This window comes from Muntiacus reevesi, chromosome 4 (genome assembly GCF_963930625.1).
Source record: "Muntiacus reevesi chromosome 4, mMunRee1.1, whole genome shotgun sequence".
Taxonomy (NCBI): Eukaryota; Metazoa; Chordata; class Mammalia; order Artiodactyla; family Cervidae; genus Muntiacus; species Muntiacus reevesi.
This window is the reverse complement of record NC_089252.1, coordinates 146,986,611-147,038,314: the sequence shown is the minus strand read 5'-3', so window position 1 is coordinate 147,038,314 and position 51,704 is coordinate 146,986,611. Positions and strand designations below refer to the sequence as shown.

Sequence of the window (51,704 nt, the reverse complement as noted above, 5' to 3'; positions counted from 1 at the left end):
TGTTTAGGTGGCACAGCAAAGGCTTGAGGGCGGAGGGGGCGAGCAGGATGGCTGTCTGTAAGTGCTTAAGGACTGTCTTGATTGCATGTAGCTCCAGAGGGCCAAACTAGGACAAAGAAATAACAGAGAGCCAGTTTTTTTTCCCAATAAGAAAGAACTATTCTTTTACCTGTGCTCGCACTTAGTCGTGTCCAACTCTTTGTGACCCCATGAACTGTAGCCCACCAGGCTCCTCTGTCCATGAGATTCTCCAGGCAAGAATACTGGAGCGGGTTGCCATTTCCTCCTCCAGGAGATCTTTCTGACCCAGGGATTGAATCCAAGTCTCCTGTGCCACTTTCATTGCAGGCAGATTCTTTACCTGCTGAACCATCATGATTCTATTTTTTTTTTCCTTTTTTTTCTATTAAATCTCTTCAAAAATAGAATTGGCATCTTGTGAAGTAGTGAGTTTCCTGACATTAGGAATATTCAAAGAGAAAGTAAATGACTGCCTACTGGGCATTTGATAGAGGGAAACAAGCAGTGGACCAGTAGATCTCTGAAACCTTCTAAAGTCATATACTCATTTAGCAAAACGCTATGGAGTGTGTATATGTGTCTAGCACTATGCCAAGAGCAAGGTTTCATTTTGTTTGTTTTTTTGGCTGCACTGGGTCTTCATTGCTTTGTGTGGGCTTTCTCTAGTTGTGGAGAGCAGGTGCTACTCTTCATTGCAATGCATGGGCTTCTCATTGTCGGGGCTTCTCTTGTGGTGGAGCATGGGCTATAGGGCACTTGGGCTTCAGTAGAAGTGGTGCACAGGCTTAGTTGCTTAGTTGCATGTGGAACCTTCCCAGACCAGGATCAAACCCATGTCCCCTGCATCAGCAGGCAGATTCTTATCCACTGCGCCAACAGAGAAGTCCATAAGCAAAGTTCAAAGTGGAGAATAAGGTGGGGTCCTTGTCCTCAGGAAGCTTGTGGTCTAACAGGAGAATCAAGCATCAGGCACAGTTGGATCTATAACTTCAAGCTTTGCGCAGTGGCAGTATGGTAGTCAATGAGGTTTATCCGAGGCGCGATTATTGCTAATTGGATCTATAACTTCAAATTATAATATAAGTTGTAAAGGGAAGTAATAAGTTACTACTATGAAAGTATAACAGAATAATCTAATCCAGAGATGGGATCCCGGATGGCCTCTCTGAAAAACCCACAGTGAGGCTGAGATCTAAAGGATGAGTGGGGATCAGCCTGAGAAAACGTGAGGAGGGTGTATCTGTGTGCAGGGGGTTGGGTGGTTCAGGGCAGAGGACAAAGCAAGTGAGAAGACCCTGGGGGCAGGAAAGAACAGCAAGATGAAAACATCGTGGGTGAGGGGAGAATGGCTAGAGATGACAATGCTAAGGGAGGAAGGGGCTGGCGCTCAGGGACCACAGTAGGAGAGTCCACTTTACTCAGCCCCTGACCTTCCTACTTAGCTCGTTGCCCCTCTGCAGTCCTGGATCCTCAGCCTCAGTCTAGCAGATGTCTAAGGCCTCACCATTCCCTGTGCTCCTCCCACTGCCCTGGGACCTCCTGCAGAGCAAGTCTCTAAGTGCTGTATCAGTGTCTTGGGAGGTGGGCTGGTAGAATTCTCACCTCTCGTGTGGGAGGCCCAGGCTCAATCCTTAGCTCTTGCAACTGCCTTCCTTTCCAGAGATAGCCTTGCTCAGTGGTGAAGAGCCCAGACGGCCTGGGTCCCGATGGTGGCTTTGTCCCTTGCTATTTGATTTTGCCAAGGCACTTAACTGCTCTGTGCCTCATTTTCCCCAGGTGTAAAGTGACACTGAAGATCATGCCTATTCCCTAGAAGTGTTATGAATGAAAATTGATTAAGTGTTTAGGACAGTGCCTGGCATGCAGTAAGTCCTAGACGAGTGTTTGTTAAAATAAATCACAGAAAAAATAAATAAATAAATAAATAAAATCACAGACAATAAATCATTGCAACACCTGCTTGTCTGTCTCATCCTCTGCTCTTCCAATTCCACCCCTAACCCTACAGCAGGGAGCGGGGGTGGCCGGTCTATTGTTCTCTCTCCTCACCCACTTTTCTAGCCAAGGCTGCTTCTGGACTCAACTCTGAAGTTAAAAAGTAGGCAGAGCTGAGCTCACTCCAGCCAAGCCCTCTGCAACCCCAGCGTAAAAGGTATTCCCAATGGTAGGATGCAATCAAACCGAGGTGCACTTGTGATTGCTCCCTCCCCATTCATCCTCTGGCTGTTTTCAGAGGCTGAGGGTATTCTAATATATACCGAGTGTATCACTGAGCCTCGCGTCCTGGGCCCTGGGCTGATACCCAAGCCTGGGTATACAACTCCTCCTGCACACTCCCACCCCGCGCTCTGCTCGCTCCTGGTGTTGAACTTACCCTTCTACAGCAGAACCACCAGCTTTCTTGCCAGTGTCCTTGAGGCGGGCAGCTGTCTCCCTGTTCGCTATCACATCCCAGGGGCTGCATATGGCACTTACCCTCTAGCCTCATTTCTCATGCGTCCTCCACCTGGAACTTCTGAGCCAGCTGCACGGGCCTCCTGTTGGCTTCTCGGGTCTGCTGTTCCCTCTTCTCAGAGGTTTTCCCTCCGCTTTTCTCCCTACCCAGAGTGTTCTCCCTCAAGCCTTTGCCTGACCAGCTCCTGCTCCGTCTTTAGGTCTGAGCTTTCCATAAGGGCCCTGGTCTAGGTCCTGGTGGGTCTCCTGAATTTCCCCACCGTATTTTAAGCATTTCTTTACTGTCCTGTGTCAGTGAAAAATAATCAATAAATGATCTATAATAGGAATAGAAAAAAAGTTTTCTTTGCGCCAACCCGAGGATTATAGCCAGGAAGACAGCCTCTCAGGTAACTCTGAGGAGCTGTTCAGGAAAAGCACGGTTTTCAGCACAGAACAAAGAACATCGAAAAAGTCAGAGATACCTTCCTTCAAGGTTTCAAAAGAAAAACCAGACCGACACTGTACATGGTGAGTCAGTATGGCCTTGGCACCTGGGAAGGGAGTCTTATCGTTGAAGGAGTACTCAGCAGTGGCTTCCCAGGAAGGGAGGTATTTAATCTTTATTTTTAACATGGACATTCTTTACTTCTGGTCAACGTGCCCTTTTCCTTAATAATTAAAGCAGATGTACAATGTATGTTTGATAGGCCACAAACACACTGTTCTAATTAGCATCAAATTCAAGTTAACTCACGCATAAACCATAATGATTTCCCCATACCTCAACACGTAAAAGTGTCTTTAATCATCTGTGTCTCCCACTAGCCTCTCAAGCTCAGACAGGGTGGGGATTTTGTGTGTCTCATTCAAATTGTACCCTCAAAGCCCAGCACAGGGCTCACAGTAAACCAGGAGTTTAAGTCCTGAAGCCCATGGGTGAACTCCCAGGAGTTCATGAGATTCCCCAAACCACACAATAGCACTTCTAGATTTGCAGTGCATTCTTTCCGGGCGAGAGTCTGTATTTTTTATCATAATCTCAAAGGATATGTAACTTCCCCTCCTCTGCACCCCCCGGAAAGGTTAAGGACCGCTGTGTAGGCATTCTGTAAACACTTGATTTGATTGGATGCATCCATCCGTGAATATAATAGTTGATACTCGATAAACAGTTATTGAGTGGATGACTAAGCCTCCTCCTCAGGGTTAGGGTGCTTCAACGGATCAAGATAAACGTCAGAGGAAACCTTTGCCAGCAGGTTAAAATGTCCTTGCTTCGGCCCCTGACTCGGGGCCCTAAGCACCCCCTCTCCCCAGCCGAGCGCACAGTCTAAAGACTAAAGCATCAGCAGCTCACAGCCCCTGCCAGAACCCTTCTTCTGTCCTGAAATCCACCTACTGCGCCTTTGCAGCCTGTCAGCTGAAAATAATCGTGGTGAGAACAGGGGTGGCGGGAGCAGAGAGGAAGGAGGCCGGCAGAAGCTTTGACGGAGGGAGACTCTGCCCCCTGCTGGCCGCCCGGCTCCCCTTCAGCGACCCGGCCGCGGTTCAAAGAATGAGGTCAGAGCGGGCAGAGGAGAGCGAGGCAGAGGGGCCAGGGGAGGAGGCGGCCCCCCAACTGGGCAGCCTCTCCCGTCAAGATTACGCTTTGTTTTCAAACAAGTCACAGGCGGTAGCTTCTGTTTTGAAGCCCCCACCGCTTCCGTTCCCCTGGGCTCCTACCGTCTACTCCCAAATTAGGAGTTTGAGGAGGGCAGGGGTGTGGTGGGGGTGGAAGTCCTTCTGGAGCTCCAAGGGAGGTCCAGCCACTCAGACTCGGCTTTCTCATCGATCTCTTTTCCCGGAGCCTGGCTACTGCCGACTCCTTTGGATCCTGAGCCAATTCTCTGCATCGCCTACCCTTGGCGTGTGTGGTACCAGCCTCCGCACATCACCATGGAAACAGGAGCCTCTGCATCCATCCCAGAACTGATTTGTGAAGCTATGAGAAGAATCTGAATTTCAGGGTGGGGTGCATAGGAAGGGCAAAGAGGAGACATTCACAGAAATTACGGGGAGAGGGCCAGAGACGTCAGGGTTGGGGAGAGATTGCTTTATAAGTGTTACCGGAGTAACCTGCACCCTGTGAAGAGGAGCAGCTTCCTGGACAGACCATAAAGGCCGTCCTCTCATGGACTTACTGGTCAGCTCAGACAGACCAGCCCCTCCCCACGCATTGTCCTTTTAACTGTATAACCTTGAGTGAGTTGTTTAATCCCTCCAAGCATCACTTTTCTCATCTGTAAAATAAAAATAATAACAGCACTTACTTCACAGGGTTATTGTAAGAACCCAATGAGGTAATGCATACACAGCACTTAATATAGGGCTTAGCACACAGTGAGTGCTCAAAAATGTATTGTTGCCCATGCTTATATTTCTATATTTATTATTTATATCTCCTTAGTTAAATTGCCAGCCCATCAATAATACCTGAAGTAAGCGAAAAGTGAAAATGTTAGTCACTCAGTCATGTCTGACTCTATGTGACCAGATGGACTATGGCCCACCAGGGTCCTCTGTCCATAGAATTCTCCAGGCAAGAATACTGAAGTGGGTAGCCATTCCTTTCTACAGGGGATCTTCCCCACCCAGGGAATTGAACCCGGGTCTCCTGCATTGCAGGCAGATTCTTTACATCTGAACCACCAGAGAAGCCCTCAATAATACTGGAATACCTCACAATTTTCAAAGTGATTTCACACACATTTCTCTCGTTTCTTTTCTTTTAAATCACTCAATCATGTTCAACTCTTTGCAACCCCACGGACTATACAGTCCATGGAATTCTCCAGGCCAGAATACTGGAGTGGGTAGCCTTTCCTTTCTCCAGGGCACCTCCCCAACCCAAATCCAAGTCTCCCACATTGCAGGCAGATTCTTTACCAGCTGAGCTACAAAGGAAGCCCAAGAATACTGGAGTGGGTTTCTCTTATTTGTCCCACCCCAATAATGAAAAATAGAAAGGAGATTACTCTCCCAACTTGATAGGCAAAGATGCAGATTCAGAATTTAAGCTTGGGACTTTCCTAGTTGTCTAGACTTCCCTAGAAGTCCAGACTTCCATGGCAATCCATTGGTTAAGACTCCATGATTCCAATGCAGGGAGTGTGAGTTTGATCCCTGATTGAGGAACTAAGATCCTACATGCCTCATGATGCAACCAAAGCGGGTGGGGGAGAATTGAAACTTGTTCAAAGGCTGAGCTCTAACCTAGTGCTAAAACTCAGGTTTCTATAGAACCTGGGTTCATTCATGTCTTCTCTGCATCCCAGCCCAGTGCCACAAATGGCCAGTGCCTCATCATTTGCTGACATTGATCTTGGAGCAGGAGTCTCGGGGAAAAACTAGTCCTGAAGTGTGGGCCTTGGGTTTGACCATGAAGGAAGCATAAAACTCTTAATTGAATCTATAATGAAAAACATTGCCACGAAAGGGGAGTGACTGCTAATGGTTTGGAGTTTCTCTCTGGAGTGGTGAAAGTGTTCTAAAATTGATTGTGGTAATGATTTGCACAACTCTGTGAATGTACTAAACACCACTGAATTGTACATTTTAAGTGGATGAATGTATGGTATGAATTATGTCTCAATAAAGCTCTTGTTTTAAAAACTCCCACAAATCAAATACTAGGCTCAGATGTGGCACTAGTAAATTCTGTCAAACATTTAAGGAAGTGATAAAGCCAACTGGACACAAATCCTTCCAAATAATAGAAAGAAAAACTTTTCTTCCCAATTCATTTTTTTACTTTAAGTTTTATTTTCAATTGGAGGATAATTCATTACTTTGCTGACAAAGGTCCATCTAGTCAAAGCTATGGTTTTTCTAGTAGTCATGTATGGATGTGAGAGTTGGACTATAAAGAAGGCTGAGTGCATCAGTCCTTCCAATGAATATTCAGGACTGATTTCCTTTAGGATGGATTGGTTTGATCTCCTTGCAGTCCAAGGGACTCTCAAGAGTCTTCTCCAACAGCACAGTTCAGAAGCATCAATTCTTCTGCGCTCGGTCTTCTTTATAGTGACGAGCACTCACTATTTTTAAATTCTATTTATTTTATTTATTTTTGTTTATTTTTGGCTGTGCTGGGTCTTCATTGATGTGCATGGACTTCCTCTAGTTGTGGTGAGCAGGGGCTACTCTTTGTTATGGTGTTCAGGCTTCTCATTGCAGTGTCTTCTCTTGTTGTGGAACACAGGTCCTAGAGCATGCAGGCTTCGGTAGTTGTGGCATGTGGGCTCTGGAGGATGGGCTCAGTAGTTGTGGCATAGGGGCTTAGTTGCTCGTGACATGTGGAATCTTCCTGGACCAGAGATTGAACCCATGTCCTCTGCATTGGCAGGCAGATTCTTAACCACTGGACCACCAGGGAAGTCCCCACTATTGAAGTGATCTTGCTCTGTCTCTTCTCTATGTGAGTGAAGCACTGTTCCACCCAGTGCTTGACTACATTGTTTTCCTTGGCAACTCTGATACCAAGATGCAGTGGGCAGAAGTGCTTAGACTTCTATTCCTGGTGGTCAGCACTGTGATGATCTTAGCACCTCCTCCATGTAGTTGGAGTCCTCCCCTGACACTGGTCATCAGTGCATAATGTTCTGGTTGACACCTTTCAAAACCAGAAGATATTGCACTTATCCATTACATTGTTGACATTATGCAGATTGGACTTAGTGAGCAAGAAGTAGTAACTATTGCAGACATTGGTTTTGTTTTATCTGCCGCACCATGCAACTTATGAGATCTTAGTTCCCCAACCAGGGGATCAAACCTGTGCCCTCAGCAATAAAAGTGCAGAATCCTAAGCATTGGAACACCAGTGAATTCCCCAGACATTGTATTGTTTTTTTTCAACTTTTTTTTTTTTTTTGGCTGCACTAGGTCTGCGTTGCAGTAGAGGCTGTTATGATCAGGCTTCTCTAGTTTCTGGGCACTGGCTTCGTTGCCCAGAGGTGATCAGAATTTCAGTTCCCCAACCAGGGACTGAACGCGTGCCCTGAATTGGAAGACGGATTCTCAACCACTGAACCACCAGGGAAGACCCCAGACATTGGTTTTTATTGGTGAAACATTTGTGTGTCAGAGAATGGGAAATAAATCTAGCTAAAGTTCAGAGCCTGCCAGTGAAATTTCAAAGGTACAGTGGTGTGGGGCACATGGAGATATCCCTCCTGAAGTGAAGGATAACTTGTGGCATCTGGCCCCTCTCACAACCAACAGAGAGGTACAACACCTTAACGGGCCTCTTCAGATTTTTGAAGCAGCATATTCCTCATTTGGGTGTGTTATATTGCCCTGATCACCAAGCGACTTGAAAAGCTGTAAGCTTTGAGTGGGGCCAGGATAAGAGAAGGCTTTGCAACAGGTCAAGCAGCTGTACAAACTCTGCTGCTCTGCCGGGTGGGCCACACGATCCAGTAGATCCAATGGTGCTGAAACGGGAGTGGCAGACTGGGATGCTGTTTGGAGTATTTGGCAGCCCCAAGAGGTGAATTGCCACATAGGCCCTTAGAATATTGGAGCAAAGTCCTGCCATCCTCCACAGATAACTACTCCTCTTTTTTATTAAAAAAAAAAAAAAAGTTTGTTTACAGCTGTGCTGGGTCTTCTTGCTGCATGGGCTTTTCTCCAGTTGTGGTGAGAGGGGGCTACTCTTTGTTGCATTGTACAGGCTTCTCATCACAGTGGCTTCTCATGTGGTGGATCACAAGCTCTAGGGTGCATGGGCTTCGGTAATTGAAGCATGTGGACTCAGTAATTGAAGTTCCTGGGCTCTAGAGCACAAGCTCAATAGTTGTGGTGCACGAGCTGTTGCTCCTCAGCATGCAGGATCTTCCCAGACCCTGTCTCCTGCATTGGCAGGTGGATTCTTTACCACCGAGCCACCAGAGAAGCCCCTACTCCTCTTCTGAGAAACAGCTCTTGGCTGCTACTGGGTCTTAGTAGTGACTGAATGCTTAACCATGGGCCTCCAAATCGCTATGTGACCTGAGCTGCCCATCATGAACTGACCCACCAAGCCATAAAGTTGGATGTGCAAAGCTGCACTCCATCATCAAATTCAGTTCAGTTCAGTTCAGTCACTCAGTCGTGTCCCACTCTTCACGACCCCATGAACCACAGCACGCCAGGCCTCCCTGTCCATCACCAACTCCTGGAGTTTACCCAAACTCATGTCCATTGAGTCAGTGATGCCATCCAGCCATCTCATTCTCTGTCATCCCCTTCTCTTCCTGCCCTCAATCTTTCCCAGCATCAGGGTCTTTTCAAATGAGTCACCTCTTTGCATCAGGTGTCCAAAGTATTGGAGTTTCAGCTTCCACATCAGTCCTTCCAATGGACACTCAGGACTGATCTCCTTTAGGATGGACTGGTTGGATCTCCTTGCAGTCCAAGGGACTCTCAAGAGTCTTCTCCAACACCACAGTTCAAAAGAATTAATTCTTCGGTGCTCAGCTTTCTTTATAGTCCGACTCTCACATCCATACATGACTACTGGAAAAAACTAAAGCCTTGACTAGACGGACCTTTGTTGGCAAAGTAACGTCTCTGCTTTTTAATATGCTGTCTAGGTTGGTCATAACCTTCCTTCCAAATTAAGTGGTATAAAACAGATCAGGCCTGAATAGACCCTGACGGTACAAGTAAGTTACATGAAGAAATGGTCCAAATTCTTACAGCCTCCACAAATTTGTCTCTTCTAGCCTCTACCCATAGCCTTAGAAGGAGTTCCCTATGGTCAGTTGATGGAAGAAGAGAAGACTCAGGTCCAGTTCACAGATAATTCTGTGCAATACGCAGGTACCACCCACAAGTGCTCAGCTGCAATACTGTAGCCCCTTTGGGGGACATCCTGAAGGGCATTGTAAAGGGGAATGCTCCCTGTGGGCAGAACGTTGCACAGTGCAGCTGGCTGTTCACTTTGTTTGAAAGGAGAAATGATCAGACATGTGACTGTATATCAACTCCTAGGCTGTGGCCAATGGCTTGGCTGAATCGTCAGGGACTTGGATGGAACATGATTGGAAAATTTGTAACACGGAAACTTGGGGAAGATCTATAGGATAGAACTCTCCAGATGGGCAAAAAATATGAAGGTATTTGTGTTCCAAGGAAAAGTTCACAAAGAGTGACCTCAGTAGAGGAAGATTTTAATACTCAAGTGGATAGGATGACCTATTATGTGAATACCAGTCAGTCTTTTTTCCCAGCCACCCATGTCAATGCCCAACAGGCCCATGAACAAAGCAGCCACTGTAGCCAGGACAGAGGTTATGCATGGACTCAGCTACATGGCCCTTCACTTACCAAGGCCAACCTGGCTAAGGCAATCACAGAGTGCCCAAACTGGCAACAGCAGAGACGAACACTGGGCCCCCTGCATGGTACCATTCCCGCGTGAACTATTGATTACATTTGACCACTTCCATCATGGAAGGGGCAGTGTTTTATTCTTAATAGAATAAATATTTACTCTGGACATACATTTGCCTTCTCTGCATGCAAGTCTTCTGCCCAAATTACCATTCTGTGGGTTTACAGAATGCCTAATCCACCATGATGGTATTCCACACAGCATTGTTTTTAATCATGGAAGCTACTTATCAGCAAATGAAGTGTGTCAATGGGCCCATGCTCGTGGAATTCACTGGTTTTACCATGTTGTCTGTTATCCTGAAGCTACTGGTTTGATAAAATGGTGGAAAGGCTTTGAAGACTTGGTTTCAGTACCAGCAACAGTGGCAATCCAGGCAGGACTGCTAACAGCCCAGACCCTTCAGGAATGAGTTTGGGTCAACCCACCAGGTAAAGAGCCATGACTAGCTGAGGTGCTTGCTGAAGGCAAAAAGAATACAAAATGAGTAGTGGGAGAAGGTAGTTATAAATTCCCAGTACAACAACATGACCAGTTATAGAAATGTAATTTCTGTAATTGCAGAACTATAATTATTATATTTCCTCATTTTGTTATGAATATGTTTGTGTGTGTATAAAAATAAAATCATTTTCCCCTTTCTTATGCCCTATCATGTAACATAAGATGTATTGGCTTTATATTATAATATTTAAGTATTATGACCTTGTCATTGTCTTTATTTGGAGATTAGGTATGGTTTAAGAACATGGGTATTAACAAGAGGTGGACCTGTGATTGTAAAATTTATGTGCCAACTTGACTGAGCCAGAGTGTCCAGACACTTGGTCAAACATTATTCTGAGTAAGTCTGTGAAGGTATTTCTTCATGAGATTAACATTTGAATCAGTAGACTGAGTAAAGCAGGTTGTTCTCCCTTATGTGGATGAGTCTTATCCAATTAGTTGAAGGCCTGAGTAGAAAAAAAGGGCTGAGTAAGAGGAAACTCTTCTGCCTGATGGCTTGGTTGGGACATTGGTCTTTCTGGCCTCTAGACTCAGATTGAAACATCAAATGGATGAAGATATATATTCTATATCTTAAATATTTATATTTTAAATATTATCTATTACATACTTAAAATATTGGCTCTGTTTCTCTGAAAAACTCCAATTCAGGCATTATATCTCCTATTTAAAACAACTTTATTGAGGCACATTTTGCATATCATAATTCACCCTTTTCAAGGATATAACCCAATGATGCTTTTATCCCAGATTCATCAAATTCTCCAGCATAAATCAGTTTTAGAACATTTTGATCAACCCAATATGATCTCTCATGTGCATTTTATGTTAACCTCCCTTACCCCCTGCCCCTAGTAATTTGTAGTCTACTTTCCATCTTAATAGCTTTTCCTTTTCTGGATAATTTACATAAATGGAAATTTATGTGGCCTCTTTTATCTGGCTTCTTTGAGCATGTTTCTCTGGTTTATTCACATTGTAGCATGCATGCATAGTCTGTTCCTTTTTTATTGTTGAATAGTATTTCACTGTATGGAGAGAGCATATTTTGTCCATCATTCACTTGTTTTTGGAATTTAGGTTGTTTTCAATTGGGCTATTATGACTAATGCCGCTAAGAACGTTCCTGTGAGAATCTTTATGTGGATACATTCTCACTTCTCTTAGATTGATATCTAAACGTGAAATTACTGAATCACAAGGTGAATTTATGTTTAATATTTTAAGAAACTTCCAAACTGCTAAAATTGCTCTACCATTTTACCTTTGCCACGAACAGTTTGTGAAGATTCCTGTTTCCCCATATCTCTCAAGAGTTAGTTATTACTTGTATTTTAAGATATGGCCACTACGTGAAAAATAATCCCCCCAAAAAGATTTTTAGAATATTCATTGAGGAAGAAACGACCCTCTCTCAGAAATTGACTGAGGTCCTCCAGCCAGCAGAGGGCGCTCCAAGACAGGGCGCCTTCTCTTAGCTGTTACTGCGCCATCTTAGCGAGATCTCCGTTGCTAGGAGACGGAGACGCGTCCTTTCGTTTGGGAACCCTGCCGCACCGTTCTCCCAGGTTTTCTCTAGCCTGAGGTCTGAGATCTGAGGTCCCACTGCCTTGCAGGGGCAGTTCCAGAAGACCCTGTTCTGGGGACGTTTCCCTCCTGCCCTTTTAATGCTGGCCGTGGCAGGCGGAGGATCCTCGCCCAGATTCAGCTATGTCTAAGAAGGGGAAAAAAGCCAAGGTGCCGCTGTCGGATGAGGAGCAGCTGCTTCTGTTTCAGCAGAAGTTGCTGGCAGAGGAGGAGATGGCCAAGAAGAAGGAGAGGCTCCTGAACCAGTTCTTGAAGGTGATGGGTTTTTGCATTACTTTCTGCCCAACCCCACCCACCCCGTACCCTGGTCCTGTCACCTTGACCCCTGTCTTTGTGGCAGCCTCATTTTCATGGTAGCCTCCCCTTCCCCTGGAAATCTTAAGACCCAGATAGACTTAGATTTCAGGCAATCTTGTATGGGGGAAGGAGCAGTTCTCTGTGGAGCACGGAGGCAGGGAGATGGTATAGAGCTTGACAATCACTACTGAGCCCCAGAACTGGGAATAGTAGGTGCTATCATCTGTCTGAGCTATCTGAAAGTCTGATATTCTCCCTCGAGATGAGCCATTACAAACAATGTCCTGCTCTGATGCCTCCATCCAGAAGGAAACTCACCATAGCCCTTCCTAAAATGCCACTGGGCAGATCCTGTCTTACTTAAGACCCTCCCAAAACAAGAATAAAAACTCCTGAATGTTAGCCATCAGGTCCCTCAGAAAAGACAAAGGGTAAGATGACAGTTGACAAACCAAGTTTGATCTTGTTTGTTGTACTGTATCAGGGCTTTTAGCCCTGACCTCTGGGCTTGTTGTTCAGTCTCTAAGTCATATCTGACTCTTTGCAACCCCATGGACTGTAGCACTCCAGGCTCCTCTGTCCTCTATTATCTCCCAGAGTTTGCTCAAATTCATTTGTCCATTGAATCAGTGATGCTATCTAACCATCTCATCCTTTGACCTCTGGTTTGTGTGTGGGGGGGGGTATGTTTATTTCTTCCCACAGGACAAGCTGGCCAAGGAGGAGCACAACAGTGCTCTGAACCTTAATAAGATTAATACACAGTGGAGAACGGTCCTTCGGGAAGTCAAGACCAGAGAGCTTCATAAGGACATTGAGATCCTCAGCCAAACATTTGAACGAGTGGTGGACTGCAAGGACAGTGTCATCAAGGCAAGCTCTCTTCCCAAAGAAACACTTGATTATGACTGCCTTTGATCTCTTAATAGAATGGGCCTAGTGAATTAATTCATGTTAAAGTGCTCCCAAGACACATGCTGTGATGCAGCTAGGCTATCGTTAATTTCACTGAAGTGAAAAATAGAATACTGAGCTGTCATCTCTCCCCGTCTGTTAGAGGAGCCATTCTCCTTGATCATCTACTGCCTCAAACCAGTACTATACAGTATTAGAGTTGAAAGGCACAGTAGACATCACCCAATGACTTGAACTTAGTCCTAAACATTTATTTCAATGTGAGAAGGCTTAGTTCCAGAGAGAAGAAGAAGTTTTCCCAAGGTCACACAGCTAGTCAGTGAGAGAACTGTGGCTACAGCATGGATTTCTTGATTCCCACTCCAGTGCTTTATACAGCCAAATTCCATGTGGCCTCTTGGATTCAACTTCAGTGGCCATGGATGAGGTTGTGAAGATCTCCATCGGTAAGAACGGTTCTGAATCTCTAACCAATTCAATCAGCTAACTTTATGCCCTTGGGAGGTTCTTGAGTTGAGTACATACCATCTTTTTCCCTAAGGGATTTTTTTCTCTTGAGTTTCAAGTCCCTATATTTAGGATCCCTCAATAGCTGTTCCTGTTTTTTGCAGTGTTCTCACAACTGAACTCATGAGTTCCTCCTCTCTCCAGTCCCCTTTCCCATACTCCACAATCTGGTCTTCCTCATACTCTCTGTTTGGGTGGCTGGTGCCACTCACCATCACCCAACCCGGGAATCTGGGACTCATTCTAGCTTTGGCCTCCATCCCTGATTTCTGGTACTAAGTCTTATGTAAATCTTCTGCTTAAATAAGTCACACCCTGCTATTCCCCCACACACACCCCACTATCCTGCTGTAGTTGAGACCCAGGTATTATCTCTACTGCAATAGCTTCTTATCTTCCAGTGCTTTGTTGTCTACACAATGACCAGGATTATCTTTCTTAAACAAAAATCTGTTCCTGTTACTCCACTGTGTAAATCTCCTTAGTGGCTCCCCTCCTCCACAGAAGGAACAGCAAAGCCTTTCATGATCTGGCCTCTATCTGTACCTTTCACATAGCCAGCCTTCTTTCCTGTACCTTTGCACATGCTGTTCCCTCTATCTGGAATTCTCTTTTCCTTATCTCCTCATTTTTCCTGACAAATTCTTACTCCTCCTCCAATAGTGACACAAATGACATCTCTACTATGAAGCCTTCCCCAGTTCACTCTGTCTTTTATATCCCCTTGTCACTGGGGAATCATCAACCTCATAGCATTTTCCATGTTGTGCTATAACATTTTTTCAAATTTTATAAAATGGGAATTTAATCTGTACCTGTTTTTTTCCTCAGAATTTATTTGTAATTTTCAATTTATATAACTTTCCCTACTGAAAGGCTTCAGACTCCTTTGGAGACAGTGAAAATGTCTTTTCATCTCTGAATCCTCAGCATCCGGCACAGTGCTGGTACAGAGAAGATTTAGTACACCTTAGCTGAGTGAGTGAACAGTCTTCCATTACAGTACCTATTTCATAAGATCTTTTCCATACTAAAGTTGCTCAGTCGTGTCTAACTCTTTGCAACCCCACATAATTCTTTGCAACTCCCTGGCGCGGCTGTAACCCGCCAGGCTCCTCTGTCCATAGAATTCTCTAGGCAAGAATAGTGGAATGGGTTGCCATTCTCTACTCCAGGGGATCTTCCCGACCCAGGGATCGAACCTGGGTCTCCTACATCACCGGCAGATTGTTTATTGTCTGAGCTACCAGGGAAGCCCCATACTAAACATATAAGTAAAAGCTAGCAATGTGGTAGTTTACAGTGAGTGGATCATCTGGACATTTGGTAAAGGCTTTTTTGCTTTATTCATTTTAATTTTAATTTGTTTTGCTTTTTTGAATAAGTAGTTCACTCATATTATTCAAAATTCAAGAGATAAAAAAGTTATGTACAGAAAAGTTCCCTCCCGCTGGTGCCTTTCAACCACCCAGTGCCCCTCCTGATAATTTTAGTTGCATGAATAAAGCCTTTTTTTTTTTACACAAATGGCAGTATTATGTAGCGTTCTGCCTCTTGCCTTTTTCATTTAATGATATATCCTGGGGGCTATTCCACATTAGCCCATGCTTCTCATTTTGTTTTACAACTTCGTAGTATTCTGTACTGTAGTTTAACATGTTACTTGGTCCTCAGTATTTCCTGTGTCTTGGTAATTCCAACTAGAAGCTTGCAGGTGCTGTGTTCTTTTATAGCAGCTGTTGATTAATTAATTAACTAATTAATTAACTAATTAATTGTTAATTAATTGGGGGTTGCAAAATGCTGATTTTCTTTTTTTTAATGCTGATTTTCTAATAGTATCATTCTTTTTTCATTTATTAGTTCAAATACTTCTATAAAGAGATACTTACTATCATTTACCATTCAGTTAACCCAGAGGTATAATTTGTATAAAAAATGCCTGACTCTTTCTCTTCCCTTTTATAAACCAGTTTTTAAAAAAATTCATTGTCTGGCATCCTCTAATGGTAACTGATTTTTTTTTAAAGTATCCTGATAAACTCATAATCAAATATATTTGATATTTTTTAATCCATTGCCATTCTTATCCTTATTGATGTTCACACTGTCGCTTTTTTCTTTTTGCCAGTGGATGTCTTCTCATTATCTATGGCTACATCACAAACCACCTTAAATTAGCGACTTACAACAGCAACTTATTTCTCGCTCTCAGGGTTCTGTAGGTTGACTTAGCTTAGCAGGGAGGTTCTTGCCTGGCACCTCTCACATGGTTTTCAGTGAGATGTCACTTGGGACGGCAGTCACCTGGGGGCTTGACTGAGCTGCATGTGTAAGATGACTGGCAGTGGATTCTGACTGTCCACTGGGAGCTCAGCGGGGCTGTTGACTGGAATGAATGCTTTCACAGGGCATCTCCACTGGCACTGGCTTCTCACATTCCAAAGTGGGACAACTCGAGCTCCCAGAGGCAAAGAATTGGCATTAGGAACTGGGGAAAATAGGAACTAGCTAGTTGAATACATTTTTATTTTCTCACAGGGCTGCCATTCAGCCAAAGTGGTAACTCTGTGTTTCCCACCCAGTCTTTAGCAAAGGACCTGTCGGAAGCTGAGGAGCAGTATGCCCACGCCCTGCGCAGCCACTTGCATAGCATCGACCAGCTCTTGGCCCTGCAGAGATGCCGGCTCAACCTCCTAGAGGAGAATTACAACATGGAGCTGGAGGCCCTAACCAAGGAGTTTGAGACTGAAAGGTGTGGGGGCCTAAGAGGAGCTATGGTCTCGGGGGCGGGGGGTGGTGGTGGTGGTGGAGTTGAGCCCAGGGGTGTATCCAGAGCCTATGTCAAGATGCTACCTGTAAGCAGCCACCCACTTTCAGTGATCAAAATCCTATCCATCTACCTACCTGGAGGACAGTGATAGTGTGGGGAAATTAATGAGATGGCACCACTCAGGCCCTCTCGCCCTACCCTCTCATGCCCTCTGCCCCATGTTCTGTAAACAATGATTATGTAATTGCTGAGGTCGCTTGTAGCAGTGCGCATGCGCGTCAGGAGGTACTCGCTGGGTTCCAGACGCCTTTGTGCGGTATGCCTACATGAGCATCACCTGGAAAAGCCCAGAGGGTTGTGTGCAGTTATGTTGTGTTGTGTTATATCTACTGCTACGGCTGCCGTGCCAGCCAGGAGAGGATAAACCTGGCTACAATGCCTACAGTGTCTGGCGTCTTCTTCCAACCTCTGAGCTCTCGGCTTACCTATCCTGGGTTCAGCGAACAGTGCGGACAGTGTGAACAGAAGAAAATTGGCATCCGGAACAGGATCAGCAATACAGATGGGAAAGAGACTTTTCACTGCAACCTTTTGTACTTTTTAAATTTTTTTTATCATATGAATATATTACCTATTCAAAAATCAAACTAATATTATTCATTTTTTTCTGGCCCTGCAAAGGACAGAACCTGCCCTCCTCCTATTCTTCAGTACCTAAGAGTTTGTACCATTCATATAGTTTTATTACATACTGCTTTGCATTGTCATTATTGGTCTATATGCTTTATGCCTCAGAGCAGGAACAGTATCTTATCTCCTACAGGAAAACAATTATTGATCAACATGAAAAAGAGATTCACTACCTACAAGATGTTTTCATGGCCATGGAGCAGAACTACATAGATTCTGAATATGAAAGCAAGCTAGAGTTCCAGAGCATGTGGGACGATCTGAAAAATAAGGTACGGAGGGAGAGCAGATGGGCAGGAGGTGGGAAGAAGAGAGAAAAAAGTTCTGAAGGTAGTAGAGCTAGAAGAGATCCCTTTAACCAACACAATCCATAAAACGCCTGTTGCCACTGTAGGTATACCCCTGCGACTTTTTATAATTTCGTGAAAATTGGTGAGGAGGAAAGACCATCCTGAAATACCAAGAAAATGCATTTTAGAGCTAACACACACCAAGGAGATCCTCTCGCTTCACCCCTGTGATCTGTAGAAGAAGAAATTAAGGTCCAAAGAGCACCTTAATGACCTGCCAAAGTCAGGCTGCTGATCTGTGATCAAGCCAGGGGGGAGTCCAGTTCTCCTGCCACTTGGCCACAAGAGCTTCCGCCACCTTGGAGGCTGCCAACTTAGCCAGTCTGCAGACCTGGGTTGGGAGGGTAGAGTGCTTTGTTTTCATTTTGTCCTATAATGTTTCATACAAATTTTGATAAGCTTTCTGCATTTAAAAGTTGGGAGATTTCACAAAAAAAAAAAAATCCAAAATTGCAACTTCCCCTAAGCAATTTAAAGATCTGGTAACACTGGGCCACATTTTCAAATGGGGACATTCCCATGGAGCTGAGCAGCTGTGCCCTCACCCCCACCACCATGGGGCATTTCCTCTGGGGTTCACCACCAGCCGCACGTAGCCCACAGCACTTATTTATATCATCTGCCTGGTCTTTGTAGGCATTTTCACTGGCAACCTCTACACCATGCTGTGCTACAAACAGTTCAAGAGGGGGAGGTTTTGGTGCCAGTGAAAGGGCACTAATAGGTTAAGTTCAAGCACTGGCTATTTTGGGATCACTTCCCAGAATTTAGAAGAGAAGCACTTTCTAAGACTGCAACTGGAGAATATAGTAGAAGATCTGTGGAGAAGGTTCCAGGACGCACTCAAGAATTACACTGATGCCACAGAGGATCGAAAGATTGCCTTCGAGACTCTCAAGGTGAAGGACGAGAAAAGCTCCAAAGAGATTGAAGTACAGATGAAAAAGATACAGAAACTACAGGTTAGTACAGCTAACCTGAGCGACTCACTGCTTTAACTGCTCCATTATCCTCTGTTGTTCTTCCCGTTTCCCCTGGGCTTCATCACTGTTTGGGGAGAGATGGTATGCTCTGATTTCAGTCCCCAGACAGTCCTTCTATCTGCTCACTGAAGACCCTCACATAGTCAAGTGTTTCCTCTAATCTGCCCTGTTCCTCTAGGATGCCATCATTATTTTAAAAGGCAAGATCCTGGTGCACAGCCGCGAGAGTGAAGAACAGAATCAGGACATTCGTGTGGACAAGGAGTTGGTCCTGGTACAGCTGCGGAAACTTAAGGCCCAGAGGACTCAAGCCCGGGGAGTAGCGCAGGAGAACTTAGTCAAACTCACCCTGGAAAGCAGTGCTACCCTCAAGGCCCTGAGGGAGATTGTCGACAAGGTAACAAAGGGAAGAGGGTAGCCAGAACAGAGCCAGGGAACCTGGCTCCCCGCAGAGTGAAAGGGGCTGGCAAAACAGAGGGCTTCCCCCAGCTTCCTACCTGAGTGCACACTTGGAACACCTATTTTATTTCATGTTCCCTTGCCTCTCACATATTATTTTATTTATTTAATATTTATTTCTTTTATTTCTGGGCTGCGTCAGGTCTTAGTTGTGGCATGCGAGTTTCTCTCTACTTGTGGCGTACAGGCTCAGTAGTTGCAGCACACGCGCTCTCTAGTTGAGGCACTCGGGCTTAGTTGTTCTACGGTATGTGGGATCTTAGTTCCCCAACCAGGGATGGAACCCATGTCTCCTGCATTGGAAGGCAGATCCTTAACCACTGAACCACCAGGAAGTCCCTCACCTCTCACCTCTTCAATTTAATGAGTTAACAGTGAAAGGGTTTTAGAAGAATATAAAATTTTTGGAACAGTGCTTGTAAGCTGTTTGTGTTGGATGTATTACTTTTGTATCCCATTTGGCTAAGTAGCTTCCCTGGATTGAAGCAGGGGAACCAACTCCACTATTTCCCCTTCCCAATCCCTTTCCTAATAGGTTTCCGATTGCTTCCAACAGGGTGAAAAGATTCTTAAACTTGCTGAAATATGTAGGAAATTTGAAACAGAAGAAGAAAAGGTGCTGCCTTTTTATTCATCAGCGTTGACTCCCGCAGAGCAGGAAGAGTTAGAGACAATGGACCCAGAGGAGTTTAAGGAAGAGCTTGGAAAGGTAAGGTTCCACGGGCTCAAGGCCAGCACCAGAGGCTGGGGTGACAGAGCCTTGGGCTACACTTGCTAACAGATCCTATCACACACCTTCTCCCTGTAACTCACTCCCAGGTGATAATGGACTACAAAGGGATGGAGAATTTCTGGAAAAGGTACAACAAAGTGAAACTGGAGCAACTGAGCCTTCGGCACAGACGTGTTCAGTTGTTGGAAATCAATGAGAAGCTGCGGGAGATGCTTAGGCAGTACTTGGATGGCATCTCCGTGAATGATAAAGTGCTGAGCCAGCTCAACCCACTCTTCATCGTCAATCACCGCAGCAACTTACCCCAGCTCCTGCCTGCGCCCACAGCCCAGCCAGGTGACAGAAAACCTCCAGTCACTCACAGCATCATTGAAGCAGCCCATGTGGTCTCCCACACCCTGTGATACCAGGGGAAAACCTCTTTTCAATTCCCAGAGAATGTTTTGAGGAACCCAAGGACTTTGCTATTAAAAATCACCATGGAGTTTATGAGCTCTCTGTATCTTTTCCATGTTGGATAGAACAGTCTACTTGGAGGATACTAGGAATACAGCAGCCCTAGGGAGTAGAGAGGGCTTCCCAGGTGGTACTAGTGGTAAGAAAAAAAACCCACCTGCCAATACAAGAGATGAAAGAGTGTGGGTTTCAATCCCTAGGTTGGGAAGATCACCTGGAGGAGGGTACAGCAACCCACTCCAGTATTCTTGCCTGGAGAATCCCCATGGATAGAGGAGCCTGGGGGCCTACAGTCCATGGGGTCACAAAGAGTCGGACACGACTGAAGCGACTTGGCATACACACAGCACAGGGAGTAGAGGGCAGCCAGGCGACCACCCCGACGCTTACTTCTCAGTGAGGTATTGCTCCTCGGTGTCAGGACATCCTGGGAGCCAAAACCCATGCTTTCAGGACCCAGAGATCCTATGGTCCTTGGTGTAAGTTAGGACAGGAAGAGGAGGCCAGGAGAACTGATCCAAAGCCTCCGACCACCTCCTGCCAAGCAGAACCCAACTAAAAATGCCTTTTTCCTTAGCCCTTTATCTCATTCCCACTTACAAAGGCTGCCACAGAATGTATCAAGTGAAGAATGCAAAGTTTTTTAAAAATTGTTTATTATTTCTTTTTGCTCTTGTTTCGTTTCTCTTCCTTGAGCTTCTTTTTGGAGATTTTAGGACTGCTGGCCTTTCTGTATAGATGATAGCCAATAAGGCCCAGGAGGGCTGGCACCATGGCCATGCCTACCAGAGGCAAAATGCCCTTCACCAGCTTCTGCCAGTAGTTGGCTCGGATCAGTGCAATCAGTTCCACGTCAAAATGCAGCTCTGCATCCGCTGGAGGCAGAGAGGAGGTGAGGGTTAGAATCCCTGTGCACTGTATCCAGGGCTCAGAATCTGAATGCAAACAGGGAGGGCAGACCACACCGCAGCAACATCTGTGAAGTTGCCAAGATTTAAATGTGGGGCTGAGTTCTCTTAATTCGAGAGGCAGAGGAGGGTTATGAGGCTCTGAAGTGATAGTCATGTTTATCCCAAATATATGAGTGTGGCTTGTCTTCACTGACAGGTCTTTGACACAACAGGAGAACCTTTGTGAAAAGTACAGGCTGTGCTCCATTTATAAGTTAGAGAATCTCTGCACTAACTGTATCTCTAAACAGCCACATGGATAGAGTCTTTGCAAGGCTGAAATTAATTGGACTTAAACTAGACTTTTTAAAATGTCACCAACCAATAAGCACACTCACTGTGATTCTTTAAAAAAAAAAAAAAAAAAAAAAAAAACAGGTGTTTCAACATGGCTAGAGAGGCAGGATGTGGTTTAAGACATTCGGAATGGAGAAATGAACAGGAGTGAGATGGGGGAGAAATGTAAACAAGCAGTACTGGAGATGAGGAGGCAAAGGAGCTTTGGGTAAAAGAATTTCGCTTTAGTCCCCTGACCCTCTCTTTGGGTCTCCCTCTAAGTTAGAACTTAGGATAAGAATTTTTATTCCAGTACAATTCATTTTAACTAATGGAACATTTCTTATAACCAAAAGCAAGAGATCTGCATCTTGGAAAATCTGTCTAGGCTCAGGCCTTAAAAAATAGGTATTAGCAGTGACCTGTGAGGGCTTGACTTTAAGGTGTTTTTTTTTTTTTTTTTTTTTTTAATGTGGATCATTTTTAAAGTCTTTATTGAATTTGTAACAATATTGCTTCTGTTTTGTTTTGGTTTTTGGCCCAGAGGCATGGAACTCACACCCCCAACATTGGAAGGGGAAGTGTTACCTAGAACCCCAGGGAGGCCCCCAGGCTTGGCTTTTAAATGTTGCTTTTATTTTGTTTTGAATTACTTGACTGTGACCATTTTCAGTATCTCCTCTCTGGTAGAGGCTGAAAGGAACTGTGGAGATGTGGTGAGAAACCATGTCAGCTGCACAAATGACAGTCTGGAGTTATAGGAAAAGCACAGGAAAGAAGGCCAGAGTTCTCAGAGAGGTGGCAGCAGATTCATGTGGCTCAAGCAAGGGTCACCTTAGAAAGTTGCCGGCTGCCAGAGGACAAGTCAGGGGGCTTTAACAGGTTATATGTCTCTAGTCCCTGCTGGTGATCGGAGGAGGAAAAGGGTGGCCCTGCAGAAGGAGGCATAAGTCAATCCTATACCATTTAGCAAACTGGGTTTAGACCTTCTCAGGCTTCAAAGTGCATAGCTCCTTGTAGCTCTTAGGGACTGTTTTTTTTGTTTGTTTTTGGCTGCGCTCTCTGGCACATGGGATCTTAGTTCCCCGACCAGGGCTCACACCTGCGCTCTCTGCGTTGGAAGCACGAGTCTTAACCTCTGGATCACCAGGGAAGTCCCAGGGACTGGGTATCTCGATAGCCAGAGAGACGCCTCGTCAGATTACCTGGGATAGATGGTGGAAATCCCCGTTTTCCATAGGCCAGGTGAGAAGGAATGATTACCCTTCGCTTCTCTCTGAGGAAAGGAATGTGAGTTACAGCCTGGGGTAGAACCCGGTGGGCCAACCACCTCAGTCCATCTGAAGTCCCACCAACAAAACCCTCTGGATATTCACACTCAAAACATGAACTTTCCCACCTGAGCACCAAACAGGTTGCTGGCCAAGGTGTCCATCCCCCAGGTGTCTCAGCTCCACCCAAAGAACCCCCAGCCAGAAAAAGCCTGAGGCTTCATCCAGAGCCCCCAGGCCCAGAGGTCAGGACCTACCCAGTACCAAGCCAGAGCCCATTCTCCTGCCTCCTCTAGAAGCAGAGACAGCCTCCACCCATGCAGAAGGGGTACACCCAAAACCACCCCTGCTCAGATACTCACCCCACACACATGTCTAGAAGGCTCTGCTCCAGACCTTGAGGAAGAAGACACAAATGAATAGGAAGCTATCTACATTCCCCAAATCTTGGGAGAGGAAGATCAAAGGCTCCCCATGAACCTCAACTGAGCTCCCCACTTGTGGAATCTCTGGCTTCCAATATGGTATGCGGCAAGAGGAGTACTAGGAGTGGGATTTGAACCTCAGGAGGTGAGTGGTAGAACCCGGGGTGGGGGTGGGGGGGCGCATTTCCAAGGTAGCTGAGAGGTTAAAAAGACTAAGAAAGGGCTTAGGTTGGGAAGAAATAGAATGGGAGGTTCAGCTCACATACCTGGTATCACCTGCTTTTGGCCAAGTTCTATAACCAGAGGGTCTCTGCTCAGAGACGTGTCAAAGATGCGTCCATCTACCAGGCTGCCCTGGGGGTGGGAGGGAGAGCATCTAGAGCGCTCACCGATACCTCTCCCTCCCAGCAGGGTGCGCACACACCTGGCCTCGGGCCGCAAGCCCCTGGCAGCTGCAGTCTAACGTTCCCTTTCGGGCAAAAAGGAACAGGAAGCCCCAAAAGGGCTGGCACTTCTCGGAGGTCCCTCCACCCTTCACTTCACTGCGGAAGAGCGGGGAAGGGGGAAAAGGTAGGGAAGAGGCGCGCCCCTCCCCCCCGCCACGTGCCGGAGGACCCCAGAGCCGCCGGAGTTACTCCCCGACCGCTTGCCACGTGTCCAAGCCAAAGCTGACGTGTTTCAGCGGGGCGCCGCCCCCGGGGCCCCGCCGCGGCCCCCCAGGCCCCTCACCGAGTAGTGTATGTGAAGCGTGTCTCCAAAGGCAGCAGGCTCAGCACACGGCTCGGGGGGCTCCACCTATGATCGCACTACACAAGTCAGGGAGGTTCCTGCCCCTCGACCCAGCTCCCCCCAGTTCGGTGCCCGCACTCCCTCCTCCCCGCTCCCAAGATCCTTTAGACCCCGACCTTCCCCGCAACCGGGCCCGACCTCCATCCACAGCGCCCGCCCGGGATTCTCTCCTCCTCACCAGGGTCTCCACTTGGAGGGTCCGGACGGGACTTTCGGTTTCGGACCCAGCCTCCGCCCGGCACACCGCCCCCCTGAGCAGCAGCAGCAGCAGCAGTCGGAGCGGGAGAAGTGAGGGGCGCAGAGTCATCACTGGGTGCGGGCAGGGCTCGGGGCACGCAGGACAAGCCGCCGGATGACAGGGGCTAGGACCGCAGTTCCTTCGGTGCCCAGGCCAGACTGGATGGGACGGGGCGGGTCGCGACGCGCCGGCTCCTCCTCCCGCAGCCCTTCCTCCACCTAGTCCCCACCTCCTGGAGGGAGGAGGCCGCGGGAGCTCTCCCGGCCCTCTGAGATCCCGAGGGCAGGGCGAGACTCCGACCTGTCGGTTAGCCGTTCTTTGGGTCCCACAGTGAGCGGCTGAGTCACATCTAGCATCCATTTACGATTACCTATTGTGTTCCAGACACTCGTCTGTAATCCTCAAAACCACCTTGAAAGGTAGACATAATTGTTTCTGTTTTACAGATTGAGGAACTGGGTGTTCGGGTTAAGTAACTTTAACTTACTTGTTAAACTAGCTAGTTTAGCTTAACTAGCTAGGTTAAACTAGCTTAACTAGCTAGGTGGTAACAGAGGCAGGATTCAACCCTAGGACTACCTGAGTCTAGTCCGGTTGCTCCATGCTCTTTCCTCTTAAGTCTCCTCACACCTATCCTGGCAGGATCTGGCTGGCCCACCCCGGCCCAGCAGTTGTCAAAGATGGCAGCCCCCTCCCACATCCAGCCATTCAGCTTGCATTCCTAGAGGTCATATACCCACAAGGAGGCAGGGAGGGTGCTGCCCCATCACCCCACCCTTAGGGATGGTAGCTGAAAAGAGCACAGGGCTGTTTACTGTAAGGAGGGGGTGGATCCCTGGTCTTTTCCTCTGAGAGTACTATTTATTTCAACAAACCTGTCAAAAGGGCAACTACATACACCCCTTTTATGTTTGTGCAAGGACTTCAGTTTTTAGAAGTTTTCTATTATCTCAGGTGACCCTACCAATCCCCTTCTACATGATTCAAGCCCTCACTGCCCATTTAGGCCTTGGCTATCTGGATTCTGCCCATCAGTGAGCTGACAGTCATCATTTTGGGGGGTCACCTCTTAGGCCTTGTCCTCTTAGCATCTGTCCGGTCCATGATGCCTGAGCTCTGACTGCCCTCCCAAGCTTTAGACACAACTGTGTACTGCACGCCTCCACCTGATATCTGATCAGTACCTCAAATCAACACATACACTACCCTACTCATTCCTCTTTCTCCTCCATCCCACCTATAACAATCTGGATTTTGCACGCAGCATCCTGTTTCCATTTGTTCTGCTATCAGCCTTCTCTTTGATTCTTCTTTCACCCACCCCAAATGCAACCAGTCTCCTCTGGATTCTTGCTCCACAGCCTCTCCAGCTCTTTCCATTCCCACAGCTACCACCCTAATTAACCCTTCCTTCTTTCTTTCTTTGGGGTTGTTTAGGCTGCGCTAGGTCTTCGTTGCTGTGCTGGGGCTTTCTCTCTGGTTGCTGTGAGCAGTGGCTACTCTCTAGTTGTGGAGAGCAGCCTTCTCATTGCGACAGTTTCTCTTATTTTGGGGCATAGGCTCTAGGCTGCTGGGCTTCGGGAGCTGCAGCTTGCAGGCCCTACAGCACAGGCTGACTAGTTGTGGTGCATGGGCTTAGTTGCCCCGAGGCATGTGGAATCTTCCTGGACCAAGGATCTAACCCATGTCCCCCGAATTGGCAGGCAGATTCTTAACCACTGGACCACCAGGGAAGCCCCTCTTTTGGCTTATCTTTTTTTTCTTTAAAGCCCCCTTCTAGGGGTGATGGAACACTCTATATCTTGATAGGGATGTGGGTTACATGGATGTATGCTTGTCAAACTGTATGTGTGCACGTATGCAAATTATACACAACACGTCTACCACAAGTACCGCAGGCGCTGCCTTAATGAGCGAAAACGTTTGGGCATTGGCCAGTCTCAGGAGATGAACACTCTTTTCCGCTTCTGGTCCTTCTTCCTCCGAGATCACTTCAACAAAAAGATGTATGAGGAATTCAAGCAGCTGGCTCTGGAGGATGCCAAAGAAGGCTACAGATATGGTTTGGAGTGCCTTTTTCGATACTACAGTTACAGCCTGGAAAAGAAGTTCCGGCTGGACATATTTAAGGACTTTCAGGAGGAAACCGTGAAGGACTATGAAGCGGGTCAGCTGTATGGGCTAGAGAAGTTCTGGGCCTTCTTGAAATATTCCAAAGCCAAAAATTTGGACATTGACCCCAAACTTCAAGAATACCTCGGCAAATTCCGACGTCTCGAAGACTTCCGAGTGGATTCCCCCATGGGAGAGGAGGGCAACCACAAGCGACACCCCGTGGCAGCAGGAGGTGGTAGCGGTGAGGGCAGGAAACGGTGCCCCTCCCAGTCTTCCAACAGACCCACCACCAGCCAACCCCCCACACCACCTGCTGGCCAGCCCATCCGGGAAGATGCTAAATGGACAAGCCAGCACTAGGATACAGACTTTGGGAAAGTGAAAAGTCCTTTAGCCCTGGGGTTCTGGGGGGAGAAGGGATGGAGGGGGTAGGTGAGCATCTGTGGGGGGTGCCCAGTCCCAGGAGAGGGGACAGAGAAGGGACAGGCCTGTAGTCATTAGGATGGGCCTTCGTGCTGAGTAGCAATGTGTATACCATTTGGGCTATCAGAGGTACCCCTGGGCAGGAGCCTCCACACTCCCCCTCCCCTCTTCTCTCTCCATGACTCTTCTTCACATCCTAGCTTCTTCTAAGGGGGGGGGAGGGAAAGGGGGGAAATTTTATATATATATATATATAAAGTTTTAAATTATTGATAGTTCAAATTTTTTAAAAAAGGAAACAAAATCAAACACAAAAAAACTATATTTAAAAAAAAAACACGCAAAACTATTATTTCCAAGTCTCCCTTCAAGTCTGATATGGTCAATAAGACATAATATTGTCCTGGACTTTCAGGGAGGCGCTTAAAAGGAGCTAATTTGTTAATTAGCAGATGAATGGATAAGGAAGCTGTGGTACATATACACCATGGAATATTACTCAGCCGTTAAAAAGAATTCATTTGAATCAGTTCTAATGAGATGGATGAAACTGGAGCCCATTATACAGAGTGAAGTAAGCCAGAAAGATAAAGAATATTACAGTATACTAACACATATATATGGAATTTAGATAGATGGTAGCGATAACCCTATATGCAAAACAGAAAAAGAGACACAGAAGTACAGAACAGACTTTTGAACTCGGGGGGAGAACGTGAGGGTGGGATGTTTTGAAAGAACAGCATGTATATTATCTATGGTGAAACAGACCACCAGCCCAGGTGGGATGCATGAGTCAAGTGCTCGGGCCTGGTGCACTGGGAGGACCATGAGGAGTCGGGTGGAGAGGGAGGTGGGAGGGGGGATCGGGATGGGGAATACGTGTAACTATATGGCTGATTCATGTCAATGTATGACAAAACCCACTGAAATGTTGTGAAGTGATTGGCCTCCAACTAATAAAATAAAATTAAAAAAAAAAAAGGAGCTAATTTAGCTAAGAAATGTGTCATAGTGCTCCACCTTCTCCCCCCAATCTCCTTCCCTTCCTTCTTCCTGTTGCCTGGAATGTAGATGAGATGAACTACACTCTAGCAGCCATATCAGATCATAAGGTGAGATTAAGAATGTAAGCTACATGCTAGGACAGTGATAACTATAGCGCCACCATTCCAAGCCTACACCAGGTACCTTTTAACTGAGGTAGAAATTAACTTTTATCTTGTTAAAACAACAAAGAGTACTAAGCCCTCAGCTTCTTTCTACTCTAGCCCATTCTGTACACTGCTGCTATCTGTTCAGCTTCAGTCATGTTACCTACCTGCCCACTAAAAAGCCTGCATGGCTCCACATTGCCCAGTGAATTAAATTCAGACAACCTGACATACCAATTGAAAGCTTTCATTATCTGGTCTTAATCTGCCTTTCCAAATTTTGCTTTGATTCCATTAAAAGCCTTAAAAACAGGAACTTCACCTTTCCCATTTTTATATTCTCTTTGCTTAGTATGGTGCCTGACACATTAGATGCTCAATAAGTGTTTACATATAAATTGAATCAAATCCTCTTGGCATCAAGATGCTCTTGGCATCGGATGAACCTGCGTTGTTTTCATCTCTGGGCACAGCTCATGCTCTTACCTCACCTGTCAAGCTCCCTCCAAGCCAAACTCAAAGATCACCTCCTCTGTGAATTTCTCTTCCCCTAGCTGGAGGTGACTTATTTCTGAACTTCAGGCAAATGCTTGGGGACTTTACTGAATTCTCCCTTGTGTTGTAGTTATATGTGTATTCCTGCTCCTCCCTCCCCCTCTCAAGAGTGAACTCACCGATGGCAAGGACAAGGCTGTGATCATATCTGGAGTCCCTTAGGTGCCAGCTGCACAATACCCTCCATACAAGATTCTAGACAAATATGCTTTGAGTAAATATACTATGCAAAACTGAGACACCATTAGAGGGAAAACCTAAATATACTAATACAGAGAACCTCCAAGACAAGCATATATACCTTTAAGTTAAAAAAAAAAATAGACTAATACATGTGATATGAGTCCCTTTGTATTTTAACCCCTTTCCAATATGGATAGATACATATATTTAGAAAAGGAACTAGAGGATTCATACCAAATAACTGAGGGTGGTTACCTTTGGGAACAGAGTGAGCAGAGGGGAATAAGTATTACATGTTGCTCTGAACATTTATGTATTATTTGGGTCTTTTGCAATAGGAATTATTTGGGTTACAAAAATAAATTGTTAAATTTTGAATGGATGACCATGATATCCAGCCATCCAAGATGATGTGTAGGAAGTGTTGAAAAAGTTGGGCTAACAGAGCTAAAGGAGCCAAACTGAGAAGCAAAGCATCCTTGTGTTATTGTTTTGTCTGCACTGCATGACTTATGGGATTTTAGTTCCCCTACCAGGGATCGATTTTAGTTCCCCTACCAGGGATCGAACCTGGCAATGACAGCGCTGAGTCCTAACCACTGGACCACCAGGGAATTCCTGAAAAACATTTCCTGTGATTAGAGAGGTCATGGGTTACTTTGTGCTTAGTCACTCAGTCGTGTCTGACTCTTTGTGACACCATGGACTGTGGCCCACCAGCTCCGCTGTCCATGGGGCTTCTCCAGGCAAGAAAACTAGAGGGATTGCCATTTCCTTCTTCAGGGAACTTCCCAACCCAGGGATCAAACCCAGGTTTTCCACATTGCAAGCAGATTTTTTACCATCTGAGCCACCAGAGAAGCTTGGGTAACTTTGCAGATCCTAGAAGTGGGGTTTTTCTTTTTTTTTTTTAAGTGTTATTTTTAAATAAGTGAGAAAGGGTATAAAGGCAAGGTCAGATATTTGGGGAAAATGAACAGACCAGTTTGGCTAAAGTAAGGGATTTAGCCAGGAGAGTAGATAGAGGTAACTGGAGACACAAGTAAGAGTTGGTGTGGAGAGACTTGAATGGTAGTGAGAATCCACTGAAAGTTTCTGGGCAAAGGGGTGACGCTGAATACCGCACTGATGTGGTATTGGAGGTGGAAAGCTACTGTCTTGTCCAGCTCTGAGGCTTTGGTAATCTGAATGGGAACGGGTGAGAGGGTAATAGCAGAAAAGGGTAAAACTAAGGCAACAGTATCACCCACAGAGGGCAGCACAAGCCCTCTTGGACCCAGGAAGGACCAGGGAGGCACTTTTCTCCGACCAAGTTAGGAGCCTGCATGTGCATGCTCAGTCACTCAGTTGTGTCTGAGTCGTGTCTTTGTGACCCCATGGACTGCAGCTCACCAGGCTCCTCTGTCCATGGTATTTTCCAGGCAAGAATACTGGAGAGGGTTTCCATTTACTATTCCAAGGGATCTTCCTGACCCAGGAATCAAGCCTGGGTCTCCTACGTCTCCTGCATCGGCAGGTGGATTCTTTACCAGTGAGCCACCTGGACAGGCAGAGAAAGGTGACATGGCCTTGGGAAAGGCAGGGGAGACTGGATCAACCCTGACTCAAGGCACAGATTAATCAGGGGGCCACCTCTGGAGAGGCTTCTATCTTCAGAGGTGTCTGTGTCAGTAAGTAGGAGAAACTACCACATACTCCTGGCTTCCAAACTTCACGGGGCACCCACCATGCCCAGCTTGGTCAAAGACAATGACGTTGATTCCTTTGTCAAAGCTGAGTGCCTATTATGTGCCAGATAGCAAGGAAGGCACTGCTTTTTAAATGGTTTTAATATGTTTAACATATTGCTAATAAATAAAAACTTGGTGAGTCAGCATATAAAATCTGGGTTCAAAATTGAAGACCATATTTTCAGGAGCATACATACCCAAGCTGACTAGATGTTTTCTTTTGCATCTGGTTATGTGCTCATAACCAGGAATGATACGTTACCGTCTCCCCCTACTATCCCCTTTGGCTGTTCTAGCCACGGATGTATCGTGCTATTGATACAAGATTTGGCATAGGCAAAAACAGATTCTCCATCTCTTATCTGTTACCTAAAGGTAGGAGTCCTATATTCAGAACTCGGAAAAAAGCTAGCATCCAAATCCCTGTAGTTCAAAACCCCAAGCTAAGCCCTCCAACCCTTAGAATGCCTCGTACTCAATTCTGTTCTGGGAGAGTTCTTGACAACATGTGGGAGGGAGTGTTGGGTGGAGCGTTCATTCTCAAACCTGCCTGGCCTAGCCTAACCGTTCAGACCTCCTCAGAGGCAGCTCTAAATGCACCTGCTTTGAAGGAAGAGTCAGGCAGGAAGCGGGTATGGGCCGAGCTGTCAGCTCTGGGCAAAGATAGCAGAGTTCTGGCTTGTATGTTGCCCTCTCTACCACATTCAGCTCAGAAGTCAGATATGCTGCTAAACTAGAGCCCAGATACTCTCTTCTGTGGCTCATGGCCACAGTGACACAAACAAGGAGACACTTACCTTCAAGCCTTGATGGCGAACAGTTCTGGCCCAAGTCCCTCACTTCCAGATCTCCACTGTGGCCTTTCGGCAGCACTGCGCCCTCTATCAGTCAAGGCTCAGATTTCCTCACACCTAACCCTTTCTTCCCTTGCTCAGGAACTCAGGGTCATCCTTACCCTTCCCAGTAATCAAGGCCAGGAAACCTAATTTGAATGAAAAGCCTGCAGAGGAAAAAAGGCACTTGGATCCCATGACTCCCCAGTGACCAGCTTGATTCTCTAAACCTCCAGGTTTAAAAAAAAAAAAAAGTAGAGAATTGGACTTTGACCCTTCTATCTCCACACCCTTCGGAGCTGGAAAAGAGACTGTTCTTAATATTATGACTGCCTGCACAGAGACACCGCTCCCTGCTCCAAGCAGCGGCAAGGGGTATCCCCTCTACACAGTGACTCCTCAACACTCACTACCCCGTATGGTACTCTGTGGTTATCCCAAAGGATTCCAGAGCAGCCTAGGAACAGACTTCCTGGTCTCTCCCTCAGTACCATGGTTTAACTCCACTCTTAAAACAGATCTGGAAACAAGAAGGTACAGAATAAATACCTGTCAGTTGTCTGCTCTGACCAATCTAAGTACTGGAGACAATGTGGTGACTTCCCAGAGCTTTCAGACCTTATACCTCCAGTCTGAGAAAGTCATACCCACTCACACTGATCCTGCCTGTCACTGACTATATCCCACCTGGCCCAATCCAAAGCTTTCCACTAGCTTTCTCTAAGCTCACTTCAGAAGCTCCCTTGCCCAGATTATCCTGAAGTATATCCTAGGCCAAGCCATGAATGAGGAGCTATTCATGTTCTGGGAAGATAAGAGCTTAAGAGCTGGATGCTAAACATTCACCTTCCAGGTTAAGTCTCCCTTTCATCTCCCCACGTCCTCTTCCATCCCCCCAAAAGCTAGAAGTTTCAAGCAACTGTCACAAGAGAGCTTCCCCCCTTTCCTGGCATCGTGGACTACTGAGGGACAAAAGGACTAGACCATCCTCTCCCCAAGTTGTCAGAGGTCAAAAGAACCCCACTGGCCTGCCATCCAGCTAAAGTCTTCTCCATTATCGTTATCTTATGCAGGGCTGTAGCTCTAGAAGTTATCTATTTGTTAGTATACAAATAATGGACTTGGGCAAGTGCTCCTAACTTATTAGCAACCTCAGTCACCAAGCAGGACTTCTGAGGACCCCAGGAGGAGGAAAGCATTACCTGGTTTTGAGGTTATGTGGGTAGTGTTCAAAGTTTATGGGGTTAATAAAGCAATGTCTGATTGAAGTAGTTTAAGGGTTTCATAAGGGCAGATGCACTGGTCCTTAACCACGATGGCTTATTTTAATAGCAAGAGAGAGGCTGAAAAGGAAAATTGCCAGGGGAGGCAGCAGGGAGTTAGCTGAATACAAAGGATAATTTCACACTGGTATTTGGGGCTCTCAAACTTATTACATGCCTAAATCCTGTGCCTTTTCCATAGCATCAAGTTGGGAAGGCCTCTGTCCTTAAAGCTTAGGAAAGTGGTGAGAGTGGGGAAGGCCTGCATGGCTCACCCAGACCTCACCAAGAAAGGGTAGCACCATCCCTTTCTTTGCCTGAGTAACAGCAGGAGAGGAAAAGAGTAGTGGTGGGAATTGGGTGGAAGGACAAGGTTTGTCTTTTTCCTCAAAACATTATCTCTGGATGAGGTCTGGCCTCCTGACAATGGGGAACCAGACACTAAAGCAGAGGCGATGCAGGGCCATGAGCTGTAAGGAGGATCAAGTTCATTATACCACTCAGACCTTTACCCTTCACCAGACTCAGTGCCAAAGTCCAAAACCAGATGGGTGAGCAGACGCCAACCTATGGATGAGGGGACCCTGTTCCAACTAGAAGCACCTGAGGCACAGGGCTGGGCAGATCTGAGAGTGGGGGCTGTGTGAGGCATTAGGGCCCTCTGTTGGGAGTCCCTAACGTCTACTAGAAGATGATCAACATGGCTAAGTTCAGGGTTAAACCCTTTACAACTTGAGGGGCAAAGTCGTGAAGCCCTCAAACTCTGGACCGCAATTCATTTCAGCTCCCCTTTGGGGTATGATGGGAAACAGTAAGCAGTGTGGAGATGAACCTCCATCACTTCACTCTCCCCAGTCCAGAGAACCCTTTATCCCTCTGCTGAAACAAAGAGCAGTCTGTAGAGTGGGACCAGAAGCAGAACTACCCTCACCAATAAACTCTGTGCCACGGCTGCTGCACATCAAGGATGGAGGTCTGCTCCAAAGCTGCATAAAACAAGTTTAATTTCCAACCAGGGTCACAGTCATTGCGTATCCCACATTTTGAGCAAGGAGAGAGAAGGTGAGTTATTTAACATATACAGTCTACATTCCAGAGGAGAAAAAAAGAAGAGAAAAACCAGTTCAGAACTGCAGTTACCACTATAACACCACAAACAAACTTTTAGGGGGGGACAGGGGAAATTCCCAGGGAGAAGAAAGGCTGGAACAAAGGAAAGCAAAAAATTAAACCTACCAGAGGAAAGTAGGGGAGGGAGTGGGTGGAAGCGGAATGAAACACCCAATTCCAAAAGCGCTTTTGGGTGAATGGGAATGTAGAAAGGCCCGCCCCTGCCGAGGGGCCTAGCAGCCTGGGATACTAACAAGATCATTTACTGCCCCCTGCTGGACAGATCCTTGAGCAGCACCCAGGCAACCTCCAAGACTGTTTCCCAACACCCTCAGCCCCACCAGTCCCTGAAGGCCCCCAAACCAAGGTGGGGGGTAGGTCTAAAATGAGAAAAACCCATTTGGGACTGACATCTAAGTAGGCAGGGTCAGAGAGGGAGTGAGACAGGAGAGGAGGCAAAGTCCTCACCAACCACAATGACACAGAGTGAGCAATTCTAAGGAAATTTTCCCAGGAAAAGGGAGACAAACAGGCATCAGCAGTGAAGCAGGTGAGAAGGCAAAGGAAGAGTTCAGGGAGGCAGAGGCGACAGGAGCGGGAACAAAAAAAGTCTGACAAAACACAGACAAGGCAAAGCAGAAGTATGAGGGAAGCTTCTGTGGGGTCAGAGGAGTGAACTCATGTTAAAGTGAATCAGAAGCTCCAGCAACCCCGCCCCCCACCCTGCCACCAACCACACAGACGCACGCATACACACCAAGGCCTAGAGCGCAAGAGACCTGCATACACCCACTGCATCCTGGATAATTAACACATCACTGAGGAGCTGGCACTGAGGGAGACACCCCTGGAACCTCTCTTTCACAGTTCAATCTGACGTGGGTAGGGGGTACTGATCCGTCTGTTGTAGACAAAGGTGGCAGGAAGCCTGGCCCCATGGGGTGGGGCTTGGGACAACCCCTCTGGGAAGGGGTCCCTCAGTCATGCTAAGGAGGCCCTCGGCCCTGACATTAGCAAAAAGGCTATGGGCGGCCGTCTTGGAGCTCAGGGCGCAGCCAGCACACACAGGAGCCCACAGAAAAGCCACGGCTTCACAGAAACCGCGGAAGTCAGGAACCCAGGCCAGGATCTCAGGGACAAGTGCCTCCTATAGACAGAGACACAGTAGCAGCAGCTTCTGAACAACTACATAATAATGGAGGGAGGACTCGGAAGACCGCTGCATCTCATCAGCACCAACAATCACTTCGGAGCCCGATTTCCTCCATTCCAATGCCCAGATCCATTTATGGGAAGTGGGTGGAGAGGGCAGGGAAAGGCTGTTGGGATGGAGTGGGGAGGGACAGCAGGATGGTCTAAGGGTCTGGAAACAGAAAATTTTCATCTTTCAGCACACCCTGGACTAGATAAAAATGGAGAAGAGGTGGCTTGATGCTGAGGTCTGTTGTGCCACCCCCACTCCCTTGCTCCTCAGTAAACCAGCCAGCCGGCTCTGGTGAGGCCAGCAGAACTACCAGGGTGAGGAAACTTCTGACAAAGGACAGGTGAACCACCCAGGCCCAAGATCAGAAGATGGAAGGGGCAGGAAGGCAGGAATAGGGAAACTGATCTGTGTTTCACCTTCTCCTAATAACAATAGAGGATGAAGACGGAAAACCTGAGCCCCTCTCCCCAGTGCCCTGGGTCCCAAATACAATCCATGGACTTGCTACCCCTACCTCCCTGCTCCAGCTCCAAGGAACAGATCTAAGGATGAGGGGGAGGATCAGCTGAACACTCTGAGCTGATAAAGAGTGAGTGGGTTCCTCTCTCCTTCCACAAAAAGGCAGGGCAGAATGGCATCTCCTTGGGAACAATCATCTAGAGACAAATGCCACCCCCTGACCTGAGTGGGGTGGAGAGAGGGATAGAGGAAGATGGTGGCAGAGAAGCCATCATCTGCCCTGTCATCCAGGAAAACCTACCTGCAGTGAGAGGCACCTGCACGGGACTGGGGCAGCCTCCCCTCCACCTCCTTCCCTTTATCTCACCAGCATGGGAGGAGCAGCTGATAGACGAGAGTGGGCAGTGTCCTGGCTCCCAGCCCTGAGCTGCACCCACCTCCTCTACCCGCTCCTTGGCCCCCATATATATCTCTCTATACAGGTATATACACGCGCACACATGCACGCACACACAGAGAGGCCCGTGCAATTTCCATGTAGAACAGGGGGAGAGCGGCAAAGGAACGGAAGATGGGGAAGGGGAGAGGGGCCTGTGGGGAGAGGGAAGGGGCTCAGATGCCAAGAGCACAGCAACTAGGGCCAAACGAAGCAAACCGGAGGGAACACCCCATCCCACCTCCCAAGCCCCAGGGCTTGAGGGGGGCCCACCCCATGAAACCATAACAACCTTGTTTTTTGTTTTAAATCCGGTAAATTGGAATGATTCATCATCAGGACAGCAACTGGGGACTGGTCATGGAGGGGGGAGGGGAGAACAGGGGAAGCAAGGCTGTTGCTGGGCATGCGGACATGATACCCAGGGCTCTGGCCGCACTGGCAACAGGAAGGAAAAGGGGAGGGCTGGGTCAGGGAGACGGTAGGGGTGGATGGGGTGGTCGGATAGGGCTGTCTGGCTCTCACTTCTTGTTTTTGAGCTGATTGGCCAGCCAGTCCAGGCCTTCGTACAGCCCGTCCCCGCTGGTGGCACAGGTGGCCTGAATGTACCAGTTGCGGTGGCGCAGGGAATGCAGACCCAACTTGTCTGTGATCTCAGCAGCATTCATGGCATTAGGCAAATCCTGGAGCACAAGGGAGACACAAAAAGGAGCCTCAGATCTTGCAGAAGCTTCTAGAGCACCCACCTAGCAAAGGCAGGTATACCAGCACCCTCTCCTCCTTCTTCAGTGGAGGAACCCAGAGCAAGATCCTAAAGAGCCACTTTGGATTTAATCATCCTAGAACTCTAGATCCAAGGCACTAAAGGTCACTCCACTGAGGAGCTGGAAACCAAGTATGGGGTTGGTAGGGAAGTGGAGAAGTGATTCAGATGGGCCGACAGTCAGGTCTGTCTGACCCTAAGAAAGAGGGCTGCTCCACTAAAGCAGACAACAGGTGAGGAGGTAACAAGGGGGCTGGAGGTAACGGATCTACCACACCAGTCCCTCTGGACAGAAACACTGCTAAGTAAAGCCGGGATGGGGGAAGGAACAAGAAGAGCAGCATAAAGAAGCCAGCTAATCATATTTCTTACTTTCCAAATTGAGAGCCTAGTCATAGGGTTTACCACACAATGCGCTCCAAGATCCCATGACTTCCATGGCCAGGCTGCCCTCTCTCAAACGCAGAGGCAGGGAGATGTCACACCTGTTTGTTTGCAAAGACAAGGAGCACAGCATCCCGGAGCTCATCCTCTGCCAGCATCCTCATCAGCTCCTCCCGGGCCTCATTTACTCGCTCTCGATCATTGCTGTCGACCACAAATATCAACCCTAGGGAGGCAGAGCATGGGCTGCACAGAGACGACAGATCAACTCCCCTCCCCCACCGAAAAGAGAACACACCCTCCTTATACCCTTCAAGTATCTGCTCCCTCTTCTCCTGCCTCCCGCCCCTAGGAGCTGCGGCAGGACAAGAGCTGGCGCCTGATAACCGAGAACAATAGCCACCCTCTGCTCACACCCAACCAACCCCTGCCGGTCCAGGGGCAATTCACATGCCCTACCTTGGGTGTTCTGGAAGTAGTGTCTCCAGAGAGGCCGAATCTTGTCCTGGCCACCCACATCCCAAACTGTGAAGCTGATGTTCTTGTACTCCACTGTCTCCACATTGAACCCTTTGGGGAAAAAACAGACAGTGGTCACTTGGCCAGAAATACCAGGCCTGCAAACGATGCCCCATTGGGTTATTTCTGTTTCCCCCAGGCCTAGCAAAGAAAAGAAAGTAAGGCTTCCTCAGACAGACCTGGTGTTCCCTGACTTAGCAGCATTAAGGCCAAAAAGAAAACCTAAGAGAAGCAGCAGAAGAGGACGAACAGGGCCAGTCAGGAGGTTCCCAACTGCCTCGGTGAGACAACCTTCCCCACTCACTCTCAGTCTGTGACTCTCTCTCCTGCAAGAGAAATGACTCAGCCCCACTCCTGCCTCAGCCTCAGCTGAGAAGTGGGGCCTGTGAGGCAGAATGGACAACAAGAAGGGAGTGACAGTCCCGGAGCCCCAAAAGCAGAACCAGCTGGTGATGGTGATCTACAGCTGCTTCCACGGGGCAAATGCTCTCCCTCCCAGAGGCAGGTCTTAACTAGGATCAGGGCCACCAAGGATCTAAACTGAAGCAATTCCAGGCCTCTGGCAGGAACATCAAAGCTCTTCACCTGCTTTTCAAACAACAGAGAACAAACCAGCTCAGTGCCTGAGGGCCACTGTTGGGTGCCAGGCTGCGGAAGTTCCCGCATCAGAGAGGGCCAGGGTAGGTGTGCAAACAGCAGGCCCAGCACCTGCTAGGAAGCTAAATAACCACTCTTCCCTGAACCCCACAGACCGTAAGGACTTGCCTGGTGGCCAGGTGAGAGATCCAGGAACAGGCCCCCTATCTGGCTCAGTGGTGGGCATGAGAGCCTCCATCTGAGCTTTGCCCTTACCAATGGTGGGGATGGTGGTGACGATCTCGCCCAGTTTCAGCTTGTACAGAATGGTGGTCTTTCCTGCGGCATCCAGGCCCACCATCAGGATGCGCATCTCCTTCTTCCCAATCAGGCTCTTGAGAAGGTTTCCAAAGATGTTACCCATGATCACAGCAGTCGCTTTCTGAGGACAGTAGGGTGCAGTGGGGGCAGTGGCAGTCCGGTTCAGGCCTGGACCCTGGTATGGAGGACTTGATCCTAGGCAGAGAAATGCAAACTCACTACCACCATCGGCTTGTCAGGATTTCATGCTAATGGGACTGGCCAAAGACATGGCCGGAGTTCTTTTCTGACAAACTGAGAGCCTGAGTGTACCATGAAGATCAAGGCCCACTTAGATCCTGAGCCTCTGGGAGCAGAGACAAAGCAGTGAACACTCAGGGCCCCTGCTTCCGCCAGTAATCTACCCAGGGGACTCTGGATGGGTTATTTCACCTGTTCTTATCTGCACCTGTAAATGAGGAGGCTGAACTAGATGATTTCTAAAGTCCCTTCAGTCCTGACATTCTATAGTATATCCCAAAGCATAGGGAGATCATTAATGCCCCTCCTTCCCCCAACCTTGCCCTGAGACTTCTGGAAAGGGTGGGAGAGGAGGGAGTGGAGTAAGGAGTGGCTCTTTGTGCCTCCTGACAAGGTTCAGGCTTGTCAGGTTCCCAAGGTTTATGCTCTCAGCCCTAATCAAGAGATTCTGTTTCTTCCCTTCCTGTGTTTCTACACTTTACTTCTACACACCAAAATTAACCAGAAGGAATTAAGAAACAGCACTCCTAAGAAAAGCTGATCCTTTCCACTCTGTGAACTACCAGCTGCTAAAGCCATACTCTGTGCATACAACAGTGAGCTGAGAGCTGGGAGGCGGGGTGTGGAGAGGCTCCCCCTCATTCCTCAGCCAGGCAGGTCCTGGGCTCCCGTGGTTCCTCCCAGGACACCTGCTCCACGTGGTCACCTGCAACGAGGCAGTCAGCTCATTCTCTGCTTCGGCTCCAACCCTCTTCAGTCTATTCTCCACAGAGCAGCCAGACTGATTTTAAAACCAAAACCAGGTCATGTTGCTCCTCTGTTCAAAACCCTCTCTGGGCTCCGTATCTCCTTTTCTGTAAAACCCAAAGCCATACGTGGCCTACAAAGCCTGGCGCAGTCTGCACCCCGCTTCTCTCATCAGCTCTCCTACTACTCTCCCCTGTGCGTACTCCACTTCAGGGCCCCGACGCTCTTCTGTCTCAAAGCATTTCTCCCTGTCTTCACTCTGCCTGGGAGGCTCATCTCCCAGACAGCCTTCATGGAGCCCTCCCTCACTTCCTTCAGGCGTCTGTTTATCAAAGAGGCCTTCCACAACCACCTATATCACACACACACACACACACACACACACACACACTTCTCTAACCCATTATTCCACTTTTTCCTCATAGAATTTATCACCATCTGACATGTTCCCTATTTGTTTCCTTCTGGACTGTTTTTCTCCTCCTACTATAATGTCAGCTCCTTATCTATTTTGTTTCCTGCTGTGTTCCTGGTGCCTTGACTAGTGCCTGGCACACAGCAGCTGGATAACTCAATTAGCTCACAAGGTCTCTACTGACCTTGCTAGCACCTCATCCAGGTTAGACCGCTTCCGCCTGATACATCATTGGCGGAAATGAAGGGAGCAGTTAGAACACTACAGAAGTACAAAATGCCTATCTGCCCACTTTGCCCACTGCCCCAGACTGACAGAATCATAGAGTCATTCATTTCTTCTCTTCTCTCCCATCTGGATGGCTCAGGACAGCCACAGAAATGAATCTTTGAAACAACAATGAAACAGGGGGTTCAGAATCACCCATGCCAGCCAGTTCTCTGTGCCTGCAGGAGCCAATGCGTCAGCAGCTTATTCAGCAATCACCATATGCCAGCTGCTGGCATTCTCCACAGTCTGGGAACCAGAGGTCCACATAGGCACACCACAAACCCAGCAGGCAAAGGAACAGGTCAAGACAGAGTGCACCCAAACCCAAGAATGTGAAAGGTGGATAGGGAGGAATCCTATTTTCAAGATAAAGCACAAAGGTTTGGTGGGAGTTTAGTTGTTTTTCTCAAAAACTATTTTAGGTTTGTTTATTTGTTTCCTACTCTCCTCCGTTTGCAGTGAATTCCAGACTAGTAAAAAGGAGCCAGATCAATGGCCCCTGGAGACCAAAGTACTAGTTTGTCCAAAAAACAGAAACAATGAGTGCTTATGGAGTGTTTCATCTTCAAAGGCCTCCGCAGACATTCACTAATAAGTCAGGCGTGGTGCTCTGGGTAGGTTCCACAGATGAGCCCAGCCCCTGACCCAGAGGGCTCACACCCCAGAGGAAGGGCCTGGCTCAACTTTAGGGCGCAACTTCAGCCAAGTCGCCCACTAGCCATCCACCCGGCCCCTCCTGCCTCAACCACCCAGGCGGACAGATTCCTGAGGATTCCTGAGGGGAGGAGAAACCTACCCAGCTAGTAAGATCAGATCCTACCAACTCTGGTAATCCATGGTAGTCAGACTTCTGGTTCTGATGCCTTCACTTCCAGAAATTTACACCTTCCCCAAGTCCTCCTAGTTTTTATCTTGTTTCCCGCTCACGTGTCCTTTCCTTTAGCTCCAGATGACACTTTGCTTTAAAGCTTAGGTAATAGGCTTTGGCCCAGATTCTGAACTGAATTTATACCACACGCTTATCTTGCCATCCTTCTGACTAGAAGTATTGCTGATTAAATGATTACCAACTGTGAGTAGAGCAGTGGCTGAAAGTGAGCCCCTGCCCCAGCACATGCGCACAGTCCTTTGGTTTGCTTCTTTGCTAAGCTATCACACTGACGTCTTGGTTCAAAAGCGGATCCCAGTGTTACACTGATTTCCATTTCCTGGCAAGCTACATAAAGGCCCCTGAATTATCTGAACCATTCAAGTGGCACTACGTTGTGGAGTTTTTCCTTCTAAATCTGTGCATTTAACTGTCTCCCCAATTTAACCATGTGCTCACCATGTGCAAAGACTATGCCTTCTATTTATTTTGGATCTTTCCTTGCTCCCAGTGCCCAGCCCCGCTGTAGGAGTTCAAGCAAGCACATTGGCTGATTTAAGCCTCATCTAAGGCTTATATCATTTCTTCTGTCCTAGCAGTACTTGGTATCTCCATGTGGTGCACAGATGGCTGCTCAGCTTTCCTGTCAATTCCTGGCCATTTTCCACATACACTGACCTTAAGACTGGTTTGGGAAAGCCATGAAAGGACGAGAAGACTAAAAGTGGTAAAATTTTCTCTTGGCATTTAAAACTCAATGGGGCTGGCAGATAACTAATGAAATATTCAAGTAGTTATCATGTGTCCGCCATGGCGCCCCAGGGCCTTGAAATTAATGAACATTATGACTCTTCTTTAATATAATCAGGAGCTTGACTCAGATGAACAGTCCAAGGCAAATGTTGGCTTTCTTATCTTGGCTTTCCTTGTTCCTGTCTGTTTCCAGATGGCATGCTGCCCCGACCACCAGGATGGTGGCAACTTTCAGCTCTGTGCCATGAACATACACCTACGGCTATATAGTCAGCTCTCACTTTCACCAGTCAGCTGCTTCACTAGAAGCAGCTCTGGGAAGCAGAATGGCAAACAAACCAACCTCAGATTGTCTACATACTGTATAGCCTATAGTCATTCTCTTTTGCCACAGATGGCACTCCTGTGGCAATAGGGCAAAATACCAGGGTTCCATGGGCTGGGAGAAACAGGAGGCAGGTAAGACTGAAGGTGAGTGGCTCAAGATAAAAAATGGAATACAGCAATATCTCTATTAACAAAAAGGATGTTAATACCTCTATTAACAAAAGGGACGTCTCAACATTCTATTGTACAGTTACAAACTTTGTTATCAGTGGTAAAAGTAGCAACAGGAACTCTAAAACTGTGTTTTAGTACAATCTGTGTTGGATGGTGCAGTTCAATCATGCACACTGACTGATGTAAGCCTCACTGATGGTCACTTATGGCCCCCAATCCCTCCCTCCCACTCGCACCGCGCCGCCCCCCCCCCCAGGAGAGGCAGGCTTGTGCTGTCACTGACTGTTCAGTCCCTTTGACTCGAGGCCTGTCTGCCTACACTCCAGGTGATTCTAAGAGTCACAGCTCAGTCTGCCACACACACTCCCCATTCTTCGTCACAGGCATGTGTCCTGAGACACCCCTGAGGGGACTCCTGATCCAGCACCTCCTTTTCAGGCTGCATGGGCTCAGGGAAAAGAAGACCAGAGTCTACCAAACCCTCTGCTGCCAGGCAGAGTGCACAAAAAGCAGCTATATTCCCAAACGATTTTCAAATTGAGACATCACTAATAAAGATGCTATTTTTAGCACAGCCAATGGAACAGACCAAAAATTTTAGGGAAACCAAAGTAGGGTCTGCCTGTATTTGCTCTCCTTAATGCAGCTGGCTTGTGACCTATGTAAACTTTCCAAATTTTTGTCTCAAGAGCACTGTAATCAGCACACAAGAACTCATAGATTAGTATCTCAATGGCTTCTATTAAACTCAAAGATTTCCCAAAGCCAAGAAACAGCTTCTGGTATCAGTTTCCATTCATTCATTAAACATTTATTAAGTATAATGAACTAGGAATACAGAGGAAGACAGTTTCTGCCTTCATGAAACTCAATGGGAGAGAAAGACTAGGAAACAGAGGATTATAGTCTGAGGCTAAGAGTGGGATAAGCACATAGTATTATGGGGACAGAAAGCTAGAGCAGTTAATCAAGACTGGAGGATGAAGGCCAATTCCAAGACATGACTCTCTGGTCACACCTGAGCTGACTCTTAGAGGAAGAATATGAATCAGTCAGACACTAAAGAAAAGGGAAGGTGGAAGAGGGAAGAGTGTATGCACAGGCATAAAGATGAGTTAGAACAGTGATTAGCCAAAGCCAGGTGCAACCAGGAGGTCATCTACATGGATGCAGCATCGTGAGTAAAAAGAAGGGATGAGGCTGGAGGGAAGCAGGAGCTGGATCATGAACGGCCCTAAAGGTAACACTGAGTAACATGATCAGATATGTGCTTTAGAAAGGTCGTTCTGACAGCAGTTTAGGGAATAAGTTAAAAGGGGGAAAAGACGGAGGGAAAGAGACCACTTGCGAGGTCCAGTAATACAGATAAGAAGTCCAAAGTTCTTAGAGGGGTGGGATGGGGAGGGAGAGAAGGAGGAGGTTCAAGACAAAGAGGACACATGTATACCTATGACTGATTCATGTTGATGTTTGACAGAAAACAAAACAAAAAAATTGTGTACAGCAATTATCCTTCAATGAAAAAATAAATTTTAAATTTTAAATAAATAAAATTTTAAAAGAGAAAAAAAGAAAGAAATCAAAAGTTCTGAAACAGAGGTGGCAACAGAGAGGACAGGACAGATTTGAAACACCAAACTAGTAGACTCCATAGGGTTTGATAGCTGATTATAGTGGGGAGAGGAGAGTCAAAGATGACTCCCAGGTTTCTGGCCTGTGTGAGTCAGTGGCACTTCTTTAGACTGGAAACACTACAGAAACAGATCTGGCAGCAAAGATGTTTGTTTTTAGATTAATTTTGAAGTGCTAAGGTCTGAAGATCGGGAGAAAAGTCTGGTCAGGGTATTCAGAATCATCTGCATAGATAGTAAATGAAGCCCCAAGAGGAACCAGGAAGATTCAGAGTGGCAGCAGTTACTGGTTGCCTGCCCCAACAGCCATCTTCCCTTCTTTCTTCTAACAGAGCCCTTAATTTGTTCAGACGTTGGCAGGCAGTGGTTATGAGCTACCCCTCCCCAGCCCTAGGGTATAAAAGCTGATCAGCAAAGGCTGTGGGCATTTCATTTCTCTCACCACGATTTGAGTCACAAATGGTCAAGCACTAATTCTGGGCAATAAGATGGAAGAAAAGTCTACTGGGAATATCTGGGAAAGATTTCCTCAATCTTAAAAAAGAACATGTATCAATGTTCTCTTCTCTAGCCTTTGGATGTTACTGTAGAAGGGCAAGATACTGGCGTAATCTTGAGTATATGATGGGACAGACACAGGAACACTAAGATATCAGAACAGAAAAACTTGGATCCTACCAGTGTTTAGTTGGTAGATCAAAAACAATTGTAAGAACAAACATTCTGCCCCTGAACTACTTCTGCATGTGGTAGACCATGTGTGTGTGTGCTCAGTTGCTTCAGCTGTGTCTGATTCTGCAACCCCACGGCCCATAGCCCACAAGGCTCCCTGTCCATGAGATTCTCCAGGCAAGAATACTGAAGTGGGTTGCCATGCCCTCCTTCAGGGGATCCTCCTGACCCAGGAATTGAACCTGAGTCTCCTGGACTGCAGGTGTATTCTTTACCCACTGTGTTACCTGGGAAGCCTTGTGGTAAAATATGAATAAAATTTACCATTTTAACCATTTTTAAGTGTACAGTTCAGTGGCATTAAATACAGTTACACTATTGTGTATCTCCATGCATCTCCAGAACTTTTTCATCTTCCCAAACTGAAACTCTTACTTGTTAAACAATAATGCCCCTCCCCTACCCCTGGAAACAACCATTATACTGTTTCTGAATCTGACTAGTCTAGGTACCACGTTAACGTGGAATCAAACAATATTTGTTCTTTTGTGTCTGGCGTATTTCACCTAGATTTTCTGCTAGATGTTTAATAAATCCTCTGATTATTTGAGCCACGGTGTGTTTTCTCTTTTCTTTCTTTCTTTTTTTATTGTGGCTGCGCTGAGTCTTCGTTGCGCATAAGCTTTCGCTAGCTGCCATGCTCAGGCTCTAGAGGGTGGGCTCACTAGTTGCAGCACACAGGCTTAGTTGCCCTGAGGCATGTGGGATCATCCTGGGACCAGGGATAGAACCCAAGTTCTTTGCATTGGAAGGCGGATTCTTAACCAGTGGATCACCAGGGAAGTCCTTCACAGGTGTGTTTTCTATCTTTTGCAACTGATACATCCTAATCTATATATCTAGACAGAGTGTGTATGCTCAAATAGGAGAAAAGCCCAATGATAAAAACCTGGGGCACATCAACATTTAAAGCCAAAAAAGGCCAGCAGAGAGAGTAGGAAGCAACCAAAAGGGTAAAAAGGAAATCAAAAGAATAAGGCATCATAGACACCAATGAGGAAAGAAAAAAAAAAAAGAAGGGTCAAAGGCTATGAAAAAGTCAAATTAAGATAAGGCCTGAAAGATACCTACTGAACTTAGCTACTAGGCAATCAATGAATGGCCTTGTTATAAATTAGAACATATGACTAAAATTAGTCTCTACTTAACTAACAGCATTTAGGTTTGAGTCAGAATCGTTAAACACCAGTTTCCCTTCTAGTCCGAGAGGAAGACTCCAGTTCAGGATAACTTGAAGGAAGCCACAAAGTCAAGCGAAGGATTCTAAATTGCCCTGATAGACCCAAATATCAGGGAAGGGTATGGCTTTTCCCAAAGACAAACCTCAGCAAGTGAGTCAGAACAGAACCTCAAGTCTGTTTCAGAATGCATGACCTAGCTAGATAAGACAGTGATCAAATAAAAACTAGACTCATTTATTCCCCTGGAACATTCCGTGGCACTGCCCTCTAGTCAAAGCTTTCAGTGTGTCCTATTCTTAGAATTTGACCAGCTTAAAACTGTACCATATCCTGATATTTGATGGCTGCTCCAATGCCCACATCTCTAGCCTTGGATATCCAGTACACTGTACCTTCCTAATTACAAAATCACTGAAATCCCATGAGTAATCAGCCTAAAGCCCTAGTAAACCTTTGCCCCAATCTGGTCCCACTCTGCAGGTTAAGATGGAGCTGCCAGTGAAAAGATGAAACAGGAGGCCGTGATTTGGACAAGGCCACCCCTAACAGAGCAGCCTAAGGATACAGAAGACAGGGAACGTCCTACCTTGGGGGATAAGAGCCTTCTGTGATCCCTCAGCACCTCAAACACACTTCTACTCTAGGACTTACCACAGAATGTTTTATTTACCTTGGTGTGTTTTGCTTTCCAGAGCTGGAACTTCCCAAATAATGTGCCTTTAATGTAATACAGGTCAGCTGAAGATGCTGATCCCATCAATACTGGACAGCTAGGGCTTAGAGTGGCTAGAGCCCATGGGCCAGTCATCTCGGGTTGCAAGCAGCTATGCCTGTTTCACTATTACCATTTTCTCAGGACACCATGGTGGGAAAACAACACTAGACTCTCAGTCCCTTGACAGCTGGGACTGTGCCTTATTCATGTTTCATGCTCTCCCAGCATCCAGCTCCATGACTGATCTGTAGCTAGTGACTGATATACTTGTTGCTAAACTCAGTTCTACTGATGGTGGCAAACGCTTGTGAGGTTGAGGAAGACAGTATTTTACATGTGATCTCCAATCCTTTCTGTAACTGACAAACTAGAAAAGTGGCTTCCACGTTCTCAGAGCCCTAAGGTTCCTTGGATGGGATTCAGAGTCTGCCTAGGAGAAAGGGAAAGGGAGAGGTTCTGATTATGGTCCGCCACTCTCCACCACTACCACAGCAGCACTGCTTTTATCCATTTTATCTATTAGACTTCAAATAACATTTTATATAAGGTAGGGTTAGATTCCTTTTCTTCAAAAAGGGGAGGATGAAGAATTAAACCACTCCAACAGAAAGCTTATGTTCTTCTGCATCCTAAATCATGTTGAAATTTAAACATTCATGCTTGACACGCTTGTGTTTAAGCTCATAAAGGACAAGCTACGGGAATTCCCTGGCAGTCCAGTGGTTAGGACACCGCAATTTCAATGCCAAGGGCCTGGGCTCAATCTCTGGTTGTCGAGGAACTAAAATCTGCCACGCCCAGTCATTTCAACTTTCTTCAGGAATATGGTGATAACCGTGGATCCCTGATATCTTGAGCCATTTCTTTTTCTGGTCCATCTGATGCAGCAGGTCCTTTACAGATGTCCATGACAAATCTCTTAACACCTTTGTAAAATCCCTACCTCAGTCAGTTCTTTCCCAGACTATAAGACAAAGCCTTCAAACATTTGTAGAACTCTTTCCAAATGCTCCCCATGTCCTTTCATTATCCAAAAGCTTTATTAGCACTCCACCTATATTTGCAACAGATGTTGGAAAAGACATAGCAGACAGATTTATAGACACTGCAACTCTGGACCTTAACACAGTACATTCTGAAACAGAGGCAGACATTTAAAGGAGATATGACTAAGTAAAAAGAGTGGCCCAGGAAATGAAGGATGCTGAAATACCAAGATCTAAAATAATGGGACCCAGGAATCTAAACACCTGACATAGGCCAATGAGGGTGCTCTTTCATGGAAGAGTCAGCCATTACCTCAGAGTCATGCTGACTTTTGTATCATGAACACTTTTCCTGAGCCCCCACATCCTCACTCTACATCCCAGTTGATGGTTCAGGGCCCCTGCCTTGCTCCAGCTTCACCTCCCACTCAGGCAACAGGAGCTGCCTCTGTGAGGCTGATGCTGAAAAAAGATTTCATTGCTCCTAAGCCTACGACCAGCACAGAAAGTCATGGTAACAATCACCCCTCTACACAGGCGCTTCAGGCAGCAAGTTGTTCTTTTATAAACCTCTTCTTTTTTAAGGCAGCCCTGAGGGCTCATGTTATTATTACTGTTATGATGGTGATTATTAATAGCAGCTAACATTTACTTGAGGCTTACTATGTGTGCTTTGTATAACCCTAAGGACTCTGTATATGCTATCTCATTTAATTCCCATGCCAACACTATGAGCAGACACTGTCATTATCATACTCTTTACAGATGAGGAAAATGAAGCTAAGAGAGACAAATAATTTCACCAAAATCATACAACTAGTAACTAGCAGAGGCATAATTTGAACCCAATTGCATCCGATTCCAAGGTCCACACTCTTAATTATCATACTATGTAACAAAAATGGTGAAGAAAACTATGTTGTACACCTGAAATGAACACAATATTGTAAATCAACTATACTGCAATTTTAAAAATGTGAAGGACTTCCCTGGTGATACAGTGGTTAAGACTCTGCACTTCCACTGCATGGGACACAGGTTCGATCCCAAGTCAGGGAAGTTCCACAGTAGCCACACACAAAAAATAGTAAGGAGGGTGAAATACAGTGATATGTTTTGAGTCTCAGGCCTCTTGAAATCCATTTCTAAAGGTATATGGGGGAGTAGATTCCACAATTTCCCTCAGTCATTGACTGAGTTTTAACAAACTTGGTTTTAGAGAACTTCCTTCTAACCAATAAATCCCGCCCACTGTCCTCTGAGTCCATTTCCTCTATTATGACTCCAGTGGAAGAAAGTAGCAGAGACAACACACTTTATGACTCTTTGTGCACTTAAGACTTCACTTCCACTCTTTCTAGCCTGCTGTCTGTCCTCCTTTACACTTGCATTCGGTTTAGTAAGAGCAGCTACCATTCATTGCCACCAATTCTATGCCAGGTACCAGATACATACACTGGCTCCCTTCTCTGTAACTATCAGGAACTCAATCTGCAGACAACTCTGTAGGACCTAGGTCTAAAGGAGAGACTCCTTTGCCCAAAACAGAGAAGCAGGAGATCTAGGATTTCTGCTAAATAATGACTCTGTGTTCTAATACTTTTCTTTTGGGGGTCTTAACTTTCAATATCCATGACTGTTTTGTGCCTCGTAGGAAACATGGAGAGACCAAGACTTCTTAATTACAAAGGGTAAAGACCTTTACACCCTCACTCAGCTATCTTCAGGAAGCTCTCTATGACAGCCAAGCCATCTCTTCCTCTTTCCTTAAACTGCGGTCAGAAATCCTGAGTTCAGGACTTTCCAGGTTTGATCCCTAGTCAGGGAACTAGATCCTACAACTAAGAGTTACCATGCCCGTCCTGCATTCCGCAACTAAAGATTCCCAAGGGCCACAACTGAGACCCAGTGCAGCCAAATAAATAAATAAAATTTTTTTTAAAAAAAGAAGAAAGAAAAGAAAACCTAAGTTCTATTCATTCACATTCAGTATTCATGAGACCTTACTGTGTGCCCAGACAGTGTGGGGGACACAAGAAGAGATCCAATTCCTGCACTCAAAGTTTTGTCTCTTTGGAAAAGCAAGACATATGCATACAAACTTTGACTACAACAGAAAAAAAATTTTTTTTTTTACTACCCAAGGCAATAACTCTATGCTGGGAGGCAGGAGGAATGTTAATATGTGATATAAGAGGACCCTTCCAAGCTGAATCCACGGTCAAAGATCCATTCTGTGAAAAGGTGGATCAGTTTCTTTCTTAGAACGAGCTTTTATAGACATGGTATTCAAACCCAAGTCTAATGCACAATGACCAATTCACTGACCCATTCCAGTCATAGCAAGTGGAGACACCTACCCCAACAACAAGCTCAAGACAAAATGGTAGCAGATACTGTCACCACCTGAATAGGGATGGGGAAGGAAGTATGCAGACCCTAGCTGCACTGACCTAAGCAATCAGACTCCTGCAGCAGATCTCCTACCAAATAAAACTTTCATGCCATAGACCAGGAGTGACCCAATCCAACAGCGACGGAGACACGTTTTAAGTTACACTTCTCCCTCCCCCATGACCTCACTATTTCTTCTCACTCCTGACCACATACCACACTCCTCCCGGCCTAGCCAGAGGGAGACCAGCGGTAATACAACCCAGAAAGAAGGGAACTCCCCCCAAAGAGGAGCTACAACTTGGCTAATCAAGTGGCCCGGTTTTAACAGGGAATTCCATCCTACCCCTCACCCCCACCTTTTTCCCTCAAACACTGGTGTAAGCAACGGCTCCATTTTCGGTTCCGGGAATCCTGGTACTTCCTAAAGAAAGAAAGCGGATTGGAAGAGCGAAACTCAGAGCCAGCGACCAGAAGCTCCCTCCTACTGTGAGACCGCCCCCGCTACGCCTGGGGGAGGAAGGCACCACCTCTCTTCTCCAAGGAAGACCGGATCCCCCTCCCCCTTCTGCTGCCTCCTCTCTTCTGGCTCCCCACCTGCTGCCCTCTTCACAACATGCGGTTCCCAGGACCCGAAAGCTAAACCTCCACCAGAATAGTGCCCCTGGGTTGTCCCACTAGCCTGTGTTCCAGGTTAATCCCTAACCCCTCTACGGACCCCTGCCCCACGATAGGGGGAGGGGTGTCACCATAGCAAGGCTTCTCTCTGGTCTACAACCAAGGTGAAGGCAGAAAGCGGGTAAGAAAAAGCGCTATTCCCTATCCCTTTAATAAGAAAAGAATACAAAACAGTCATCGCCGCCCCCACGTCACCTCACCCAGGACTGCTTTCCTCCCCCTCAACCAAGACCCTTCAAAAGCCCACCTCCTGCAGGCGAGGGGATCCTCACTGCAGCCCAGGTCGCCCCCTTGTGCGAGGCGGAGGACAAAACCGTATGCGCCCCCCACCCCCACACCAGCTCAGCGTCCTTCAAATGCGGGGGCAGGCTTTTGGCTGGCCCGGCGCCCCCTCTCCGAGCTCTCGGGAGGGAAGGACCACACCGCTCCATGCCAGGCAGTGCCTGGCGGGCAAGCGAGCGAAGAGCGGGGCGAGGGGGCTCTATCCTCGCAGCCCCCACCCCGAGCCTCTCCTCTACCCGGATCCGCCTTCCCTCCTCCAAGTCTCTCACCTGTTCCTGCTCCCAGCTCCGCCGCTGCGGCCGCCGCCTCCGCCCCCAAAGGCTCCGCTCGGCTCTCGTTCCACTCTCTCCGGCTCCCTCAGCCGATTTCAGCGCGGCTGCTCCCCTGGCCTCGCTCCCGGCTCCCTCCTTCCTGCCCTCCACCTAGCACCGGAAGCCGCGACGGCGACAGGAGCTGTGCGGCGCACCCCCACCCCCAGACCGGGATACTTCCCACCTCCCGGATCGCGCGAGAGCTGCGCACCGGCGAGCGGCAGATCTCGCGAGGTTCATCACCATGGCAGCGGCTGCAGCAGAAGCAGCCAGTATTGGAGACGGAGTCCGGGCGGGGTCCGATGTGGGGGCTGGAATCTGTGGGCGGTGGTGGCGGAAGCTAGGGAATTGGGCTGAGACAGTGGGGACAGGTGAGAAGTCACAGGGCTATGCCTGTTATTTAAGGACTGGGGCGGCGTAGTGGGCGCAGTGGAGACTGGGGCTCCTTGGGCAAAGTCAGGAAGCCGGAGAATGAGTGAACATCTCTTGTTTTGGACCTTACTCCTTCATCTCTCATTTTCATTTCTTAACCAGGGATAGGTGGAGGCCTCCGAGAGCCCTCACTGCACCAGTGTTGCTACTCACTGCTAAGACTAGGTTGCTGGAGGGGGTCTGAATCAAGAGATCTTTTCCATAGGGAAGAGGGAGAGTGATGAATTTAAGAGACTGAAGGAAACAACTGGACACAGGGCCAGTTAGGAAGTTGGAACTTGAAAGACAAACAGTTGAGGCCTAGTATTCAGAGGTGTGGTTTGACGAAGTATACCTAGATGAGTATGAATTTTAGTATTACAAGGAAAGTGAGGGATTTTTCACCTGTGTTTCTCTATTCCCGCCCACTCCCACTTTCATCACACTCATTTTTGCACTTGGTCTAGGAACAGTCACAGCTG

General features: G+C 47.0%; 3 protein-coding genes and 2 pseudogenes across 3 annotated transcripts; 3 read left to right on the top strand and 2 right to left on the bottom strand.

Moving 5' to 3' along the window:
* Window positions 1–1,013: 1,013 nt before the first annotated feature.
* On the top strand, window positions 1,014–1,129 carry LOC136167954 (U4 spliceosomal RNA; annotated as a pseudogene).
* Window positions 1,130–11,942: 10,813 nt separating this feature from the next.
* Window positions 11,943–20,162, top strand: CCDC65 (coiled-coil domain containing 65). Its single transcript, XM_065932140.1, has 8 exons — window positions 11,943–12,223; window positions 12,971–13,138; window positions 16,273–16,442; window positions 17,284–17,422; window positions 18,265–18,462; window positions 18,662–18,880; window positions 19,499–19,651; window positions 19,762–20,162. The coding sequence occupies exons 1-8, from the start codon at window positions 12,092–12,094 to the stop codon at window positions 20,077–20,079; spliced, it is 1,497 nt and encodes a 498-aa protein (XP_065788212.1). The 5' UTR covers window positions 11,943–12,091; the 3' UTR covers window positions 20,080–20,162.
* Window positions 20,163–20,770: 608 nt separating this feature from the next.
* Window positions 20,771–24,284, bottom strand: FKBP11 (FKBP prolyl isomerase 11). The gene is made up of 6 exons (XM_065932139.1): window positions 24,021–24,284; window positions 23,783–23,848; window positions 23,320–23,407; window positions 22,991–23,024; window positions 22,563–22,633; window positions 20,771–21,006 (listed from the first exon to the last, which is right to left on the bottom strand). The coding sequence occupies exons 1-6, from the start codon at window positions 24,147–24,149 to the stop codon at window positions 20,789–20,791; spliced, it is 606 nt and encodes a 201-aa protein (XP_065788211.1). The 5' UTR covers window positions 24,150–24,284; the 3' UTR covers window positions 20,771–20,788.
* A 1,626-nt stretch (window positions 24,285–25,910) lies between these two features.
* LOC136167538 (la-related protein 1 pseudogene) lies at window positions 25,911–26,555 on the top strand (annotated as a pseudogene).
* A 6,762-nt stretch (window positions 26,556–33,317) lies between these two features.
* On the bottom strand, window positions 33,318–50,974 carry ARF3 (ADP ribosylation factor 3). The gene is made up of 5 exons (XM_065934512.1): window positions 50,770–50,974; window positions 38,063–38,302; window positions 37,151–37,261; window positions 36,793–36,917; window positions 33,318–36,227 (listed from the first exon to the last, which is right to left on the bottom strand). The coding sequence occupies exons 2-5, from the start codon at window positions 38,208–38,210 to the stop codon at window positions 36,066–36,068; spliced, it is 546 nt and encodes a 181-aa protein (XP_065790584.1). The 5' UTR covers window positions 38,211–38,302; window positions 50,770–50,974; the 3' UTR covers window positions 33,318–36,065.
* Window positions 50,975–51,704: the final 730 nt, after the last annotated feature.

Excerpts from the sequence above, each read along its gene's own strand:
- CCDC65 (XM_065932140.1), top strand. The coding sequence starts at position 12,092 with ATGTCTAAGAAGGGGAAAAAAGCCAAGGTGCCGCTGTCGGATGAGGAG. Across the intron at positions 17,423-18,264 it reads GGGACGATCTGAAAAATAAG|AATTTAGAAGAGAAGCACTT; the intron begins GTACGGAGGGAG and ends ATCACTTCCCAG. Across the intron at positions 19,652-19,761 it reads TTAAGGAAGAGCTTGGAAAG|GTGATAATGGACTACAAAGG; the intron begins GTAAGGTTCCAC and ends ACTCACTCCCAG.
- FKBP11 (XM_065932139.1), bottom strand. The coding sequence starts at position 24,149 with ATGACTCTGCGCCCCTCACTTCTCCCGCTCCGACTGCTGCTGCTGCTG. Across the intron at positions 23,849-24,020 it reads CCCTCCAAGTGGAGACCCTG|GTGGAGCCCCCCGAGCCGTG; the intron begins GTGAGGAGGAGA and ends GTGCGATCATAG. Across the intron at positions 23,408-23,782 it reads CGCTTCACATACACTACTCG|GGCAGCCTGGTAGATGGACG; the intron begins GTGAGGGGCCTG and ends TCCCACCCCCAG.
- ARF3 (XM_065934512.1), bottom strand. The coding sequence starts at position 38,210 with ATGGGTAACATCTTTGGAAACCTTCTCAAGAGCCTGATTGGGAAGAAG. Across the intron at positions 37,262-38,062 it reads CACCACCATCCCCACCATTG|GGTTCAATGTGGAGACAGTG; the intron begins GTAAGGGCAAAG and ends TTTTCCCCAAAG. Across the intron at positions 36,918-37,150 it reads CTACTTCCAGAACACCCAAG|GGTTGATATTTGTGGTCGAC; the intron begins GTAGGGCATGTG and ends CTGCCTCCCTAG.